The 60,948-nt window shown below is 35.5% G+C and overlaps 2 protein-coding genes and 1 pseudogene across 8 annotated transcripts; 2 read left to right on the forward strand and 1 right to left on the reverse strand.

The window, feature by feature from the left end:
• The first annotated feature begins 1,388 nt into the window (after window positions 1-1,388).
• Window positions 1,389-1,507, forward strand: LOC136838385 (5S ribosomal RNA; annotated as a pseudogene).
• A 1,894-nt stretch (window positions 1,508-3,401) lies between these two features.
• LOC136836176 (N-acetylglucosamine-6-phosphate deacetylase) lies at window positions 3,402-19,849 on the reverse strand. Of its 7 annotated transcripts, none has more exons than XM_067100178.1 (10): window positions 19,535-19,833; window positions 17,386-17,522; window positions 12,795-13,075; window positions 11,050-11,189; window positions 9,933-10,067; window positions 8,222-8,351; window positions 7,547-7,635; window positions 7,162-7,300; window positions 6,642-6,818; window positions 3,402-6,403 (listed from the first exon to the last, which is right to left on the reverse strand). In XM_067100178.1, exons 3-10 carry the CDS (start codon window positions 13,021-13,023, stop codon window positions 6,171-6,173), a joined length of 1,272 nt encoding a protein of 423 aa, XP_066956279.1. In that variant the 5' UTR covers window positions 13,024-13,075; window positions 17,386-17,522; window positions 19,535-19,833; the 3' UTR covers window positions 3,402-6,170. The 7 variants fall into 7 exon arrangements, with proteins under 7 accessions (XP_066956279.1, XP_066956283.1, XP_066956294.1 ...); XM_067100182.1 differs by lacking the exon at window positions 19,535-19,833 and adding an exon at window positions 18,678-18,753; XM_067100193.1 differs by lacking the exon at window positions 17,386-17,522 and having other exon boundaries at window positions 19,788-19,849.
• Window positions 19,850-22,696: 2,847 nt separating this feature from the next.
• Ide (Insulin degrading metalloproteinase) lies at window positions 22,697-60,742 on the forward strand. The gene is made up of 20 exons (XM_067100209.1): window positions 22,697-23,019; window positions 32,068-32,237; window positions 33,473-33,680; window positions 33,839-34,008; window positions 36,265-36,387; window positions 38,225-38,427; window positions 39,163-39,363; window positions 39,919-40,056; window positions 40,412-40,515; window positions 40,786-40,981; window positions 41,747-41,859; window positions 42,410-42,554; window positions 42,791-42,901; window positions 44,434-44,554; window positions 44,827-45,030; window positions 46,118-46,275; window positions 49,266-49,400; window positions 51,594-51,803; window positions 51,951-52,100; window positions 58,335-60,742. Exons 1-20 carry the CDS (start codon window positions 22,823-22,825, stop codon window positions 58,437-58,439), a joined length of 3,162 nt encoding a protein of 1,053 aa, XP_066956310.1. The 5' UTR covers window positions 22,697-22,822; the 3' UTR covers window positions 58,440-60,742.
• Window positions 60,743-60,948: the final 206 nt, after the last annotated feature.

Genomic DNA, 60,948 nt, shown 5'->3' on the forward strand with positions numbered 1-60,948 from the left:
ATTCATGCTGCCATTACTGCTAATGCCAACTGCAATACAGTACCATGGTTTTATGGAAAAGCTTAACGAATGCAGATTGTAGAGGCAGTATGCTATAAAGCTCGAGCAGTCAGTGCATGTTGAAAGTCATTATAGAGTGAGATAGTGATGTCAAGGACTTCCCCACTATTATTGAAGAAGTCCAGAATATTCTGAATATTGAAAGGGAAATTGGTGTGAAGGGCTTCTCTAACAAGATCAACAATGACTTCAAGGCAGACAGACAGACAGACAGACGAGTATAGAGAATTAGCCAATGAGGAATCGAGGGCCTAATGAAGTCCTGGACGGAAGATGATGGCGATCATGATGATGAAGAATATGATAGTCAGGTATGAAAATTAATTGGAACAAAGCCTGAGGAATAACACCTACAATTGTCACAAAATTTGTTAGACAATCTTTGACCTGCAACACTAGAAGATCCTCAAGCCTTAATGTCTAAAACTCTTGACAGTGCCATTATCAAGCTTTCTCCAAAACGACAATGTCTGCTGTCAGATCGTGGTTCTTTTGTTGTAGATGATCTGTCTGATGTTCTTTCAGAAGGCTCATGTTAGACTGTCTCACCGCTTGCCAACAGTGCCCCACATCTCATCACCATAAAGCAATCATCACTGTCATTATCAAACTTCTTGTAATTATCATATAAAAGTTATCCAAGAGAAAAAAACAGGATTTTAGTGAGTGTAACTCTTGAACAAAAAAGTATGTTAAGGTGTTGCTGCTAATGTTTACTATGTATATACAGTAGTCAAGATTATAATGGTTGAGTCATTGCTGAATGTGGGCAGACTGTCTTTGTTGTTAAAGTGTGGCTTAGATAAAAAGTATAAAAGCTATTGTAGTTACATAGCAATGACACAGTTTTATGTATTTTAAATAATCAAGGAAGGATTTGTTATAGGTAAAGTAATCAGGGAAGGATTTATAGCCACTAATGTAGGTAAAGTAATCAAGGAAGGGTTTATAGCCACTAATGTATGGAAGAGGATGTGTATAGGGTATGCATACATTGCAAATACCTTACATGGGTCGGTGTTAAAAGACAGTTGGTCTTGGCACCTCGACATTCCGAAAGATTGTTCGACCTTGGAAGACCCCTGTAGGGGATAGTGTCGTCAATTGTTTCATAGTGCAACTGTGAGGTTTTCCTCCTGTTACACCTTTCAAACCTTTTTACTGTCAATTTCCATTTCAGTGCTGAAGGACCTCATAGGTCCCAGTGCTTGGCCTTTGGCCTAAACTCTATGACAAGACCTTGGAAGACAGCTGAGTTAAACCTTCAGTCTTGACACACCAAAGCTGTCACTGTTCGGGTCTGTCCTTCCAGACCGTGGGCATAAACAGCCAAAAGCCATGCCAAACTGGAAGCACTGCTTCTCGTACGATCAGCGAAGTTAAGCAACATTGGTTCTGGCCAGTACTTGGATGGGTGACCGACTGGGAGCATCAGATGCTGTTGGCGTCTATGAGACGTCTTTCACATCCACGGTATAAGTTTTAAGGCTTATGCCTTTCCGCTGTTCTGTGATCAACAGGGTATGATCATTCCGAGTCTAAGACACTGGAGGCTTCCAAGTGACCACAGGCATTCTGCGTTACCACCTTGACCAAGTCTGAGTGCCAACGACACATTGTTAGTTCTGGCTTGGCCAAGAAGCGGGACCCAAGAGCACCATTTCTTTTGACTTCATGTGATGATCAAATGGGCATACTCCACAGCTGACGTGGTGGACAATAGTATGTTCCAGGCAAGATTTTGCAAGAACGGGCATTGGCCTGCCCCTCGCATTCAGGAAGATCCTGTCGGGCAGTACTATGATGGGAATGTGGTCACGACAGACCACATACACCTCCCTTTTTGCCTTTGGGACGTTGCCCATAGATCCTTGGGGTCTTTTTCCTTGGGTTCTGTTGTGGCTGCTCAGCAGTCATGTAGTTCACTCAGCTCCCCTTGAGGGACAGGTGTCATCTTGCCTAAGGTGTATGGCTGCAAAAGAGAGGGTGTGTGTGGGACTGGCCTCCTACCTTTCTCTTTTATACCCTTCCTCTCTCAGTGGGCAGAGGGACGGTTAGCAAGCTGTCACATGCTGGATGGGCGAGCATGCAGATGTACTAAATGACTGAGTATCCTATCTATAATCTACCTCAATTTGGATTAATAGATTAAGGAGAGAGAGGGACTGACAATGAACAAACCCATTGGTTATTTTCTGCTTTACTGTCTCTGACGATATGGGTTCATCCAAACCTTTCTTTGAATCAGTGACGCTACATTCCATTAATTCGAAATGCCCAGAAGTCTGGCAGTTGAACATCACACATGTTCAACAGATCAGAGACATGGGTCTCCTTCCTTTGCTTTTACATAACCAGGAAGAGAAGCCTCAGGTGAGGCGAACTACCAGTCAGTTCGGAGATTTGCTCAGAATCCTCCCACCAAGAAGTAAAGACCTCAGGTTTGTATACACGTAGGAACAAATGACAGATTTTTAAAGTAATTTGTATTTTTCCTAACAAACAAACCTGAGGTCTTTACATAAATGGCCTACTTCTAGCCACCCCTCATTCTGCTACCTGGGCCAAAAGGTAAAGTGAATGCGTACTGACTGCATGACGGGGTTTTCTCCCCTACCATCAGTAGCCAACTACCAATAACCACCTTGTTTTTAGTTAAATAGCTGGTTCCAGCTTGCGCAGAAAGTAAACCCCATATGTAAAGACCTCAGGTTTGTATGTTAAGAAAAATGACAAATTTTTAAAGTAATTTGTATTTTTCCTAGCATACAAACCCTCAGTCTTTACATATGGGATTTACTGTCAGCACAGCTAAAGCTGGCTGCTTAACTTAAAACAAGGTGGATATTGGTAGTTGGCCACTTTAAAAATGTCATATTTTCCAGGATTATTCAAGGGCCAACTGAACTGATACTATCAATGTCTGAAAATATGTAAATGACAAGTTAAGAAAGAATACAGTTCACACACAAGTACATTAATAAGTAGCTGAGCAGCAAATGACACTTGTGGCAAAGTAAGGACCACTTGGGCAGGATTCTTATGGAAGAGAAAAGTTTGAAGATTTCTTCTGTATGCTGAGTGACTCGCCTCTCTGCCAAAATGCCATTTATCTTTGGGAGGTTGCACATTGAACAGAATATTTATTAGATGTGGGACAAAAGTGGTTATTCATTATTAGAGTATTTACTTCAGACACACAAGAAAACTGTTAAACTGATTACCAAGAGAAACAATAATGCATGTTCATTATGTGACAAAATATTTTACATACTAGAATATTTTACATTATAAATTCATTGTCATTTAACAAAAACATCTGTTAAATAATACTGGCAATATCCTGGTACGTAATCCTTTATTCCTTTAGTAATATTTCAGTCAGTACTTTTTCCAAAAATAACCTGACAAATTAAAAATAATTTTTCAGTACATCACAGTAGTCCTACTACATTCACAACAGCAACCACAACCATGCAAAAAACTCATGTAACAGTGACAGACAAAATGTATTATGGATTTCCTAATCTTGTGTCTACATATCACTAAACTTTGACAAATTAATTAAATGTATAAACCAATAATAATCTTGCCCTTCTTTCAGAGAAGGTTAGAATTCTAATTTGGATGAACACAGCCATTTTGTTGTGGCCATGCAGGCACAGGTTTTATTTCTAGGTTCTTAATCTCAGATATAGTTAATTCTAATGTAATATTAAATTGATTTTCTAAGACTAGTCAGTTTTGCAATATCACAAGTTACATTGTTTTCTCAGAAATGTGGCCCAAAATGTATCCACACGTTTTATAAATGGCAGGTAAAACTTTCTTCCGTAAAGTACTACAGCTACAATGCTAAATTGTGCAAAAAATCACCATTTTTTACAGCCTTAAAGGTTACTGCCTTTCATAGTTAAGAAAATTAACTAAGCAACTTTTTGCTGATTTTCTTTATAAATGCATCATAACTTATACTTCATCACTGATGGTTTTATTATACTGTACAAGTAATGTGATTAACATAGCGACATTGTTAGTTAGGTAAATGAAGATACAAGTTAGCAAAATTACCCTTATTCGTTAACATTAATAGTTGTCCTAACCAGCAAAACTACTTAGTGTTACATCAACAATTGTCAGTTTTTTTTCTATTTCTATATTTCAATTTACCTTTGCTGTTTTAAATAGAAGTTTCTAATGCATACTTTATCACAGCCAATTAAGAAGACACCATAGGTTGTGTATGTAAATAACTTCCTAACAGGACTGACTTTCAAGTACTAAGTACTTTACAACATGCCATGTAACATTAGAACTGTTTATAGTCTATTAACAGAATCTATATAATCTCTTCCACTTCTTTATACAAGCACTAGAAACTTATGCATGTATTTAAGAATGTGTCCCGAGAATTTCTTTAAATGTTCATTGAGAACGTATTACCTAAGAAAAATGAATAACAAAATCCTACCTTTTCAGCTAAAAATTTCATGGACAGAATGAGGTGTATAAAATTTCCTTATAAATTACTATAAAGAAAGATCATTAGTATTCACAAAATATCTATACGGTACCTGTATAAGTTTCTTTGAATATGAAAGTTGCGAGTAGTTGATAATGACAAAAAAACAATGATGGGTATTTCCAGCACTTCAAGATGGCTTCCCGCAGAGGCTAATATGGAGGACCATTTTTGGCATTTGGATGCCTGTTGTTTTAAATTCTAAACTTCATATCAAATTTTTCATTTTCCTCTTTCCTGTTTTCATATATAATGGTAATCATAAAAATCAGTCTTCCTGAAGTTCATCTTCACTGTACCAAACTCGTACATCAAGAAGTTACAATCCCTTTAACTAAGCATCTTTACTCAAGAGAGAAATATCTGCATATACTTACAAGCCATTCATAATAATGCCACAACTTTATCATTTGTTATACGCCAACAAACTTTAAAAATTGCAGAATATAGATCCTTCAGATGAGGTTTCACTATACATGTACCAATGAACCCTACAAAAGTGCTGTATTTGTATACTGCATGCACTAACTTCTGAATTTAAAGATTTTTCTAGAATATTCCCTGTAGACCATACACTACTTTCTGTGCATGCAAAGTTGACCTCTCTACAGGTTCCAAACTATTTCTCCTTTTACAAAGTACAGTGACTAATTAAAAAAAAAATAATAGTGAAAACTGAATTCAATACTACATTGGTATGATATACAATAATGATAAAGAGAATATCAGATGGATAACTACATGCACTGTAATTTTTCCTTTACATTCCATTAAAATTAAGTAAAATGTCAACTGAGTATTGATAACTTTATGTATTTGTGATGAGGCTGCATATTATGCTGTACTTAGCACTATATTTATGAAGAGTAAATTCCTTTTACATGATTGTCTCTAAAAATGCAGATGCAACATCACTGAATATAAGACAAATGTTCCTGCAATAATCCATGCTATAAACAGTAAATGAGTTAACGATTGCTAATATAAGATTACTTCATCTTCATCATCATTTATTGTTAGGAAACCCTCCTGCTGGACCTCATTTAGTCCATCAAATGGCTGAAAAACGCAAGCATCAATGAAGTATGTCTCACTTAAAATAATAAGATTCAAAACCACCTTCCAAACCCTTGACAAAATATCTTTTCACAGCTACCTGATTGTATACACATCTTTATGAAGTGCTACTTTTGTACAAAGCACCAAAATTCCTTATTTACCAAGCATATACAATTTTATTTACTAAAATAAAAATGAGAAGTGCTTTCTACTATGAATTCATTACGCTGAACTTTGAAAAAGTTATTGGTTAATATACTCTCTCTAAAAATAATGGTATATAACATTCTATGCATAAAAAACAGGTGCTGATTAAGTGCTCACTCTAACCTACTTCATTACAGTACGTGCAAATATAACCCACCACAGATCACTGACAGATGAGATCCTTCAATACATTCTCACTCAAAATATGGTTTTACCATATGTACATCACAAATATGTGCCCTTTTAAAGAGCAAACAAAACAATTCAGATATGTAAACTACCTTAAGAACAGAAAAAAAGTATGTACATAAATCTCTTAATATTATGACATCTTAGAAGAATTACGATAAACTGGCTTAAGGGCATGAGTATCGGGTGCAGAAAACACACAGTCCCCAGCAATGAAAGTATGAAGGACTTTCAAAGGTCCTTTGTCACATACAAGTAAAAAGTCAGCATCAGTGTTAAAGTCCAGGGTGCCTTTCAGGTGTTCAATTCCCATGGCCAGTGCTGGATGTAAAGTGGCTGCCTCAATGCCTTCAACTATGCTCACACCTGAAATTAATTTATTCATATAAATCAGACGATACACTGTTTGACAAACTCCAGGAACAGTATGCCATATCAACTGCTGTTGTAAATTTTTATATTTTGATATTAAAAAAAATTTTTATTTGAAGGGCCAAATCAAAGCAAATCCATGTCTACATTTAACAATTCATAATAACAACAAAAGATGATGACTTACAGATGAAAGAAAATATGCAAAAAGAAGCATTAAGCCATGCCATACCTGCATCAAGAATAAAATGACGAACACATTCATCCATTGTCACAATGGAACCAGCTAAGGTTTCAGTACCTTGTAAGAGGGCTCTTTTCCCTCGAACTGTGACTTGAAACTGACCGAGGGTGTGCTCACCTTCACCCAGGCCCATTGCAGCCATTGCATCAGTGACGAGCACTAAACCTGTTTCAACAAAGATGTACACTAGTATCTTTTGCACTCCAGTACTACAGTAAATTTTTTCTGTATACCCGAGCATAAATAATTTTTCTTGAAAACTAGATTGCAGTCTGAAGCATAACAGAAAACCAAAACAAATGACAAAAACACTTCAACCCCTGAGAGTTCATCATTAAATTTCATCTTTGTACTTTTTGTACTTCACAAGGAAAAATTATTTTAGAGTTTAATTTCACCTCTTATTGCTGTACTTCAAAAAAAAAAAGACAAAATATTACCCAATTAATAGTTAACAGCATTAAAAGATTGGTAAAACAATACAAGCCATAGGGGTAAAACATGCTACCTTTCGGATGTGTTCGATGGGCAATTCTGAGGGCAGCAGGGTGGGTGTGCATTCCATCGGCAATAATTCCATAGTGAACAGGACGTTTAATAAGCCGGCTAGTGAGAAGACCAACAAGGCCTGGGTCTCGATGGTGAAACTGAAAAGCATTGAAATAGAGCAAAACTAGGAAATTATCAGGTGTTATGAGATACTTTATAAAAAGTTTCACAGAGAAAAATGTAACATCTTGTCACATAAGCAATGCACACTTGATATGAAAACCAAGCAGACTTAAACTTTATATATGAAACATTACTAAAAACCGATTCTATTAACGATATTTTCAAAGGAGTCTTAAGGCAGTGTCACAGCAAGACCTTAAACTATAGCGATAAAAACTCACTGGTAACATTGCATTGAATAGGTGAGTGATAAAAGAGGCTCCACAGTTCACAGCTGCTTCTCCGGTGTCCAGATTTCCAGTAGAATGACCTGAGGAACAGATATGTTTTATGCTACTGCTGGGATGAGGCCTAAAATGACATGTTAAAGCCAAGAATTGGTTTTGAAGAAGTAATGGGAAGATATGGCACTGGGGAAAGAAATCACAAGCATAATCTCGAAGTAGCCCTAGAGCAAAGATAATGCCCAAAAGCAGAGGTATGACTATATTCTGATGAGAAGAATGAATATAAAAAAAATATTACCATAAAAAAAAATCACACTCATACTAGACATGGCATGTTTAGCACAATATAGGAGGCTATGTGCTGAACTGATGGTGAAGGAAAGAAAATAAATGAGAAAGTAAACAGAATGAAAAGAAAAATCAAAGATGTATTCTGGAGTGACTATAAACAACTGGAAAAATATGGAAAATAAGAAATGTCTAGAGTGACCATAAAAAATTTGTTCCAGCAACCACACTATCATAAAGATGAAGGTGGGCTACCCTAAATCTGTTTTGAGCTATTAAATAAGAGCTAAAAATTATTTTGCATAAAAATTTTTACCAAAACCAAAGTTACTTCCATTTTCTTCTGGGGAAATATAGCATACAAATAAAACAATGACTTACCTACAGATACGACAATGCCTTGACTAACAAGACCCTCAATAACATCGAAGACCCCAGGCAGCTCTGGGGCGATGGTAACCATGGCTACATTATCAAGCCTTCCATAAACCTCCTCAACTGTCTGCATTCCCTGGAAATCATAATTATAAAAGAGTATGTAAGTATTTAAAGTAATACTAATGCTTCAACTGATTAACAGAAAATAATAATTGGGGACTTGCAGGAAATATTAAAGGAAAATTAAAAAAACACTCAAAGGGGTAAATGAAATTCTAAGTCTTCTACTTAATAGAGCAAAATTTCATTGCAAACTAAATGCTAGAATGAATTTATATGGAAATTTCATTATCTAATACTACCACTAATAATAATAAGAATGAATACTGAACACTTTTTACAAGGATAACACAAGAAAGGGCAATCACTGACTGCCAATCTCTGCCATGGCAATTGCCACAGTTAGTCAAATGCTCTGGAACCTCTACATATTCTTTCAAAAATACAAAAACACGATTACCATAGTCAAACCCTGGCTTCATATTTACACTTTCACAAACAGCAGGAAGCTATTATTTTCCCTTAATACATACAAGTGATACCAACAAAAAAGCGGAAGAATCCTAGAACCAGATTAATACTTGCAGATACACCACAACTTTAACAATGGCACCTTGGATAATGTGATTATTGAAAAAAAAATTTACTTCATTAGTTTTCAAACTATCCTATTAACAGACAGACATACAGGCCAACAAACCAAAACAAGAGAATAACCTTTTTGTTGGGGGCAATAAAGCTAGGTCTACACAAGAAACTGGAGAGCTAAAACTGCTTTAAATAAGAAAGGCAGACAGAAGATTAACTTTTCAAACATACCAAAATGCTAAAACATATAAATTTTTTAGTTCACTCAAAAGTTATTCACATTTCAAAATCTTACCAATGAACTTTGGGAAATCTACTGTGCCTTTGTTTATAGATAGAATAGAGAATTTAGGCCAAAGGTCAAGCACTGGGACCTATGAGGTCATTCAGCGCTGAAAAGGAAATTGACTGTAAATTGGTTTGTAACAGGAGGAAAACCTCACAGTTGCACTCTGAATCAACTGTTTGGAGAGGTTGGAAAGTCAGATGGAAGAAAGAGAATATGGACCGAGGTACAGTAAAAGGGATGAAAGGGGTTGCAGCCAGAGGCTGAAGAGACACTGCAAAGAACCTTAAGTAATGGCTACGGTGCACTACATGAGGTGCACTGACAGCACAACCCCTCTATGGCGATGCCTGTTTATGATCACAACTTAAAAAGCATTTTAAGAAAAATTGTGAAATTTACTGAATGAACACTAAAACTGTCAATGGAACATCTGGTTGATTCCACGGACCTTACCATACATATGTCGTTTTCTCAAAGACTCGTTGTCAACAAGAAATAACAATCCAGTATTAATGCTTGTTCTCATCTTGCTTAATTCTGATTGATGAATTCTATTTTATTGCTACAGGAAGCTACAGCATATGATTTAAAGTGCAAAGAAACAATAAAAAAATGAACAGTGAGCTTACTATTGCAAAACGAAGTAAAAAGAAAACATATTTCTCTGATGGCAACAATAACAACGTCTAGGAACCTATATGTAATTGTATGAGAAAAGTGGCTCAGAAATACTCTGAAGCCATAAAATACAAGGGAAATAAATGCAGCAAGACTAACGTTCTCTATTCCCCGTATGAACTGGAGCGGGTGGGCTCCCTTCTTCTCTGGACTAATAAAAGGCCCTTCCAAGTGAAGTCCCAAAATGCCTGCACCTTCATGGCCTCCTGCAGTTCTTTCGATGCGAGGGAGAGTCTGAAATAATAATAATAATAATAATAATAATAATAATAATAATAATAATAATAATAATAATAATAATAATAAAAACTTACGAAAAATTCAAAAATTAACATCCTTTGTCATAAGCGAACATCACCCGCAAATTAAAAACGAACAGACTACATATTATACTATCTTAATTTTCTTTGGAAACTACTAAAAATTGAATAACGGATAAATGGAAATACTACGCTGAAAAACAATGTTCCTTCACACATAAATTAAGAAGACAAAACAATAACAAAGTTCTGCCGCCTTTCAGCAAAGAACTGTACAAAGAAGAAAGAAGCGATAGCGTATCATCAAACATTCCCGGCAGTCGAGGCTTCCCTTTGTCGGCGAGGCTTTTACTCTTAAAACATTATTACTGTTATCTTCCAATTCATAGCAAATAATAGTTCGTACTAGATCATGAAATATCATATAAACTGTCAGCAACAAGCAAGCGTTACGTCGTTCTTTCACACATTTTATCTCGTTATTTATCGGCACAAGAGTTTTGTGTCGTGCTTACGAGTTGGCCCACTTGACGCAAAAAATAAGCAATCACTTGACTAACATTTAAATGACTGACAAACATCAGCCAGTCAGAAAGCGATTCTTACATCACTGCTACTCCTACATGTGAGAGAGAGAGAGAGAGAGAGAGAGAGAGAGAGAGAGAGAGAGAGAGAGAGAGAGAGAGAGAGAGAGAGAGAGAGAGGCAGCTTCAACCATTTCTAGCTGATATAATGCCAATCAAACTGAACTCCCTATATGCCAAAACTAACTAACTGACGGTCAGTATCTAGGCATAACAAAGATTTGGCAGTGGGATATAACACAAACAAATACGTACAGAACAAGAAAAAATATGACAAATTCCTTAAGTACATCAGAAACAATGTAATTACATCACATTCCAACCCCAAACTTAATTCAATTAACGCCTGCTGGCGCTGATTTTCGAACCCACCTGGTGATAGACGGAAGTGGGTGAGGTGACGATAGTTGGACAAAATGAGGTAACCCCAGTCGCAAGGATCCCCTTGGCAACCACCGAAATTGCTTCCTCCAGGTTGTCAGTGTCCGAGGAAAAGTCGTAACCGAAGCCACCTGCGAAGGAAAGGAAAGAAACCAGAGTAAATATGAAAGCAAGCGCATACAAATTCAATCATTCTGCATGCCTCTGACTTCCATTTATCCTGGTGAACACACTACTGCTAACATAGGCCTACTCTTCCAAACACGAATTCACTTAAAAGAAGTCAGCCATTCCCATTTACAATAATGGCATTTTTTCTTATCCGTTTAGACTTCACGTTCAATATTTATATTTACTCTAAATATAAATATTCTAACAGGCTTCATTTCAGTCATAAAAAATTGTCATTTTTTTCTCAACAAAATACCCTCTGCGTCATATATTCTCAACGCCCTTCACATCACCTCTGTATCAGTATAATCCGACTTCTTTAGATCCGTGTATACCAAAGACAGCTTCTACGCATCCCTCCCTAAGCAGCCGTTTCATAAACAAATGAATCACAAACATACGCCCACTCAGTCTAACATATCCAAACCCACACTACAGGCCTGCACCGAGGGGGAGCGGTCGGGGATTGAACGACGCCCGCAAAATTTCTGGAAGTCCATATTTTCTGTGACTATCCTTTTCACTGAACTGTATTTTTAGTAATAAATAACAATCTTTTGTTTTTTGGCAAGAAATCTTTTATAAATTTTGTTATTAAACATTAACCTCATTCTATAATAGTAGGAAATACAAGAGTGATAACAGGAATATGATATAGGCTACCATATTTGTAGATTTTAGTACAGGAACGATCATTTTAATGCTGTGGTACGATAATCTGGTCAGAGAAATTTGACGACACTGCAGCAAGGCTGATGAAACGTGGAATTTTTAAGTATTTCATCTTGTATATACCTATATATGCAATGAAATATATATAAGAAAGGTCCAGTTTTGGGAAAAACGACCCCCACCATAAAAACTTTGGGTACGGGCCTGCACTACTCTCCCATATTAATGTTTCTGTAACGTTTCTTACATTATTCTCAGACTTATTTTCCAAGTGTGCTCGACAACTTCAGTAATGGTATTTTTCTACAATTCTTACACACATCTATCGCCTTTCACTTAAGTAGCTATATATATATATATATATATATATATATATATATATATATATATATATATATATATATATATATATATATATATATTCTCATTTTACTCTGGAATCGTTCCTTGCTTTCTTGTAAGTCATTCAGTCACAATATAACTAGCACAGCTCCTTCTTTTCTATACTTCGACCTGAGAGAGAGAGAGAGAGAGAGAGAGAGAGAGAGAGAGAGAGAGAGAGAGAGAGAGAGAGAGAGAGAGAGAGAGACGGGTTCACATTAAACCGGACTTGTCACAAGAACGGGATCTTTCACAATGGCACCCCATAAGTGATGAAGGGGTGCTGAAATCCGATAGAGGGCTAGTGTAGACCCATGGAATAGGCCCTATTAGAGAGAGAGAGAGAGAGGGGGCCGCTTTACACTAAACCGGACTCCACCAAGCCCATAAGTGATGGTAAGGTACTGAAATGCACAAGAAGCCCAGAGTAGACCTATGGTATCGGTCCAATCAACGATTGAGAGAGAGAGAGAGAGAGAGAGAGAGAGAGAGAAATTAAAAACGGAACTCACCGTTAATCTGGACATCAATGAACCCCGGGCAGATCAAGGCGTCACTGCAGTCGATGACGACATCGGCTCTGATTTTCTCGTCGAAGAAAATGGGCTCTGGATTGATGATCTTCCCATCTCGAACCCAAAGGTCATCCTTGATGATCTTCCCGTCCCTGACAAGTCTGCAGTTGACGAACTGGAAAGTGCTGCCGGGACTATTCTTCCCCGTGGAGTTAATGGACGGCATGTTGAGATTCTACTGAAAGTATTTTCCTGACTTCCTTTTCTGTCTTCGAAATCTGGCATAAGATTTAGACACGTTAGGACTTACAGACACCAAAAGGAAACGCAAAAAAAAAAAAATATCTGCCAAATTCCTATGTAATCATGTGAAAAAATATTTACATAAAAACATATATTCTTCCTAAATCTATGAAAATATACGGCACGTTGCTTAATACTTTACAATCGCACGAGATAGACATATCAATGAGTGTCAATTGTAGAATCAAATGAGAGAAAATGGTTTTGAAGCAACTACTTAATAATGTTACACTGCATCATGTTCAATAGCTCTCGAAAAACGTAACATAAATGTATGTACCCAGAACAATATTCCACAATGGTATGACGGCTAAAGTAATAAAATACCTTTCGATTAATGATACAATATGAATGCGGAATGGTAATAAAAATATATATATATTACGGAATAAATAGTATGTTTGAGGTATACCGGTATCTGCCTTCAATCCTTAGTTATAGCAGACTTAACTTCTGGACTGACAAGTCTCTAATGCCTTTATTACACTAAAGGGAAAATAATTATTATTTAAGACAAACTGTAAGTCAGGGTCAAAATTAAACCCCGTTTTCTCTTAAGTTTATCAAAAACATGAAGATAGGTTTCCAGAACATTTGGATGAATTTAAAAATCGAGAGAAAGAATGAAACTACACTATTCAGTATTTGAAAAGAAAAGTTTACAATAGTGCAAAAAATTAAAACCACTGGCAAGTACATTTTTCATCATCAATATTTTTGGGTTTTCGACAAGTATAGAGAGAGAGAGAGAGAGAGAGAGAGAGAGAGAGAGAGAGAGAGAGAGAGAGAGAGAGAGAGAGAGAGAGAGCCATCGTCAGGTGTCATTTATCCCAGGTCAATATCAAGCATGTGATTAGATACTGCCTCATGATAAAACAAAACTTATCTCTAGCCCTTTCAACAACGCTTTCAAAATCAAGCGACAATGGGGGTTATTCAACCACACTGGGAGAAAGAACTTTTCAATTTGAATAAACCAGTGTGCAGATTACATAAATAAAAGGATGTAAATAATTTCAGTCTTCTGTCCATCCAGATTTAAAATGACTACAAAGAGAAGTATCTTCAGCGTTAGGGAACAAACACTACTTTCAATCATTGCATGCACTAGAGAACGAAGGACATTGATTTTCGCAAATTTTACGACAGGGTGACAAAGCTCCTCGGTTCTTCAAGCAAACAACATAATGATAAAATCCGATGCAATATAAAATGAAGGGTTACCCGAATCCGTATTAAGTACACTGATTTCCTTTAATTAGGTATCCTTCACAATGTACGAGCGTTTAATGCAAATTGAAGTATTGCGCATAATTTTTCTGGTATAAAACTAGGACTGCTACTGTGAGTTGACAGAATAATTTTATAGAACTCTCAATGAGCTGCCAACTTTAAATTGCTGCGACGAAAAGTGATGTACAGCTACAGTTTACTAAGGTCAATGTTGCCACAGGGTGGGACTACAGTAGCATGGCAGCATTCGACTGTCGATCTAAAAATATATTTAAATACATCTCTACGTGTAATTGGCCTAATAAAATTAACCTTTCAAAACTAGAGGCTGCAGCAAGAAGTGTACAGGAACACAGAGAAAATCTGAATCAGTGGGAAAAATTTAGTACAAGCAACCCCCTACAACATTTAACTCTATATATGAACCTCTCCCCTTCCTCCCCCTCGACAAATAAGGGCTTAGATGGGTGTCTGGGTGCGTCGTTTAAATAAAAAAACACATTTTAAGTTAAAATATTATATACCACTAAAGTAATTATACAACCTGAATCATGGAAATATAACCAGAAACTAAGCTACGCCGCTTAAAAGATATATAAATGTACACTTAGAGGGGAATAACAATGATAAAATAAACATAAAGCTGGGGAATAGAGAGGGATTAATAGATGAATAAATCATAACATATTAAACTAACCACTGCTGAAGATGGTAAAACTTTATATTCGTTTCATGAGATTCAATTTTTTCACCAAGACTTGCTAATTTTGCCATAGCTTTGCGGCAAGAAGATATAGTAATGTGTGTCAGAAAGTGGTCTTGCCAAACAAATCTTTTACACGGCGATCTCGAGTGAGAGACAATGAAAGCAATAATTTTAAGGTAAATACCGAACTAGCCAACTTGCGGAATCAAATCACAATCGACTCACAATCCGATCTCTTAGGACCGCCACGGCGCATAGTTTTCAATAAGTGAGCGAAGGGATGCATGATGTAAAACATACACCGGGTTAATATTTTCAGACTACAAAAACGGAAAAAAAATCAAACTGATTTAGACCGGAAACAGGAAAGATCTACGCGTTACGGTACGACTAGAAATGTAAGAAACCATTATTTGTAACCATAGTTCTTTTATTCTATTTTGATATCGATTCTCTCCGTCGGTAAACCCACCACATTCAGTTAAGCGTCAAGCACGAAAAATTCGCGCAATATGCATAAAAGAAAAGTATCCTTTTTATCAAATTGTCAGGTTGAGTGATTTCCGTTCTACTAAGTTTTTTTTATGACTTTTCATTCATCCCTAAGGATGAGTGAAAAAGGATGGCAATTTAGGATATAAGGAGCCTTAGCAACTATGCTTAAGTATTATAACAGATGTGAGTACTGATTTCTTTTCTTTATTGCTGTGGCCAGAATTCAGATTTAAAATACTTCACAGTTTGATCAATACCATTAAGGCATTCTTAGAGAAGGGTACATCCAGCTGTCAGTTGTTTGAAGTGTCAGCAATAAAGTAAATAAAGAAACAGTATTCATATCCATGATTTTTAAGAGCATTACATATGGGCTGCTTTATATATACAATATATATATATATATATATATATATATATATATATATATATATATATATATATATATATATATATATATATATACACACACATATATAGTCGACCACCCCCTATTCACGGGGGATACGTACCACCACCCGCGAATACCTAAAATCTGTGAATACTTGAAACCCCCTCTAAAAATGCTTATAACTGCCTGTCTTGAAATTTCAAATACCAAATGTGTACTTAAAGCATCATCCTACATCAAATATACCTTAAACTATTATCCTAGTACTGTAGCATTAATCTTTGAAATGATAATATTAATATCACTCTGAAGTCATCTTAAACATTTTTACCCTTAAAAATATGGTTACTTCTAACACTTCCAGCCAATAAGAGAGAGAGAGAGAGAGAGAGAGAGAGAGAGAGAGAGAGAGAGAGAGAGAGAGAGAGAGAGAGAGAGAGAGATGAACTGAGTTGCTTACATCAGTTAAACAATTAAAAATGTTAATAATACAATATATATTATGTATATCTTTCTATCAACCACTCTCCCTTTCTATCTATCTGTCTACCACCTTTGGCATGAGAGAGAGACAGAGAGAGAGAGAGAGAGCACTGAGCTTTTGGAAAAGACTGGGAAAAAGATGAGGGAAAATATTTACTGAACTAAAGTCTTGCTAATTAACTATATATTTTCTTTAATGAATTCATATTTTGCTGTGTCTACATTAATATTTATATTTGAAAATTAGTAAATCATTTATTTATCATACAAAACAAATAAACATACCCGTACATACTGCATATGCATAAAAATTCTCTCATCTCAGTAAGAGAGAGAGAGAGAGAGAGAGAGAGAGAGAGAGAGAGAGAGAGAGAGAGAGAGAGAGAGAGAGAGAGAGAGAGAGAGAGAGAGAGAATTATTATTTTTATTATTTAATGTTATTATTTAATCTTATTAAACAATATTAATATTTGAAAATTAGTACTGTAAATCTTTGTTTTATCATAAAATGTATATGTAGGTACAGTGCAGTATTTAGTCACAAAAATAATATGAAAATTATTAGCGTTATAAGTGTTTTTCATTATGCATGTCTTTAATTTAATATCATCCAAATGGAAATGTATGGAAATCTCATGTAAAACCACTGAGCTTCAAGGCATCATATAAAACAATAATATTATAACTCTTTGAGGTTAAAATGCATCTCATAGTAGCTGCATGAACAAACCACTTAAGTTGAGGGGAGGTAGCCTATTGGTAAACCTTACTTCTCCACACCTAAGTAAAACTGCAATGCTCTTTATCAAGGCATGTATGTTTTACATGGGATAACTAAAGGGAGGTCCAACCCCTTCCTAGTCAGGTAGAATGATGCACCTGAGGTTAGGTTAGGTTAGGTTAGGATGTAACCATTCGTTGAGGGCAATCTGACATTTTTTTATGCCATTAAAACTTTCTAATAGATAGGATCTTACCGTAATTCAGCAAAAACACCATAAGTAGTAAGTTTCTAGCTTCAAATTTAGTCAGCTGTACTGTAAATGAGACTTTGTAACTCAATCAACAACTACATCTTATGCAATTTCGTGCTCATTACCATATAACACTCCAGCTGCAAAGCAAAAAACCTTATGAAATGAAAATTAAAACTAAATAAATGGGCTAATCAGAAAATTTCCCTTAGCAATAAAAATTATAACCTTAGTAGAAACACATCATTAAACACTGGTTTAACTAGCTCTGGGGAAAAAATATTACCATTTTGTGTCAATGAGATGAACCTTAGTAAATTATCATCTTTCCAAAAGGTAATGTCGCTAGTTATGATCAGCATCCATATAACAAGAACAGTAATATTAATATAAAATCAACAAGCCTCCTTTCAAGATGTTACAAAACAGTGAAACGTACAGTATATTAAAATTCACAAGTCCACATGTGGACCTCATTATTTACCAACAAAACTGTCTAGAACCAACATGCATAAACTTTATTATAACCTTTGTTACTTTACTAAAAATAATATAAGACAATTATAAGATATTTTTCCAAGAAAGGAAGCTCTTTGTAGAGCAATTATAACATCCAAAATTCCTTCTTTCAAGAGTTAAGGAACTGTCAAGTGCTTTTCCTTTTCAAATAAATATTTAAGCATAAAATTGCCATAAAAGGTTAAAGTTATGGGAAAGTACATTGATTTTATACAATTTAAGCAAATTTTCATGTTAAGAATCCATACAGAAGTAAGTGATTTTGTACAAGCACTCATCTCTTGTCATTATTGTATGCGTACACGAGTGGACTTTATCTGTGCTGTGTGATTATATTTTACAGTAATTAAAACAGATTCTATTCACATGAAATGAAGTTACCAATATTACAAATGGCATTCCTTTAATACTGTATGGGTACTCCTAATGAAGAGTTCTGCATAGAGATATTGTTTATTATTGCAATTTTTTTTCTGAACAATATAAAAAAGGGTGTATATGATGCAATACCGGTGAGATAACCTGAAAAATTTACCGAAATAATGTGCGTAATTTACGGTCCTTTGTTTATGCTTTTATGCAGAAAAGCTCCATGGGATGCCATGTTAGCACCAGCCCCTTGGAGATTAACATAAAAACAATCAAAACACAGTCAATATCTCACATTATTTTGGTAAATTTTTCAAGTCATCTCACCTTTGCTGCATCATATATACTATTTTCTGTATTGCTTAGTAAAAAAATTTCATTCATAAGCATTAAGAATTAAGAATTACCTACAGTATGTACTGAATTTACCCTATTCTAGCGCTGCCAAATGACGGGTTTCTTGTCAGTTCCTTATTTTCATTTCTGGAAGTAATCAAAATACAGACGACTGCATTTAATATTCTGTTCCTATTGGTTCTTGACAATGCTTATCAGTAAGTAGGAGGGCTAACAGTAGCTTCATGGGGTTGAAGACATAAACTAGAGCCAAACATAATACAGTACCCTCAATTATATTTTGTTTCTTGTCAGCCCTACTGTATGCACATTCTCAATTCAGTTACATATACAGTACTATATTTAGTTTTAATGCTGAACACACGGATAGCTGAACACTTGTGACTATTCTAAATACATTGATGCTTGGAAGGCCATTTCCGAACAAATTTGGCTATGCTAACCTTTGTTGGATATTGTAAGAAAATCTGAAAATTGACACCTGCACTAGGCTATAAGATTACCTTTAGAAGCCCTGCACCATATAGTTTTACTATTCTATAACATATATGGAAATCTCTCTAGCGTATCGGCTAAATCATTAAGGTCCAGCCTTGGTAGCTGTCACACTGTCACATCACATACATTATTATAGCCTTTATCAGATATTTGTTTTAAACGTAAGAATACGCCACACGTGACACAACAATCCGAGATCATCTTATTTATCCCACTAAAGTAAATGTATTCTAACGATGTTTTTAGTTAGTGAAGTTTTGTGAATAAACTAGTCTTGGTTGGCTTTCTGTTTTCATTACAAATGTGGCACGTATATCACCCGGTTTGTGATAGGTCCACTCTAAACTATACTAGAACAGTGATAACTAAAACGCTACACAGCAAAACAACCCCGAACCCAGTCACTCACACATCCACTAAGCCACTGGTTCCACCTAAACGTCTGGACGCACTTGACAATGTAAAAGTGGCACAATCGTCCCTATCAATTCCCAACTTATCACGTCGATGGCTACGTTATAATAGAGATAAAGATATCTTCGGTATGAAGGTATAAACACACATTTAATGCACTTAAAAGAATTAAGTGATGTTCAACAATCTAAATTTTTAAAACAGAATCCGATGCATAATATTAAAAAAAAATATGTGTAAAAAAATACAATATTGAATTCTCTTTGCTTATTCGCAAGATACATTCGCCACAACACAGAAAATCTTGTTTACATGCATCAGCTGATGAGCGCATTCGAGTTCTAAGTTTAAAATAAAATTTTAAGTATATAAACATTTCTCTCGAAAAATATCATGTTCAATAAGTGTTACTATTTTTTCTTGGAAATAACTGAAGGATTGCTCATGAATTTATTCAGTAACAAATACAATCGCAACAGAAAACGTAACACAGTAAATTTGGTATAATCTTCGTAAACTAAAGTATAATGGAATTTCCGAAATTTTCTTCTTTTATTCTTGAATGAGGGTTGTATAACTACGAGGTATCTGACCCTACTATGTAGCCAGTCTCTCCCACTAGTACTGCTATTATATTACGGCAGGAATCAGACGCCAAAATCCATAATTTTTCTGTAACTGAGCAAATTCAAACCTCAGAGCATGAAAAGCCAAAACGTTTTAAAGCTCCCTGATTGAAATGTAAACCAACTAATCTGAAAGATAACCCTACAAGAAATGAAAACTGTATACATGATATTAAACTTCCATTGCAGGCATGTAATGCTTTGGGGTAGTGTGTTCTCCCTCCTATTTTGCTAAGGGTAAATAAACGAATCAGGAAAATCTTAGGACTAAAAGTAGTGTAGCTTAACAAATACATTGCAACCTACAGTACACGAAGTAGCTGTAGTGCAAGTTCCGTAAATAAAATTCATCAACGAAATATTATCACTTCACTTTTATTGTGTGAGACAGATATCATATCAGGAGATTACAGAAACTAATTACACAGCTTCTTTTTTTTTCTAGATTATTACACACAAACCATCGTAAAAGTGAAGCTGAAGTGTGGCACAAGCCCTGGATAAATACAAATATAAAATAGAGGAACTCTAAGAGCTGAATTAAAGCAAGCTATGTACATTTTCATAGTGCTGCTGTGCACGAAGCGGAATAATTAATGCTCATCCTGAAGAGTGAAAACTTGCATGTGGTCTTTAATGTCAAGAGAACATCCACAGTGGACTATGCGTATGGTGAGTGTACACAGAAGAATAGGGCTTTGGAAAAGGAAGTTGGAAGATGAAGTGCTGATAAACTTTACTGAAGACGGCCTTTCTTGAGTTAAGATAAACGCTATAAATCTGTATGAAATTAATAATCCGACGCTGTTATACTTGTTACATCTTTTCATCTCCCTATCATTGTCCATTCTTTGCAAATGACCGAGCAGCCTCAGAATACTTGTACACTGATCCATCCTTTTTCCTACACCAAGATTGTTACCACTTCTGCATCTTTACATTCGCATTTATCACGAATAGTTCATCTCAACACATTCAACATGTTTCATTTTATTTCCATTCAACATTAACGCTTCACGTGTACCAAGACTCTCCTCCTCTCTTCCATGCCTTTCTTTCCCAACCTATTCTATGCCTCAACTCCTTTTTCAGTTTGCCATCATTCATAACATTTATCTTTAAACATCTACAAATCAACCGCTTCACTATTAACATTCATTGTTCCTTATTTCTGGTTTCCAATAACTGCTATACTCTGGCGCTCGCCCACATCAACTTTTGACTTTTTCCTCTGACAGGCACTTTCGAGCTCCTTCACCAGTAATTCCGGTTTCTCTTTTGCAATCCCTGTCGATACTGTATCAACTGCCAGCATCAGCCATTCCGCATTCCACACAAAATCCATTTTAGTTCTGACTTCTCGGACTACTCTGTCAATACAGACATTAAATAGTCATGGAGACATAACACACATTCATTTCAACTCACTTTTGCATTAGACCAGACACTTTTACAACTGTGCTTGATAAAAAAACTTAATCGCTTTCCCATCTTCACATGCACTTTACCCGGTGTATGATTTTCTTTTTGTGCCTCTATAATTCTTGCAGTCACTTTTATCTTTACACATAGGCACAGTGATTCCTCTTACCTATTCATTTGCAATCGTTTACCTCTTCCAGACATTGGTTACGTACCCTGGTCAGGGACCCAATCACTTTTACCGCTGCATCTCAGAATTTATGTATAGTTCCATCAGTTCCCCTTGCCTTTCCATTTTGCACCCTCTTAATTACCTTCCAAATGATGTATCCCAATACGATACTTGATTGGAGATTTTGTAAGACAGAATCGTAGTTTTAATGTTTTTACATCTAATAGTTCTGTCAAACCAAATTTCAAAAACACCCAACTGAATTTGATAACTCTTGTGAACTTACTTGACATTCCTGTTCAGTCTTTATGCTCAGCATTTTATAGGTAATATCGTTCGTTAAGAAACTATGAGATATAGCTTGTTTAAGTAATCTTTCTATGAAGTAACTTTAGTGTTTAACTTTATTATAATGCTTACTCTAAACCTGTTAGGTAAGGCATATGGTTATTTAAGAAAGCATTGTAACATATATACACTGTTTTATAAACTCATCATGAATGGCATATAGAGAAAACCCATTCTATCAAATGGAAATGAGGGGTATTATCATTGTTAATTAGACAATGACGAGACATATTGGGCGTCGAAGTTGACCAAATCTGCGTGCAGCGTTATATAACGTTACAATTTATACTGCAGTACTTATTTAAATGACTTGTCGAATCCTTAAACATTATTGAACTGTATTACTAACAACGGTTTCCTTGGAAGTAAAAAAAATTTTTGTGTTAAAATGTAAATAACAGTTGCTAACGATGTATGATAATTTTCATTTTTCGTAAGCACATAGTTCCAGACTTCATACTGAAGTGCTTGATCGCATTATTTGCCACATCCTTAAACAGCATTTTATTGAAGCGCTAACAACGGTTTCCTTGGAGGTGAAAAGTATTTGGATAAAAAAAATGAGTAACAGTTGCTAATGACGTACGATAATTTTCACTCGTCGTAAGAAACATGGTTTCTGACTTGTTATGACGAGGGTCTGATCATCACAACCTCCTCCTGGGTCGTCTGTGACGAAGTCCCTCAGCCCTACAACATAATCTTTGCTTTATAAATGTTCTTTCGGAATACTTTAAGATTTTGTCGGAATGGAAAGATCCTGCAGGGACCAAGAGTAGACGTTAAAGCGCCTCTTAGAAGTTCTGTCTGGTGTCTGTCATCTGTCTTCGTCAGACGAGGCAAACCCTTTGTGAGAAATTACTCGAGGCTTTTTCACTTTACTTCGTCACTCGGCATCTTTACAGCTACTAGGTATGGAAGGTCGTGTTTTCTAAAGCCTTTGCGTGAATTTTATTTGAATGAAGTCGTGTTTTAATTTGCTTTTCTTTGTTCAAGATGTTTGGTTACCGTCTGTACTCTACATTGGGCCAACACCAGCCCATGCCTTGTTTATGTAAAACTCGTTTATATTTATGTTGTTTATTAATTTCTCTCCAAGTATTTTATCATAATGTAATCTTTTATTAGCGTAAATTGCATTTCTTTGTTTAGTATGTTTGGTTACCATCTATAATCTACGATGGGCTGACACCAGCTGATGTCCTGTTTATGTAAAACTCGTGCGTATTTATATTTGTTAATTCCTCCTTAAACAGAAAACTAGTATTTTTCGAACAGTCTGTTTTGTGTTTTGCATTTTTTACCATTATTTTGCTCCCTAATTTTCCCCAACTCCTTATAGGCCTACATTTAAACTATCCTAGGCCTAGACTAATCCTATTAAGTTAGTCCTAAGCCTTTGGGAAAACCCAAAAACGAGTGAATGGTAAAAAATGTAAGACTTGCCAGAGAGGCCCACATAGTTTTGAGAATTGTTATCCATAAACAGTGTATAATCATTATAAATAAACTTCTGGTAGCTTAGTAGGCCTATGAGATTTAGGCCTAAATTCCTTTTGCAATTAACTGTATACTTTCCTGACAGGTTATTGTATTCTGTAGTACAAATATATTTACAATTTTTGGCAGGGCATCTTCCTATGCCCTTTGTTCTCGACGTGAACCCCCATGTTCCTGTGCCCTTTGTCTTCTCGGGGAGACATCAGTCTGCACAATGCGCTTCGGTGAGGCATGAGGAGAAGTCGAAGAGAAAATACCTCCTGTGCTTCAAAATGGAAACAAACTTCCATGTTTCCTTGTTCAGGCTCCCAGGCCTAATCTGTCAAGTATTTAGGATGAGAGTTATACAAGCAATTACTTCGCATCGGTCGATGTTGTTTCTCAAATTTCACCAGTCTAAAGGATGCCCAAGTGAAATTTATAAATTGCTAAGTGGATGTTAGGTCTACATATGGAAAAAGGCTCCTTAGATGCCAATACCAAGGAGTTTGCTTTTGTAATTTAGTCTGATCTTTAGATCTACTTAACACCAAGCTTGTTACACCTACTGGTAAAACTTTACTTTAAGTTGCGCCGCCTGATTTTCTCCAGTCGATGACCAGGACAGGTTCCTCATACATAAATAGACATAACCTTTCATATAAGGCTAGGTCCTGACCTAACCAGATCTTACTTACCTATCTTAACTTAGGGCAACGTTCCGTGACCTGGCCGGGTGGTCTTTGCCCCACCTGGACCCCCCAAAAAGGCTGGAACCTGTCCTGGCGGGAATCAGGCCGTGCAACTGAAGTAAGGTTTTACCCAACTGCTGTTCTATCCATTTTGAAAAAAAGGACCATATTTTTCTCCAGCCTGTGCTATAATGGAAGTCTGAAAGCTTTGTGGCTCCCAGAACTATTTGAAGGTTACAAGAGTGCGCTATAGGCCTAGGAGTCAGGTGGGATATCTTGGTGAGAGCACAATTTAAGGAAAAAATCACGATTCCATATAAAGGATGTCGGTTTATTTATATTGTATGTAAATGGAAAATGTCTATTTACTTTGCTCTGGTAGATCCTTTTAAACTTTTGAGATTGTTTTATTTGGGAGTTTCAAAAAACACACTGTTTTAGCTGATTAGTGTTTACCACAGAGGTAATTTCCTTATATGTTTGCAGTAAAATATTTACTTTTAATACTTCTGTGAATTTGTTTTTCATGTTAGAACATTGATTTTAGTGTCTGTTGAAGTCAATTGTAGTAGATAACTTCAAATTATCTGTTATTGCCTTAATACTAATTTTCACTGTATTAAACAAGAAAAAGCAGCTTGGCAATTACAGCGTAGCCAAGTGATCTATTCCTAACTTCTCGCCTTACAAGAGGCTTACAGGCTCCCAGTTAAATAAATATAAGCTTGCTTGTTAAAATTTTAAGAAACAACTTTTCACTGGGTCTTAAAACTAAATGCAGGCAGTCCCCGGTTATCGGCAGGGGTTCCGTTCCCGACAGCGTGACGATAACCGAAAATTGCCAATAACTGAAAATTGGCGTTAATAGCGACAATAACTGGGGATCGGTGCCTCCAATAAGTGAGGATTGGTGCCACTGATAAGTAGGGATCAGCACCAATAACTGGAGGTCAACACTGATAACTGTGGATTGGCGCCGATAACTGGAGATCGGTTTCGGAAATCCGGTCATCGTTGTCACTAGACAAGCGCTGTAAAACTGGATTGCCGATAACTGAGGCTGCTGATAACCAGGCATTGCCTGTACTTAGCTTGACTCGTGGAAAGTGGGTGAAAAAGTGCGCAGCCGAATGTAATTTCTGGAACACATCCTGGGGGTAGTGAATGCATGGACAGACCAGAATGTAATGATGATGGCGCCGACTTATGCTGTTGTCACATCTGTGCGAGTAAGACGCAGATCCTAGGTAATCATTGTAGGACAGGAGATAGAGCCCTCCTGTCCTGGATCCTTTATATTCTATCAGTGTGCCAACAAGCACTGTTCTGACCGAGACCAATTGTAAGAGAATTCTTTGTAATTGGTTGGTCTGCCTTATGGTCTTATGGAGCCTTGGGGACCATGAAAGTGTAACTCCTCTGAGGACAAACAACACAGTTACGCTATCAAAAATATATATGTATGGTGTACATAGACTATATATATATATATATATATATATATATATATATATATATATATATATATATATATATATATATATATATATATATATATATATATATATATATATATACAGTAGACCTTGACTCCACTAACACAATCCGTTCCTAGACCTTGGTCGTGTTCAAATTGTTCGTGACTGGAGCTAATCTCTCCCATAAGGTTTAATGGGAATAATATTAATTGGTTCTCGACCCCTACGAACCAATATATATTATGTATATTTTGCCTTATTTTACACAGATAATGTAAAAGTCAGTGTAAAAAACCTTAATATATCTAATAATATAATTTAAAATGGTAAACTAACACTATAAAAACGTTTGTAAAGTGAACACTTACTATGACTGGCAAGACTTCTGGCTTGACGGACAAGAGAAGAGGAGGGTGGTGGGTGGGGAGGAGGTTATTGTGTGGAAGGAGACCCTCCCCATCCAGGTCATGGGAGATCTCGTTCCAGAGATTCAACTCTTCTAGGTTTTTGGTGAACTTTTAATCACAAACTTATCCAATGTCTGTTGCCTTTTCCTTCCTTGCATAACTCTTCTGAAATGGCTCATTAAATTTTCATTGAGCATATTCACGATCCTGTTCAGAACAATTTTGTCCGGATGATACAATTCAAAGGAAGCACTGGACATCATTCCACTTTTCCAATGCGGCTTTTATCACATCACTGCTGACATCTGTAACTTCCTCCCCATCCTCCTCTTCGTCAGTTGATTGCTCCGAGCAAGTTGCTCCTGCTGCTCTTTGTGGAGTTGAACAAGTTCGTCCACAGTCAAATCTTCTGAATGTTCAGCGACCAATTCTTCAACATCTTCGCCGTTGACTTGTAGACCCATACTGTTGCCTATGGACACAATTTCTTGCACAATCTCTGCATCGAAGCCCTCAAAGTCACGGACAGTTCGCGACTGGGGCCAAAGTTTCCGCCACATGAATTTAATGTGCGATACGTAACTTCAGTCCATGCGTTATCAATGAGGGTTATGCAGTGAAAAACATTAAAGTGCTTCTTCCAAAATTCTTTTAAGGTTAATTTTGTCTCTTCAGTTACACGGAAGCATCTGGAGAAGAGCGCCATTATATAATTTCTTAAAATTGCTAATGACTTGTTGGTCCATGGGCTGGAGAACAGAGGTCGTGTTGGGTGGAAGGAACTTGAACTGAATGAAGTCATGTTCACTGCAGTCAGCCAAAATGAGAAGGGTGTGCCGGGCATTATCCATGATCAGAAGGCACCGCGAGGGGCAGCTTGTTCTCTGTTAGGTACTGACTCACGGTCGGCGCAAACACTTCATCAATCCACTCCATAAACAAGCTCCGTGTCACCCATGCTTTTGTATTGGCCCTCCACATTACAGGCAGTTTGGCCTTATTTACGTTGTGCTGCTTAAAGGCACGCGGGTTATTTGAATGGTAGACAAGTAGCGGCTTTAGTTTCAAGTCGCCATAACATTGCGTTTGAGCATAACAAAAGCGTAAGCCTGTCCTTCATTGGCTTGTGGCCTGGGAGCGCCTTCTCTTCTTGGGTGATAAATGTCTGTTGGGCATCTTCTTCCAGAAGAGGCCCGTTTCATCACAATTGAAAATCTGTTGAGACGTATCCTTCGGCCTCCCACGAACTCGCAAACTCGGTCACGAATGCCTCAGCAGCAGCCTTGTCTGCGCTTAGCAGCTTCGCCATGCCTAATTACAGAGTGAATGCCAGTTCTCGTCTTGAAGTTATCAAACCACCCTTTACTAGCCTTAAAATCATCTGGCGTGGCACTAGTAGAAGGAGTTTTCTTCAGCAAACTCTGATACACTTGCCGAGTTTTTTCGCAGATGATCGGCTCGTTTACACTATCACCTGCCATCTGTTTCTCATGTACCCACTTCAAAATGATTTTTTCTGTCTCTTCGAGGGTTTGCGATCTCATCTTGGTTAGTACTGTCACTCCCTTCGCAACATTTGCTTCTTTAATGGCATCCTTGTTTTTCAAAATTGTCGAAATTGTCGACTTGGCCATCTTGTACTCACTTGCGATATCGGTCACGCGAACACCACGTTCAAACTTTTCTATAATTTCTTTCTTTATTTCAATGGTTATCTTCCTCTGCACCCTCTTCTCACCATCACTCTTCACTTTCTTACTTTCACCACCACTCTTCACTTTCTTAGGCCCATTATGAAGAAAATCACAAGTTTTAGCGCAAAAAATGCTAAGCTTAATTGATGAACGTCTTGTACACAATGAGATGAGACAAAAGAGTGATGCGTGGGTGACGCCGTCGTGGGAGGCTGGAAGATGGCTGGTCCCATGGCAACTCAAACGCTCTCACGTGTGCTGAGCGATTTCGCGCATTTTTCAAATGTTTGTGTCTAAAAAATTAGTTTGTGAAACAAAGTGAATTGTTATTTTCCAGAAATTTCCAGCATTTTTCAAATGTTCATGTCTCAAAATTAGTTCATGACCCAAACAGAATTTTTATTTTCCGCATTTTTTTTTGTTCGTATTTCAAAAGTTAGTTGTAAGTCAGGGTGAAATTTTACCTATAATTTTGGTCGGGGATCGAAGTTGTACATTGGGTCAATGCGTATTCAGTGAGTCTGGTCTACTGTATATATATATATATATATATATATATATATATATATATATATATATATATATATATATATATATATATATATATATATATATATATATAAAATATATATATATATATATATATATATATATATATATATATATATATATATATATATATATATATATATATATATATATATATATATATATATATATATATATATATATATATACTGTATACAGTACAGGTAGCCTGGTTATCGGCAATCCGGTTTTTGCACTTGTTTAGCGGCGAAATCGGTGTTGATTTTCATAGCGCCGATATGTGCCAGTTTCGAAACCTTATCTGCACTGATAATTGGGTATTACGCTGATACCTACTAACAGAGGCGCCTATATTTGGTTATTGGTGCCAATAAGCACCAGCGATTTTCGGTTATCGGCGATTTTTGCTTATTGTCACGCTGTCGGAACGGAACCCCCACCGATAACCAGGGACTGCCTGTATACATATATTATATATGTATGTATATATGTATACATACTTACTCTGAGGGATGAAAAGGCCAGTTTTAGAAAGGGGCAGGCTTGCGCAGTTAGGCATTTAATGCTGCAAGCTAATGAATTGAAAACTGTTAAGTCTTTGTTTTTTTGATTTTGAAAAGGCCTTTGATAGTGATAGTATTTCAAGACGGGCTGTGGGAAAAATCATGAGGCATTATGGGACACTGGAAAAGTTCTTAAGGGTTCTTATGAATATGCATGAGGGCACATCTTGTAAAGTGATGGGTGATGGTTGTTTGAGTGGTTCGTTTAAAGTTAAGTCTGGTATGATTCAGGGTGGCATTCTGTCTCTTCTGTTTTTTGTGTTGGTCATGGATTATGTTATGAGAAGGGTTAAAAGAGAAACGGATGCAAGTATACTCTGGGAAGAAAATGGGAAACTTTTTTACTTAGATTATGCTGATGATATAGTTTTGATTTGCAAGGGACCAGAAAAGATGCAGAGAGTGTTATTGTCTAGTGAGTGAAGGTTGAAAGGTTGGTTTGGTTATAAATAGTGGAAAAATGAAATCATGAATATGAATATTGAAAATGCTCAGATTATCTAATTGAAGGAATGGTTTCAAAGCAAGTGGATGAATTTACATATTTAGGTACTTATTTAGATAAGGATGGCTCTCTGAGCACAGAATTTTTGGAAAGATTAAAAAAGGCTCATCAGGCAATGGGAGTGCTTAAAAATATTTTGAGTATAACAGCGATTTTTCTGTGTATAAAAAAATCAAAATTTATAAGGTAATGGTTAGGAGTGTTTCGATTTATGGGCATGAGTCATGGTACAGTACAGTGACTTCTGATAAATAATTTTTAGCATTTGAAAATAAGGTTCTCACAAGAATATTAGGAAATATTGGAGGGATAGGATATCAAATAGCAGAATTTGAGAAGTAACAGGGTGCAGCCGGTCGATAAGTCTTAGGTTCTTACGCTGGAAGTGGCTAGGCCATGTGTATAGAAGACAGGGAATAGTATGAGGTACAAAAGGGTGGGTTACCCTTGGTGGAAGAGGTAGAGGTAGGCCAAAGGAGACGTCGGTAAGGACAACGAGGCAGGAAGCAGGGTAAGAGTGTTGGGGAGATCTTGAGGCCCTAGCCCAGGACAGAATGTGGTGGCGTGGCTTCATTGAGGCGCTATGCATCCTCTCGGGTGCCACAGGAAATGAGTGATTGATATTTATATATATATATATATATATATATATATATATATATATATATATATATATATATATATATATATATATATATATATATATATATATATATATATATATATATATATATATATATATATATATATATATATATATATATATATATATATATATATATATATATATATATATATATATATATATATATATTATAAAGGACCTCACTAAAAAGGACCTCATTCAAACTGGATGGTATCTAACAGAGTTTTTATTCAGAAAAGTTACAAGCTTTCTTGGACAAACAGTCCACATTATCAAGTATCCGTACAATGAGCAGACGCATAGTCCGGCTGTATTTATATCTGTGTGCTGGGTACTTTTAATCCTATAATCGTCTAGCTCCTGTGTGACCCCCACCCCCTTGTGACCTTGGTCTTTCTCTGATCCCTCCTCCCAGGTGTCCGTTTTCCGTGCGTTCTCTTGCTTTTTTTCTTTGTTTCCTTGCTACTGTGGAGTATACGATTTTTCTAGATATGCTGTCTTCAAAGCCGTTTCCGGTGTTCCTTGCCATCGTGTTGTTGGCGCAAGTTATGAAGGCGTTCTCTACAACCAGTCTAGATGTTTTGTTGGTGTTCCTGTACAGAAAACTCATATTTTCCCAGTCTATTCTGTGATCATTTTCCCAACAGTGTTTGGCAACTGCCGACGTCTGATTATAATGCCTTATGTTCTGCAGATGTTGTTTGTTTCGCTCTTTACATGATTTGCCAGTTTCACCATAGTACCCTTCTTCACAGTCAAGACACGCTGCCATATATACCCCCTCTAATCTCTTCCCCCTCTACCGAGTTTTTGTTTCTAACTATTTTATTCCTAATGGTGTTTTTGTAGCTGCCTATCAATTTGAAATTATTTAGCTTTCTGTTGATGGGTGTAATAGAGTTGTTGTCCGGGACTGTAATTATTTTCTTTCCTACCAAATGTTCCTTTATTACTACAACTGTATTTTTTTTTTATTGTCATTGTCATGAGGTAATTCAATATAATACTGAGTTAAAAGTTCTTAACTCTCATGGGGCTGGACTATTAAGTGTCACAGGAAGGGAAAGTAACAGACTTTACATACAGGTACAGGAAATAATCAAGTACAGTAGACCCCTGCCCACCCGCCTATTCGGGGTTCCAGATTTGCGGCTTCACCTATTTGCGGGTTCTTCTGTGGAACGTACATACACATTATTTGTGGGAAATTCGCCTATTCACGGTATTTTTCATAGAGAAATACTGTATTCACAAATTACTGTATTTTCTTGTTTTTGTGACTAAATGCATTTTCTGTGATAAAACTATTAAAATACTCAGGTACAAGCATTTTTTAGAAGGGTTTTTGGTGTTTGAACTATCGAAATAGGCAGTTATAAGCATTTTTACAGGGGTGTCACAAATTCACAGATTTTAGCTATTCATGGGGGGTTGTGGTACACATTCCCCGCAAGTTCCTGGCATCGACTGTACTGTACTCTATCTTTCATGATGAGACAATTGGAATTAGGATGTGTGATTTCTGAAGATTCTGCTCCTGACCCTGATGACATTCCATATACAGTGATGAGATATACTCCAAGAAAATACAAAATGTTTCATATTAGGTATCTTTAACCAACTTTTAAATAGCACATCTTTCAGTACATCTAAACATTTCTTAGGATGTGACCCCTTTCTGAGCCCAGAAAAATACAGCTTGTCAGAGTCCAGCTACCAGTCCACTAGTCTTTGGTACCCCATTTTTTTTTTTAAGTTTTCAAATACTGTATCCTAATGAATACCACTGCTGTTTAGGAGTGATGTGATTACATTTTTTATTTATTGTTTTTTATTTTTTCTTTTCATTTTGAGTAATTTATTAAATGTACATATATCTTACCAAAGAATCCTGTTGTCTTTTTTGAGGTAAATTTTTTATATTCATCAAAATTTATTTTTCAACAGAGGTTTGAGCTTGTCCAGCATGGGGGTTAAGGATTATGCAGATGACGTCATTAAGTCCGATGAGGACCAGCGACAGTATCGTGCTCTCATCCTTGATAATAATTTGAAGGTTCTTTTGATATCAGACTCAACAACTGACAAATCTGCAGCTGCTATTGATGTTCATATTGGTAAGCTGGTACCTTTTTTGTTCACTGTAGTAGGTTGTAATGTTCAGAATGCAGTTTTCTTCATACAATAGATGTTCATGAAGGATAATTTTCAAACCTCACTATTAATTATTAGTTAAAATAATTAATTAAATTCAGTGGCTTAAGTATTTTTGCTGTCATCTGTTTAAATTATTTTTTGGTTTGGGGTTGATTACATTTGCAGTTTTGTATCCTATTAAACACAGACTTATCAAGCAAATTGAAGGTTGCTCACTTATTAAAACTTGCAGTCTGATGTGACAGTACGTAATGTGTGTGCTAGTGAAAGAAGTAGGCCTTAATAGTTTTATTCAGATATAGATGTGAAAGGATAGAATAGCTAAAAACATCCTCAGCAAACTCCTATTCCAGAGGTAGCTTTTACATACGTACAAAGATTTAGTCTGCTATTTTAGTCTTAATAAATTATTTGTGTTGGAAGATTATCCTTTGTTAGTTTACATTTGTTGAGTGAAATTGGCCGTAAGTTATGGACTTTGTATGTCTTGTATTTTAAGTTTCACAAATTTTTTTCTTAATTGGCTGGTATTGTAACTCATTTGACAGATGTAGAATGTATGTCTTGTAATATCATGCATATTTTTTATTCTACCTTTTCCTTTAAGGTAAGGATAAGCTTTATAGTTCGAAATTTTTGAAGTCAGAGGAAATGAATTATAGATGCTCGCGTAACTGCACAGTTAGAGACATTACAGAATTAGCTTCATAGTGCCTATTTGCCAGTTTAGGAATGGGCATTCATTCATCTACTTTTCAGATTCGTGTTCCTTGATACAAGAATGTATCCCAGAGTGAGGAAAGCCAGAGGTCAAGAGTTTTGTTGTAGGAGCTTTTTAAGAATTGTTTAAAGCATTTATGTTTGTGTTGATTAGGTATCAGTTAATGTTGACATTTACTCAGCATATCATTTGAATAAGGTATATGATCAGGCAAAGAAGGCAAAGGTAGTTATCGAATTTTGAATTACATGAATATTTCTTTCCTGAGGTGTTGAAATTCATGTGTAAACTTATACTCAAAGAAAGGATACTCAGTTTCTTGTGAAAGTTTTTGCTTGTAAAAAGAAGAGTAAAATTACAGTATTGAGAGACATTAGTTTGTTCACCAATACAACGACTTTGTTTAATAGCTGTTTCAGTCTCTTTGTGCAGTATTAATATGCACTTATCATCCTCCTGCTATCTTCTCAACAGGCAGTATGTCAGATCCCCGTGAGCTTCCAGGGTTGGCTCATTTTTGTGAACACATGCTCTTCATGGGAACAGAGAAGTACCCTTGTGAAAATGAATATAACAAGTATTTAAATGAGCATGGTGGCTCCAGTAATGCCTACACTGCAGCTGATCACACCAATTACTACTTTGATGTGGCTCCAGATGCCTTTCCAGGAGCTTTAGACAGGTGTGTAACATTTTGAAGAGTTTAGTTATTGGTTAGCAGTGGAATATCATAGCAGCTTTTAGATAAGTATCTGAATGTAGTATGATAATAGTTGCTGTAATGTGCTGTTTGAAATTTAATGCAAATTTTTGGAGGTTACCAAGGATTCGTTTTTACAGATTTGCACAATTTTATGTATCCCCATTGTTTACGGAGAGTGGAGTTGATCGAGAGGTCAATGCTGTCAACTCTGAGCATGAAAAGAATGTCCAGAATGATTACTGGCGGCTTGCTCAACTTGAAAAGTCAACAGCAGATCCTTCACATGACTTCAGTAAATTTGGGACAGGTATGTATGTGACAGTAGTTGTTATTGTATTGTAATGAATGATGACATTATTTTCATGGACAATTTTGGTTTTATGACTTAGATCAGTGTGGTTAGAAATATATTGATGTCCTTCCTTTGTAACCTAGGCAAATATGGTTAAAAATATATTTTGTTTTTACCAAAGGAAAGGTAAAAGAGTTATTGACATGGTTCAAATAAGTTAAGCAGGTTTTTATTTCCCTTTTGGAACTGATACAGTATTCCCATTATGTAACGAGATTAGTAATTATCAGTTATATGACCCTGCTTACCACAGGAATCTTGTCAAGTTCAAAAACAGAATTTACCATAAGTGTTATTCCATGAAAACCATGAATAGGTATATGTTTTGGGCCACTCTCAAAACATTAAGTAAGTTGTAAGTTGACACTTTTTGCTTTGATTTTTACATCTATGATAGCAGTAAAGTTACAGAACTTTGGAAAAAATTATTATATGCCTTGTGCAACTGGGCCCCTTTTTGGGCATAACAGTTTCCTGGTGTAGTACATGATTAGTGTTTCTTGAACCTGTAACTTACTGAGACTCAGCTTGCAGTTACCATTACTGTCTGGTTTTTCTACAGCTGTTCCCTGATGCATGTGACTTCCATTGTGTTTGAAGCATGTGCCTGTGCAATGCTTTGGCTAGTGTGCTACCTGATCTGCGCATATACTGCACAATATTTGTAACCAGTCTAGGTCATCTAGCATGTTATGATGCATTACCAGTTCCATTATTGGAATGAGGGTACTCATTTACAGGATCTCTTAGTTCCTCATTGGACGAGTCAGTAGAGTTCTCGTCTAGCACTTTGCTAGGCCCAAATTCGAGTCTCCAGCCGGCCAGTGAAGAATTAGAGGAATTTATTTCTGGTGATAAAAGTTCATTTCTCTGTATAATGTGGTTCGGATTCCACAATAACCTGTAGGTCCCGTTGCTAGGTAACCAATTGATTCTTAGCCACGTAAAAGAAGTCTAATCCTTTGGGCCAGCCCTAGGAGAGCTGTTAATCAGCTCGATGGTCTAGTTAAACTAAGGTATACTTAACTTACAGGATCTCTTTCCACTTTGTAGCTATTCATTGGCTGGTCAGTGAGCGTCGTGGTGGTTCATGCTCTGTTACTGACAGGCACTAGGTAATTTTTAGATTCTTAGTTCTTTCCCACTTTTCTTTATGGCCGGTTATCATTCTGACTTCCGAACAGATACTAACCATACTTGGACCTAATATCTGTGCAATGTTTCTTTGACTTAAGTAAGTAAGTATAGCAAATGATGACTGTTCACAACTTGTGAGGAAATTAATTGTTCTCATTGCAATTTGTACTAAGACTCCCCAAGGGCTGTTCTCTATTTCTTGCATTTCTCCAGGAATTGTGTACCAATGATCCCTTCCATAGGAGGGGATTTAAGTGTCAGTATGTGAGTTTTCCATTTTTTCCTCCATATACTGCTCTTCTTGTATAAGAGCCTTCTGATTGTGTTGTTGGTTCCTGGAGGGTCATAGTGATTCCTGATGTACGCACGTGAGACTTCTGTGTACATCACTTTAAACCTTTTGGCATACTTCATCTCCAGCCTTTTGGTGAGGAGAATTTAAATTTCAACTCAGTGCTCATGTGTTGGGGAGGATAAAATCATGGACATGGTTTCAGGGGTCTGGTATAATAACAAGTCTGTGCATCATCATATCTGGTGAATTTGTGGTTTGGCCAAACCAATTATTAATAATATTTTTTTAGTGGCATTGTGATTGAGTATCTAGTGCTTCACTAATTTCAGCAGGAAATTCTTTCATGGCTGCCGTATGTGTGCATGTCACTTAACGAGAATGAAATATAAAAGTAGCTTAAAGGCAAGATTTCTGGTGATGAAATTTTTAATTTTGAAAGTTTATTTACAATCAAGTGATATTATTTAAAGTAGTTTATTACAGTAATAGCTTTCTCTGGAAATAGAACAAAGTAATTCTCTAAATAAGAGTTATGTGAAGGGCTGGGATTGAAGATGACACTTTCTCCTATTAGCTGGTTCAAGACCACCCCATATGGGTGATATCATATCCAATACATAATGGTTTTGCTTAGCAACTGATGTGGCCCATGCATGCTGCTTGCCTGAGGAAGGGTTAATAATGTACTACATAGTGATGTTATACCAAATTTACTAATAATCCACTGTATATTGATGTTATGAGAATACAATTTTGTAAGTAATTTATTTCTTTTTCAGGCAATAAAGAAACTTTGGATTCACTCCCAAAGGAGAAAGGAATAAATGTTCGTGATCATCTCTTGGAGTTTCACAACAAGTGGTACTCCTCCAATATCATGTCTTTAGTCGTCCTAGGAAAAGGTTAGTATTATTTTTTCCTTTTAATATAATGTTAAACAGCGAGTGGATCTGGTTACATTTTTTGTCAGTGATCCCTAAAATTATGGTATTTTTCTTGAAAAAAATGATAGTCTTGGATCATCTTCAAATTCGTCTTATTCATTTGACCCATGATACTTGTTATAAACATTGTCATGAATGTGCTGGATGTGGTGGAAAATTGCTGTGTTTTTAAATACTTGAATGAAATTTGTGTTTATTAACTATTTTATTCATCATATTCAACACAGTTTTAATTTATTATCGAATACAGTAAATCAGTGTTAAGAAATAAGTTTATAACAAATTCCATTGATTCTGAAATGTAAGAAGTGCCAAAATACTGTATGCAAAGACCTAAGGCCTTAATAATTTTTCATCTTTTAATCTGTATTTCTGCCTAGTTTGCATGATTTTGGATGGTCTGATGGCTTTTTTTTATGGATAATTTTGGAAAATAAGACTGTTGTGAATGATTTTCAATAAATTATTCCTTAATTGAAAACATTTTAAACATTAAAATGCTCTTAATTACAGTACAATAACTTACAATTGAAAATTTAACCTGATCCTGGGTCAGTTTTTGCAACCAAGCATTTTATTTTTTGGGCGTTTTTGTATACTTGATAAACGAATGTATGAATCATGAAAATTGTGCAGTTTTGAGGTTTACTCACTTCTGGATTAAAACAAGTTAACTGCGATACTATTCCATGATAAAAGGAAGTGTTCAGTGAAAGGCAAAGAATTTATTATTCACCCTGTTTAATGAGAAAAAGTGCAGTAGTATTCTGGTTGCTATTGTTGTCAAACAGTCAAGCGTCGCAGAAACTTCAAAAGCTGCAGGCTACAGCTCTAAAGCTAGTTAGACTTTATCCAAAAAGAGGGAGTGAGTTTGCACATACATTATAATTGCATTTAGCCCACAAACTGCAGATAAGCCAGGTTACATCCATAAAGTAAGACCACAGCAGCATATAATGCAAATATTTAGTACTGTATATACATCCATGTGGCCTGGGTAACAATGGCTCTTCATTTAGCTTGAAAATTGTGAAAAATTGGAGACTGTTAATGCTGCAAGCATGAGGATAACCCTGACTCTAGATTGAAACAGGGTGTCCATAGTCTCATTTCAGCCTGTAGGCAGACAAAGACCGCTTCAAATCGCCTCTTGCTTGGACTTGATGGAAATGCACTTGACAGGTGAAGTTAGGTAAGACCTTGGAGGCATGGTAGATGTCCTCTGCTGTCTTGGGGTCTGTGATTATGCCATGGAATAATAGGGCCATCTACCTGGTGTTAATTTCTGTATAGAAGAGTTTGAAGTGTCCTAGTTCAGCATCTCTGCTTTGGTTCCCATCAATATCAGCTTCTCTGAAAGTTCCTTCACAGAATTCATTCTAAGAAAATAAGTGGGGAGATTCTGGCAGAGTTTTGTTAACAGCACTATTGTTGCACAAACTCTGAAAAGGATCATTTTTTAATGTCAGTGGATCAATAGGGAGCATTTGTGAGCAATTGCTCTTCTGTCTGGAAGAATAAAGGCAGTGTATTTATGTGGACATTTGAGACTGTACATATTGGCACAATATGATTGGTTGGCATTGTGATCATATTAATTTTTAAATGTTTGGTCAAGCTTTGATGATTGGCTGTAGATATGCTGTACCCAATACTTGTTGATTGATTGTTAAGAACTCTATTTCATAACAAGCTCAAGTTATGCTTTTAAGACTTGTTTTCAGTTATGTCATGGTGTTTTGCCTTACCTAAACCTTATATTGTTTTAAATGCTTAAGGTATTTTTTTTTCACAGAAAGTTTAGATGAACTGCAAGGCATGGTGATCGATCTTTTCTCTGGGGTTGTAAATAAGAATGTCACAGTACCAGAATGGACAACACATCCTTTTGGCCCAGATCAATGCCGGAAGTTAGGGCATGTTGTGCCTGTTAAAGACATCAGAAATCTGTACATCACATTCCCTATACCAGACCTTCATCCTCATTACAAAACTGCAGTAAGTTGTTATCTGATAATGATGATAATATTCCAGGAAGTGAAGATTTTACAAGATGTTTGGGCTGTCTATTTGAATTGTATGCAGACCTTATTGATTCACACACTTACTGATGTTTTACTGATCATGTTAACATTGATAATAATAATCTTCAATAAACTGGCTACCAGGTACAGCCTTGAATTTTTTTAAGTTAAATGTCCTCTTCCTTGTTGAAGTTAGACGTTCATAAAGAATTCTTGAACAAGTGATGATGTAACATGATGAAATCATAGCTATCATCTTTGTCAAATTTAAGTTACGGCCTAGTTATTATATTCCTTGTTTGAAATTCAAATAAGAGTCTGAAATCCTTTATCAGGTTTGCAAAGCATTGTTGTGAATCGGTAACATTTTCTTAAGTCTCTTATACCCCACAGTAAAAAAATGTGCTCAAATGATAAGTTGTTCTCTTAGAAAAAAAGGATTTAGATGGGTTTGCCAAAGTCTTTCATTTCTTTGCCATTTTGACACTGAAATGTCTTTGTGATGATATTAACTTTCTTAGAAGGCTCTGTCAATCTTATCGTATAGATAGGGGCAATGATTATTTCCAGCATCATTATTTGGTGGCCATCATCTCAGAGTTTTTATGTTTAATTCATTGTAGGATTAGAATTATGGGGGGTTTTCTTTACTTTTATCTTATGCATTTCCTGTCTGAATTTAATGATGTTCTTTATATTTTTTTTTCAGCCAGGTCATTATCTGGGCCACCTGATTGGTCACGAAGGTCCTGGTTCATTACTTTCTTACCTGAAGGGCCGTGGTTGGGTCAATTCTCTAGTTGGTGGACAGAAGTCAGGAGCAAAGGGTTTTGCATTCTTTGTAGTGAATGTGGACTTAACAGAGGAAGGCATTGAGCATGTAGAGGACATTGTCACAGCTGTGTTTCAAGTAAAGTATTATTGTGTTTTTTGAAATTTATTGGTTTTGTTATACTTGTGCTGAAATTGGAAGTTTTCAGAGAATCCAGTATATATATTGGATTGATAATTAGGAATAAATCGGAGGGAATGGATGAAAGATGAAGGACTGAAACCAGTGCTGTTAGAAACTTGCTGCAAAGAAAAATTATTACTGCCTTTGTTTCTTGTTCACTTGAGACTGGTTATTTAAGGCTTCTTTGCTTGTGTAGAAAATTATTACTTCTTCAAACAGTATCCTTGAACTGAATTCAGTGTCTGAATTTTTAACAGAAATTCCAGGATACTAAAACTGTGTTTGACTTGGGGAAAGTTTTGTTTTGTCCTTTTTTCCTGAAACATTTTTCATTTCCTGTCATTTACTTCTCATATTCCACTTGTTCCCTTTCTTGTTTCACATACCTTTATAGACAGTTGAACCACTTCATAAAAGTAGTAGGTAGATACTTGTAGATAAAAGAGGCAGTACTGTACTTAGGATTTAAGATACACGCTTGATGTATAAATGTTTCTTTTCTATTTACAGTATTTGAATTTACTGAAGAATCAAGGACCTCAAGAATGGGTTTTTAATGAATGCAGAGACTTGAGTGCAATGAATTTCCGATTCAAAGATAAAGAACGTCCTCAGTCCTATGTTTGCGGGTTGGCAGAGCAGCTCCATGTATGTGGTAAAAAATGATAAGAGGTTTTAATGACCTAAATCTTTTTGTACTTGTAATATCATACTTAGCTTCGTTCACTCTGATGTACATTGACAAAACTATTATATTTGAAAATATGGAAACAGGTAGATATGTCATCAGAAATAGTAGCAGTGAAGCCTTTGAATATAAAGCTTTAAATCAATGTAGACAAAGGAAAGCCATTAACAAGAAGCTCAGGTAATTGAGCCTTATGTTAGACTGTCAAATTCATTCCAAATAATGATAAGGTAATACTGTACTAATAATGTTAAATATTAAACTGATGATGGTGATGATTATCTGTTTAGTGATATATATTTTCACCTTCTGCAGTACTATCCCTTGAAAGAGGTGTTGTGTGGTGGCTATCTTCTGTCTGAGTATAAACCAGAATTGATTGAAAAAGTTCTAGATTGCCTCACTCCTAGTAACATTAGGTAAGTCTCTCTCTCTCTCTCTCTCTCTCTCTCTCTCTCTCTCTCTCTCTCTCTCTCTCTCTCTCTCTCTCTCTCTCTCTCTCTCTCTCTCATGTACATTTTAGTTTACCTCAGTGAGACATATTTTTCCTTGATGTTTCAATATTTTTGTTACTTGTCCATTCTGCCAGGTAATTACTACCACAATAGTATTTTAAATAATTAGGTGGATAAAATTGTCCATTTTCTTTGTGAATCTATTTTTTTTTGGCATAACATCTGTGTTGACAGGATTGCTGTGGTTGGTAAGGTGTTGGCAGATAAAGTGACGGAAAAGGAGAAATGGTATGGAACTGAGTACAAGATGGATAGTCTTTGTAAAGAGCAGTTGGATCTCTGGGAATCTGCTGGCTCAAATGATCTTCTTCACCTTCCTAACAAGAATGAGTTTGTTCCATCATCATTTGATTTGCTGAAGGAAGATAAGGTATGACCAAATTATTTTCAATAAAGTTTTATGGTTGTGCAGTATTTTTAGAGAAGTTTTTATTTGCATTATGCACCATAAGTTCATATTTTGACCATTTTTAATCCATCATTTTCAGTGTTTTGTTTTGTCTTTTCCATTAGTGTTTGGTACAAGTTTATTACATTATTAAATGTGTTGTTTACAGGTCTGTTTGCCATTTAATTGGTACTTTGTTCAGAAAATTTGTTCAAGGTAACATGTAATATATGAATCACATATGCTTGAAAAGAAAAAAGAATTTAGACAGCATACTTCAGGTGCTTCACCCTAGATAAATTAAATTGAAATAGTTGATAGAACATTAAGTCTTTCATTAATAATTTAGGATCCATCTGGAAAGATGAATTTCTTGGTGATAATCAGTTTAAGATACTGTTGAGATTTTTTATTCATATTTTTGTTATGTGCTATAGCAGTAGACGATATTTTATGTGATACCTAAATTATTATGGACAGCAAATGACAAGTATTGTGCTCAGATCTCTCTCAAAATTTTTTGGTTGAATCTCCATTTTCTGTTAAATCCAGTCATGAAGATTTTATGAAGTAGTTTATTAAATGAAATTCAATTTTTTTTCTATTTTTATAAGAACAAACTCTTTGGACCTCTCCCGTGATGTTTAAAAATTTCAAGTCAGTTTGGGTAAACTATCTTCTATAATTAAGTTACTATTGCAATATGTTTAGTTTCAATTGTGTCTTACGCATTTTTCTATTGTACAGGGAGTTAGCAGTTTACCAGAAATGGTTATGGAATGTCCTTTAGCAAGGGTATGGTACAAGCAAGATGATGAATTCAAATTGCCAAAAGCTGTAGTATATATGGAACTTTTTAGGTAACTCAGTTTGTTTCATTACATTCCCCTTTTGAAATATGCCCATGTTTAGTTTTGAATGTCTTTAGAACACCATTTTTTTTTTTTTTTTTATCTACCAGACAAAAGAGCAGGCATTCTTGTATGTGCCACCTAGACCTATCACCCCTCATTTTTGTTTATAGTACTGAACAAATGTCAGTTCTATCAGAAATCCCAGCTTTTTTGTAGTTGTCTTTGCAACTTTTCAGTCTTTATCCATTTTTATTCCTTTTTCATTTTGTTTTTGCATTGCTCTCTTTATTACAAAAACTTCCACTGTCTTTCAGTGAAATACTCATGAGTGTGTGTGTAATCTTTGCCTGGTTTTTTTGGCACCATTTTTACGTGTAACACTTGATATGATTTTCTTGATTTTTTCTCCTAATTATAAAAACTTTCTGCATGTGGGAAGAAACTGTGTCATACAAGCTTGAAAGTATGGTATTTATACAACTTGTAACTGTGACATATTTCACTTTTGTCTTCATTCTATTTGGTACAGTTTGGTATTTTTTATCATGTTTTACAGTCCTTTGGCTTACTTTGATCCACACCACACAAACCTGTTGCACATGTTTGCGCAGTTATTCCGGGATGCCCTAACAGAGTACACCTATGCAGCAGAACTAGCAGGACTCACTTACTCCCTTTGCAACACAAAGAGTGGTTTAACGGTAAGTGATTGAGAATTATGTTGTTTTGTTAGAAGTAAAAATATTTGTGTTGTAATGAGAATAATTATGTTTTTTTATACTGTCTTGATAGTGTTTAATCCTATGAGGAAAAATATCTTAAATCTTTATAGATAATTAGAATTATTTTTATGTGATATAAGTTATTCATAAAAAAATTGAATCTTACTGGCATTAGAATTTACCTTGGAATAATAATATTGGTTTTCATTTTTCAGCTTTCAGTTAAAGGCTACAATGATAAGTTACATGTCTTGCTGGAAAAGATACTAGAGCGCATGACTTCTTTTGAAGTGGACCCAAAACGCTTTGAAATTCTTAAGGATGCTGTAAGTATATACCTTTGCAAAATAAGGCAGTGAAGACAGTTGCTGTGTGTATGGTTTTTCTTTTAAAACATGTAGTATATTTTAGATTTCGTCCATTTTAGTGTTTTTGGTATTGTATACCTATTGTGGATTTTCAGTCCTGCAGAAAGTAGTATCTTATCTAATACATGTTTTATAATCTGCTGATCAACCTTTGCTTGATTAAATTTTTTCTTAAATGGACATAGTAGATTGATTTGGTGCCTCTCCTCCACCTTCCAATCTACTTTCCATGTATATTGTTGTATTTCCACTCAAAGATTTCCACTGTGAAAGTGTCTATTTTTGGATTATGTTCCCCAGGGCAATTGCAGTTAAACTGTCTATTATTTTGTTCACTTTTATTTCTTCTCCTTCAGCAAGTAAGTGTTTAGATACCTAGCATTGCTGCTTTCAGGTTTAGGAAATGGATGTGCAAGTCTCCTACTTTGTTTGAGTTCCAGTGTCCTGAATGTATTTTTGATGGATTCTTTAACTTTGGAGAATTCTATTGTAGCATAAATATTAAGTATCTGATTAGGGTCTGTTACATCTTGGCAGGAGGATTCAGGCTGCTCTAGAACTTTGGAATTCAGTGGGTTTACTTCTTCAACCTTTCTTAAGTTGAATGAAAAAGCTTCTGTTGCATTCATCTCTGTGCCAGGGTGAGCTGCAACTGTTGAAAACGTTATTTCCAATTCTTTCCTGATGGTGTGGTGGCCCAACTGATGACACAGTTAAATGAAAACTTAAAGATGGAGTTGTGTTGCTGTAGAAACCCACACAATTGGAGCTTTGTCACTGAAGAAACCTATACCAGTCAGTTATCCAGGTAACTTCTCAACTTGATGCCTATCCTGGGAGCTTAAGCTGCTACTGGTGCAAGTTTCCTGGTATTTAATATACATTTAATGTATCAAGATGTGGAAATAGGTGTCCTTCAGGTACAGAGACTCCAGAAAACACCCTCTCCATATGGAGTAATGCATCAAAGCTATGGTTTCCATCTGGAAAGGAGTTTGCTACACAAACTAGTTCACTGGATTCAAGTTAATGATGGTCACCATCCCTTTGTCCCCTTGGGCACAGTATACAGATGGCTTTAAAAACCAGGTAAAACATCCATTACTTCCTCTGTCATCTTTTTCTCTTTTTTACTTTACATCAGCATCCAGTAGTGCCTTTAGTCTTCTGGAGTTCCTAATGTAAATCTCAAAAGATTCAGGATAGGACAAAAGAAAGTCTTGCCTGTAGAAAAGGCAGATGGTCACTACAAGCTCCACTGGAGGGAGAGATGTCCTTTTTCCTTTATTTCATACCTCATATATTAGAGGACTTTGCTGTAGCTTGCCCCCTCTCCTGGGCCAGCAAGGTGACTCAAAATTTACTGTAGATAAGTTTATGATAGTATATTTAAAGCTACTTTTTGGAAAATTTGCCATGATACTTTTTTAGATTTAAGAGGTTGCATCTTGTATTAAGGTAACAGTAACATTGTATATTTATTTTTACAGTATGTACGATCACTACGGAACTTTGATGCTGACCAGCCTCACATGCATTTAGTGTACTACACATCTCTCCTTTTAGGAGAACATGGTTGGACCAAGCAAGAGTTGTTACAAGCTACAGAGGGTAAATGGAGTGTTTTTTCAATAATTTAGAAAATTAGCTTAAACGTGATGAGTAATTTTTGGGTAATTTTTAAGAATAATGGGTGATTTTTAAAGTGAACCTTAGTTCATAGTCTTTTTCATGCGTCAAGAAAGTCATTTCTTTGTATAGTTTTTTTGCTTGATTTACTTGTGAGATAATTAATAACTAAGAGATGGAGAGTACAGCTAAAGTTGTTATCTTTGGAAATTTTTATCTGATGATAAATCACTTTTTATTTTTATGGTTTGCAGAACTAACTGTACCAAGCTTGGAATCTTTTATCCATCGATTCCTCTCTGGCCTTCACCTTGAAATGCTTATTCATGGAAACATGTCCAAGGAAGCTGCTTGTAATCTTGCTGCTGCTGTTCAAGATAATTTAACAAAGAGATCCCATACCCGATCACTGCTCCCATCTCAGCTTATAAGACAACGAGAATATCAGCTTACGGATGGCAAGTATGCATGTTGTTATAGGTTTTTAGATTTAAGTCATAGAATATGTGTAATTACTTTTTATTTTTTTAACAAGTTTTGAAGGGCAAATAGCTCTCTTTTTTCTTTTCATATAAACACATGGTTTTTCTTTGAGGCAAGAAATTTTTTGTGGAACAGTTTGTGTATTTTTATCAGAGTCCCAGATTGCACAGAGTTATATTATATGAAGTATTGCATACATGTAAATTAATTTTCCAGAGTAGAATGAAATCTACTCACAGAATTTCATGCATTTTATACTTTTGGTAATAAGATAGTTGTGAATTGCTTTCATTGGAAAAAGGAATAATAAGCAGTATCCAGTAACTGTACTGTTGGGTGATCCAGAGATAGTGCCAATGGCCTTTCACAGCTACAGTTTCTAGCAGTGTCTTTAGGCAGTTGGTCCACCCTTTCTTTTTTCAGTGCCAATCTTTGTTATTAATATAGTTCTTATTCCTGGTCTTCCCTTACTTTTTTTCAAGCCAGTCAAGCACAGCATCTCATGGTTTTTGTTTCTCAGGCCAGTCTAGCACAATGTCATGCTTACAGTTTTATACAAAGTTAACATTTCTTATATCCCAATAGCCAATAATAACTGATGATAAATTGACTTGCTACTGTGTTTTATGTACTTATGTGGCTTGTGCCTAACCATACACATGACTAGAACTAGTACTGCATAAATTAAAGAATAATAACATAAAAGCTTAAGCTATGGTAAGGCTTAATTTAAAGCTAAGATAACACTAAAAATATACTGAACCAATTCAGTATTGTTGGTAAAACCTAACATTGATAAAGTCAGTACACTTGCTGTAGGTAATAATACAAAGTATCTAAACATACAGTTAACTATAACACTTTTTTATAAACATACAATTAACTATAACACTTTTTTATATTTTCATGTTTATTTCTTTTGTGAAGACTATATTGCTTATATTTATTTTGCAGGTTTTACAATTTTACCAGGTTTTATGATCATGAGGCTTCTAAATATATTTTTAATGTAGTTTACCAATTTTGTTGTGGGACTATGAATAACAAGAATTGTATTTGCAGAGTCCAGTTATGTGTACAAAGCTGAAAATCGCATTCATCGGAGCTCTGCTGTGGAGACTTACTTTCAGTGTGGTGTTCAGGGAACCCATCAGAATATGCTGCTAGAGCTTTTGTGCCAAATCATTTTCGAGCCTGCCTTTGATGAATTGAGAACGAAGGTAATGTTTATCTCTTTCAAGTCGGATGTATGATGTATGTGAGAGAAGTAAATGTATTTTATGATTAGTATACTGTTTATGCTCACTGATTATTACAGTATTGGAATGCACATGTCAATAATTTTTTGTTTAGAATATGATAACTTGGTGCTGTTGGTGCTGCAGTATGTTGAGTGATGATTATGGAAATGTGATGATTATCTTATTTTCTGTAATCTTTACAGTATATACTAAAAGATTGAATGGTACTGTATTAGTAAAGTAGTGTAGAACCAGAGACAAAAAATGGCATAGCAAGTTATTAAATTTACTACTGTATTTAAAAAGGAAAATGATTTTATGGCAACAAAAACTTTACCTGTGAATCAAAGGACATTGGTATTTTGCAGTAGAAAGAATGGTTATTGTATGGTGATCATACAAAAGTATTTAAAACTTTTGAAAGATAATTTTGGGATGAATATTGTATCCTGTAAGAAAATGAATAGGAAAGAGTTGATGTTAGCTGTATGAAATACTTCTTGAGAAGTTTTAAGGTAAGGTTGTATTCTTTTCTCTCCTGTATTGTAGAGGAATTATTATAATTGGTAGTTGGAAGATGAATTCAATACATGAAGGAAATTTGGTTTTTGCCCAATACTGTATACAGTATATATGAATATTGTAAATACTGGACTTTCTACAGTAGTCTAATTCTCACACATGTAAGAAACACTTGTATTTATAAGCCAGGTCTTGATGTGTACAGATATATACCCAAAGTCTGTAGAAAGTTTGACAACCATCTAAGGGACTTTGTCCTGTTGTGAGAAATAAAGTAAGGGAGACTTGCAGTGGAATTAGAATTGGCAATGCATAGTTTCTATTGATTTGTAGTGGCTGAGTATCCAGATGTTTTATAGTGATTGCTTGGTATACGTAAGTGTGATTTCACTTGCAGGTACTGGGATGAAATATTTATTCTTCATCTAGGATACTTGGAGAGGAAATAGTTTTTAAATACAGTTGTTTATTTAAGTTTATAGAGAAAACATTATTAGTGTTAGAGTATATCAGTTTCCTAAGATGCCTGAAAATTTCGGATTTTTATAACTAGAAGTATTTAAAAGTATTTATGCATCGTTGAAATATGATATTGTAGGGGCTTTTTTATTTGACACAATTGGTACAGGATGTTGGGAACAGATCTGAAGGTTACTAAATAAAACTCTGACTTTTCATAACCTAATTTATTACCTCAATATATATTACAGTAGCCTGAAGACCTTCAAACAGAACCTTATCCTAATCTTATTTACATTTGCCACAGTTTAGCAATTACCATCTTATCATACTTAACCTAACTTATTTCCTACTTACCACTAAAGTTTACCAAAACAATCTTCCTATACCTAACTTAGCCTAACTTAATACTACCATGACCCCCAAAAGAACCTTTTAAGCCTTACTGACAATGAATCAGGAAATACAATGTTATATTTTTACTTCCATAGTTTTTCACTGTCAACATCAACTTCTTCAGTAACCTTTTCACTTTCTTCATTCACCTCAACTTCTCAGTCTTACTCTGTTCGACTCTCTTTCTGTCTCCCTCTCTGAGGTGATTTCTTCTTTTTCTTTATAAACTATACTTTACTAAAGGCTTCCAATGGAGGCAAAAGCCAACCAACTTTTTATAAACAACTGAACAACATCTCAAACACGTGACCCTGTCTCTGCAATCTGGCACAGTTTTCTGTTTCTTCTGTCCAAATACTACACTTCCTTGTAGAACTAAATTCGAGTACAAAACGCTGAATGAACCACAAATGCGCCTTCAGAAATTTACTCCTAACTTTCCTCCACTAGTGTCACATTACGACCACCCATGTCCCATCTGCCTTTTATCTCTTGTCCTCCCACTCCATCAGTGCTTTCCAATTCCAATGGTCAAGGCAGTGATTCTTCTTGGATGCAGTCAGCTTGTTTCATCCTCTCCAGCTCTTAGCCTGATCTGGCAATTGCCAGTGCAAAATCCTATTATATCTGTAGGCTCCAATGGTTCAGGTGAAGGGGAGCTCATCCTATTTTCAACACACTCGCTCAAGCAAACTGCAAGTAAAAAAGTAAAAACAACGATTAATTAAACAATCATACACCAACAACACGTTCATAAACAACATATACACACACAATAAACTTAATAGGAAAATAAAAAAATTCAAACAAACAAACTAAAAAACACACCCCAACAACAAAAACGGAACAATCAATCCACACAAACGTCTTTCATCATACAAACCCAAACTTAGCCTACCACAAAATGATGCCAGTTAATAATAATAATAATAATAATAATAATAATAATAATAATAATAATAATAATAATAATAATAATAATAATAATAATAAAGCCAACCGAGAACCAGTTCAGAGTCTTTCCTACTATTTGTCTTTGAAATAACTTTGTATTTAGTATTTGCTTCTCTCAGCCATACTGTTGAACGTTCTTCAGAAAGTGGAAATAAATGTATCATGCTCTGGCAAAGAGTATTTATTATACTAATTAAAGTATGCAAGTCCCACTGCTTGTTCCTTCTTATTTATGAGTATTTTGTTACTGCTTCAGATGCTCCTTACCCAGCCTCAATATAATGGTATTCTAGCAGAAAAAAACTGATTAGAAGGTCCCATACCTCCCAACAGACAGATCTCTCTCTCAGTTAAGAGTGCTGGTTTCCTTTTGAGATACCAACAGCTTGATTCAAGGGCAGCTTGTTTGATGATCAAATGAAGTGCATTGCGTGTAAGAGATGCCTTTATGCCTTTTTTAATTAAATTTTGTACCAATAGTTTTGGAAGAGTGAGCGAGTTGTTTATAACATTTTTGGAAATTTGGCAGTTATGAATATTCTGAGAGAATGAGTCAACATTTGGACACTGGTGTATGTAGTAGAGGGATTAGCCAGTACAACTTTAACTAAAATTAAAAGGTTATTCTTGATTTACAGGAACAGCTAGGGTACATTGTGTGGTCTGGAGTTCGTAGAGCAAATGGAACTCAAGGTCTGCGTGTTATTGTTCAAGGCGATCGTCACCCTCAGTATCTAGATTCTAGAATAGAAGCCTTTCTTCATAAAATTGGGGTAAGTTTCTCATCCATTCATGTACTTTCTTTTTTTTCCGAGAGATGGCCAGTGATGGGTAAACTGCTTCCCTTATCTAGCTCAGACTTGTGGTCATAAGACGATACCCTGATTTTGTAAAAGAAATGTTGAAAACCTTTACAAAAAAAATGGGAGATCAGATTTTTCTTGTAGTGAAGATGAAAAGGATCAGGAGGGCATCTTCTTTTATCCAATAAATTGACTCCGATTCAATTTTGTACAAGAAATGTAGTAAATACATTGGGATTGAAATATAGACAAGATGCCTACTGCCACTTTTAAAGTCATATTATTCAGAACTTCAGAACTGAACCTATTCTGAAAAACCAGGAAATTCTGAATGACTAAATTGCCTCACCTTCAGTGCCCCCGTAGGGGGGTAGTGCCGTCAGTGCACCTCATGCGGTGCAATGTAGGCATTACTTCAGGGTCTTTAAAGCGTCCCTTCGGCCCCTAGCTGCAACCCCTTTCATTCCTTTTACTGTACCTCTGTTCATATCCTCTTTCTTCCAGCTTACTGTCCACCCTCTCCTAACAATTGATTCATGGTGCAACTGCTAGGGATTTCCTCCTGCCCAGGGCTTGGCATGTATGCCTAAAATCTATATAAATCGATCAAATCACCTTCAGTGCTTAACAGATTTTGATGGTCAACCATGATCATTCAATATCATTAAACATCAGTGCCTTCACCATTCATTTTGTTATCTGAGTGCATTCTTAGTAAGATACAATAGCTAATTATTCACTCCTACAACTGAAGTATCCTAACAATATTACTCTAATACTAAAGCTACTACAGCACTGGGGGAAGTTTGGAGTAGTAAAGAGCCATGCAAGGAGTAGTAAAGAGCCATGCAAGTTTTGCATGGTATTTTTATCATTAACCTCTAAGGGCTTTTGTTCATCTACTAGTTCCTCCTTGGTATCATCAGCTCTCAGATGAGGGTCGTTAAGCTCTTAAGTCTCAGCCACTCTTATGGACTCGTTTAATTGTAGCTATGGTTGCAGAGGTTCCAGGGTTTTGACTAAGTAGGTGGCAGCTTTTAGCAGCCTTCTTACACAATCCTTGTGTGGATGTTTGGATAACTTAAATTGTTCTCTTTTTGTAAGACCATGTACATCACATAGCAGTATGTATCTGTTACTATTTCAGTGAGGAAAGCCTTATAATTATCTGAAAAACTGTCTTCCATTAACTCTCTGTTGATCTCCCTCTTCTGCATCTGCATCACTTTGTTGTATATAGTGCCTCTTGGGTATTTTTAAAAAAAATGTATCCTTAGTTTAGTTTTTTATTTAGGTTATTCTTCCCAGTATTCCAGGATTAGAAGGGGATCATAAAGTTTAATTATTTAATTATAATTAGTATGCATTTACAATGTACAAATGCATAAGGTGCATAACAATCACTAGTAATGCAGAAATCTGTTTGAGTTTTTCTTATGCATAATTCTTATATACTTTAATAATTTACAACCCATATAAAAAATAACACAAAAGTGTAACATTATGCTGTAAAAGTCCTTTGTGTTTCATGTTAAGAGATAACAGGTAAAGGGAATTATATGATGCCTTTCCATGCCTGCTGCTTCATTTACCAACTTAAAAATGGTCCATCATCATATTTTGTTTTATTAGGGTTATCATAAATGAAATCTACTATATTGGTGTCTGACTGATTTAATGTCAAACCATATATAGTAAACCCCTCGTATTCGCAGGCGATGCGTACCGCATCCCCCCAAATAGCTAAAATCTGTGAATACTTAAAACCCTTCTGAAAACACTTAGATTTGGCTATTTTATAGTTTAAAAAAAAAAAAAAAAAAACTAAAAATGCTTTTACTTGACTATTTTAATGGTTTTTTCACAAAAATGCATTTAGCCATGAAAATATGAAAATACAGTAATTAGTGAATATTTCTCAGTGAAAAATACCGCAAATGGGCGAATTTTCCGCGAATAATGGGTAGATACGTTCCACAGAGAAATCCGCGAATATGTGAGTCCACGAATAGTGAGACTGCGAATACGGGGGGTTTACTGTAGTGGATATCATTTTTAGTGAGATTCATCCATCTTAATATATATTGTGACTATTTAGTACCTCTGCCACCATAGTAGTTGATTCAGCAAGTATTCAAGTTTCATTATATTTTGATTTTAAAGGAGCGTTTAGAGAGCATGAGTGAAGAGGATTTCATTCGCCACCGAGAAGCTCTAGCTAGCCGGCGTCTAGAGCGGCCCAAGAAGTTGTCACACCTCACAGCCACATGGTGGGCGGAAATTATAAATAACCAGTACAATTTTGACAGAGATGTGGTTGAAGTTGGGCATTTGAAAACCTTAAAGAAACAGGATGTTATTGATTTTTACAAGGTTAGTTTCAAAAAAATTTTTAGTAGCAAGATTGGAAAATTAGATAACTAATGTAGCCTATAATTATGAAGTAATTATAATGAGTTTATTATAAGTTGCAGAAGGGAGTACCATGTAGCAGAATCAAAAGACAAGTTTGTGTTTCAGTTATGGATTGCAAGTATTGCACCTCAGCGCAGAAAGCTAGCCGTCCACGTCCTATCTGTTGCAGCTGGCGGAGCAGGAGATCCTGAAGCACCTAGTTCAGAAACCACACAGCCTGATGATGGTCTGTCCCTTCCACCACCACTTAAGGAGGTATGGTGTAATCTGAGCAATACTTAGAGCTTTTATTTTAATTATCTTCTTTCAATGGTTGATAAATCTTATTAAAAAATTCATGATTTTAATCTTGTATGTTGAATACAGTATATTGTATTTGCTTACAAAACTATTTTCATGAAAATATGCAGTCATTGGAAAATTATAAAATTTTCAAATATTCAAGAAGTGTCGGATGAATTAATTGCCAGTTATGAAATTGATTTAATAAATTCATACAAGATTGTTTAAGAGTGCATAATATTTAGAGTATTAACTTTAGTATGTGAAAATGTCACTTATAAGAATTAAAATTTATTTAACATAGCTGTATCAGCATTTGAAAGGACTGAACAACAAAGTATTAATAAGCACAGCTCTCAAGAATATAAAGAAAACCCATGAGACTGCCTTCAGTTGAATCTGTCCATACAATTTAAGATTGTTCATAGTTGGGTCAGAAATATTATGCTACTGTAGGTTGATCCCCACAATTGCACTCTAAAAATGTAGTTTCTAGGCGTTAGAGGCAGTGGTTTTTTTAATTTGGCGAGGAGACGCCTGGATTGTTGCACACAACTGCATTTAGTCTATGTGACTTGTGTGCAGGCACCATATGTGCAACCTGACTGGTTGCACATATGGTCTGTACTCCAATCTTGTATAGTACTGTACTGTGTTGAGCAATTTCTTATTACCTTTTGATGCTTAAATGTGTTGCAAAATAAGTTAGCCTTTTCAGACATGAGGCTTTTCCAAGTTCTGTATATGCCAGAGCCATAGTTGTGATAAGCAATATTTTATTTCGTACACTGCACAGTTGCTATTTATGCTATGATACTTTATCAGGTGTCAGTTTGAGGTTGAATAGTTTTACTTTGTAATGCAGTGTTTTTTTCTGAAAAGAAAAACTGCTATACTGTAATCACAAAGTCAAAATAACTAGTTAAAAATTGTAGGAAAGCATTATCAAGGACCAGGGCCCTGTAGGAGGGTAGGGCCATCAGTGCACCTAATGTGGTGTACTGTAGGCATTACTAAAGGTTTATTGCAGCGTCCCTTCGGCCCCTAGCTGCAACCTCTTTTATTTCTTTTACTGTACCTCCATTCATATCTTTCTTCCATCTCGCTATCCACCCTCTCTTAACAAATATTTCATAGTGCAGCTGCGAGGTTTTCCCCCTGTTAACACCTTTCAGACCTGGCTACTCTTAATTTCCTTTCCAGGACAGAACGACCTCATAGATCCCAGTGCTTGGCCTTTGGCCTAAATTCTGTATATTCAGTTAGGGAGTAGGATTATTATTATTATTATTATTATTATTATTATTATTATTATTATTATTATTATGTTCTAAAGGTAGTATCCTGAACAGTTTAGTAGGGTCATGTGAAGTGAGTTAATGTACTGTACTGCTTAATTGTAATCAGGATAATGCAGGCATGTGGTGAGTCTTCCAGGCCTAAGAAGGTACATAATTACTTTGCTCATGAAGCAAAGCTGGACTTTTTGTGGCATTGGAACAAAGAACAAGCTATGAAGCAAAGCTGGACTTTTTGTGGCATAGGAGCAAAGAACAAGCTATGAATAGCATTACCTAAGCATTCTGGCTTATCCAGCACATGATGCCAGTTGTATGTCAGAAGGAGGATGCCGAGGATAAAATAAGGCCCATTTCTTGAACTTAATTCACAATGGATTGCCAAAGATACTCTGAAAATCCTTTAGCTTTATGAGGGCTACTGTCCTTGTCGTCAGAGGGCATGTAATTGTTATTGCAGGGGGTAAGAATATATCTTCCTTTACTGTCAAGAGGATAATCAGGAGATGTAACAGGCATGCAAGAGATTGAGAGGCTTTCATTCTTCTGGGTGGAGGATATGAGCCAAAGTTAGTCCATCTTATCTACCTAGGTGATAATTACAAAAGCCTTATCTTTGCCTGTCCCTGGAATCAAGTTGGAGAACCAGATTACAAGCTGACATTTACTGTAAGACACAAGCTGGTGTGAGGGCTTTTGGAACTTGAAGTTGTGATGTTTACATCCTAACAACACTGAGAAGCCTTGAGTGCCAGTAATGAGATAGCTAAGGTCTTGAAAGTCCTAAAATGAAAAATGTGGTATGGTTGGTAAAGTGCCCAGTAAGGCTTGAATATATACTGTATTAGACAGGCTTCTTCTGGAAGATACTTAATAAGACTTTTACCACCTGTCAAGGGAAGACTACACCATGGTTCAAGGTTGCCAAATGGTGTATCACACTAGTACTGCTGTCCAATGCTAAAGGAGATCTGAAGGTGATGCCCTTGTCGATTGACCATTCAGAGAATAAAGAGGCACTGAAGAAATTCACCAAAAAGGAGGTTGAGTGATCTGAAATTTTAACTCAGAGGAATGGATGAAGACAGCCAACTATCATAGCAACATGTTTAGCTCATGAGCTGGTTTGGATGAAGGAATAATATTCCTAACTAGCTCCTTATTGTTAATATTTTGAGTCATCCCAAGGCAATGAATGACTGTTAGAACAATAGGCCATTCTTGTGTAACACACAGACACCTAACAAATAATCTGCATAACCCTGCTCCTGAATGCTCTGAGTTTAAGGTACTGTAATGGTAACAATAAAGCATTTGCTGCGTGAATGTCCAAAGTATAATCAGCAATGGCTATCAAGCTTTGGAAATAATTGATCAGTGAAATTTTGTCAAACTTCGACATTTGCAATTACTCCAGTCATAAACTTTTTTAAAATTGTGATGTGATTGACAAAATATATATATAAAAAAATTATATAAGGAAAAAGAAGTCCTTTGGGCCATCCCTGTGAGAGCTGATAATCAGCTCAGTGATCTGGCAAAACTAATTTCATCATCATCATCATCATCAAACTGTTTATGATGAAGAACTTAGTCCAGTTTCTTCTCACTACCCTTCATTAGAGCTGAAAGAACAGGTAGAATTTATAATTCACAAATTATTTGAAGCCAGTATAAATGTTGAAATATGTTGGCTCCCTGCACATGTAGTCATTAAAATAAATTTAGATCCTATTAGACTACAGCTTGTCTCTTAGTGCTCATATAAAAAAATGAAAATGTTGTTTGGGTTACTGTCAGTCATCTTTCAAATAATTTGGGTGTCCAAAATATTTGAGACTTGCTGTGTATTGTATAACCAATGGATGGAGTCAACACAACAATAGTTACAAATAGTCTCAAGTCATTCAAGCCAAGACACAATTTGAATCTGTTTTAGGGACTTTAAATTTCCCTCTCCAAGACTGTACAATGAGCTCCCACTCGATATTGGGAGGACTGAAAATATCAAGACTTTAAGAAAAAATTAAGGATTTTTCTATTCTCTGAGTGTCATGACAGTGTGGATTTGACAGTCAACCCTTAAATGCCTACTGGACGTATCATACGTCGACTAAAATTGTCTGTTGGGTGCCAAGTGGACATACCGTACGTCGACTAAAAAAAATTTCAACCTTCGGTCAACTTTGACTCAACTGAAATGGTTGAAAAACGCAATTGTAAGCTAAAACTCTTACATTCTAGTAATATTCAATCATTTACCTTCATTTTGCAACAAATTGGAAGTCTCTAGCACAATATTTCGATTTATGGTGAATTTTTGGAAAAAAAAATTTTCCTTACGTCCGCGCGGTAACTCGGCCGAAAATTTAAGAAATTCTTACGTCATTTTGTCGTAATTTTTGCACTGTTTTATATTAGCGTTACGTAAGTTTTATATATGAAAATGTGCGCAATTTCATGTAAAATACAACAAAATACAACCCATGGTTGTAGCTTTTATCAGTTTGGAAATATTTTCATATAAATCTCGATAACTGCCAAAATTTCAACCTTCAGTCAACTTTGACTCAACCGAAATGGTTAAAAAACGCAATTGTAAGCTAAAACTCTTACATTCTAGTAATATTCAATCATTTACCTTCATTTTGCAACAAATTGGAAAGTCTCTAGCACAATATTTCGATTTATGATGAATTTTTGAAAAAAAACGTTTTCCTTACGTCCAGGCGCCAGAAATTCTTTAAATCACGTTGTCGTAATGTTTGCACCGTTTTATATTAGTCGTTACATAAAGTTTTATATATGGAAATGTGCGCAATTTCATGTAGAATACAACAGAAAATAACTCATGGTTGTAGCTTTTATCAGTTTTGAAATATTTTCATATAAATCACGATAACTGCCAAAATTTCAACCTTTGGTCAACTTTAACTCGACCAAAATGGTAAAAAAACGCAATTATAAGCTAAAACTTTTACATTCTAGTAATATTCAATCATGTACATTCATTTGCAACAAACTGGAAGTCTCTAGCACAATATTTCGATTTATGGTGAATTTCTGAAAAAAAAAAAAACTTTCCTTACGTCTGCGCGCGGTAACTCGGCCAAACATCTCAGAAATTCTTTCGTCACGTTGTCGTAATGTTTGCATAGTTTTGCATTAGTCGTTACATAAACTTTTATATATGAAAATGTGCACAATTTCATGTAGAATACAACAGAAAATAATTCATGGTTGTAGCTTTTATCACTTTTGAAATATTTTCACATAAATCACGATAACTGCCAAAATTTCAACCTTCGGTCAACTTTAACTCGACCGAAATGGTCGAAAAAACGCAATTGTAAGCTAAAACTCTTACATTCTAGTAATATTCAATCATTTACCTTTATTTTGCAATAAATTGGAAATCTCTAGCACAATATTTCGATTTATGGTGAATTTTTAAAAAAACATTTTCCTTACGTCCGCGCGGTAACTCGGCCGAACATCTCAGAAATTCTTTAAATCACGTTGTCGTAATGGTTGCACCGTTTTATATTAGTCGTTACATAAACTTTTATATATGAAAATGTGCGCAATTTCATGTAGAATACAACAGAATATAACTCATGGTTGTAGCTTTTATCAGTTTTGAAATATTTTCATAAATTACGATAAATAGAAAAAATTCGACCTTCGGTCAACTTTAACTTGACCGAGATGGTCGAAAACTGCAATTGTAAGCTAATATTCAATCAATTAGCTTCATTTTTCAACAAACGGGAAGTCTCTAGCACAATATTTCGATTTATGGTGAATTTTTGAAGAAAACATTTTTTTACGTCCGCGCGTTACGGATTCATGCATCATATCATGATAATATTTTCTCTGTGTTGCTTTGATCGTTTTACAATTTGTTATATACCAAAATCATCACAATTTAGTGTACAATACAAAGAAAAAAAAAATAATCCGTTAGCTTTAACCGTTTTGCTCACAGCACGATTTGTATAAAATTATATATGAAAAATTTTTTTTGCGCTGTCATATATTTCAATATTTATATATGATAATGATGTTTTTTTTCATTTCTGATGGTTGCATACTAAACTTCAGGCAATGACAAAAAAAGAAGCCAAAAATGAACTCTTAATCTTAAAAACTAAGCGTGCTGTGATTTTTTAAAAAAAACTTTTTCTGCTTCTGCGCTAACTCCCGAACGCCGGCGGCATACGGGAGACGTTTTTGTAAATAGAGGCTCGGCGTTTAAGGGTTAATATGGGGTATGCCATATGAATTTCAGAATGTGTCTGCATTATTATTGTATATATGATGAATAGTCTGTGGGTCTCACAGAGCACCTTTTGACAGAGTGGGACCTTTGAAAACTAAGGAGGAAACACAAAACAGTAGACACTTAAAATAACAAGATCAATATGCTGGTTTTCGTGATTTATTATCTTTAAAACCCATCATCTTCAGCCTGTAGCAGGTACTGTGTATGAACTGACAACAAAAAGTGAAAAAACAGCTTAAACCTGCTGTTGGATTCTGGTGTTCCTCATTCCAAAAAGAGCATCACATTGAAATTATATCTTGTCTTTGAATTAGTCACATTTGTCTGACTCGAGGATATTAGATGGATAACCCACTTGAACTAGTCCCAGAATGCAGAGAATACAGGGCAATGCTTATATTTAACATGTTTTTTTATGTTATTTTCTAGTGTACAACAAATAATTGTCAAATATTGTAAACAAACCCTAGAAGGAAATTTAGCCCATCCTTTAACATTTTTAATTTATTTGGTTAAAAGTTGTATTAACGCAGTGGCCTGCTTAAATTGTTTACAAGTAAGAACAATTTTGAATGATGTAATAATGTAGTAGTTTACTTAAATTCCTTTCTTTTTACTTTTCAGTGTGAAACCATTGCAGACATTCCAGCCTTCAAGCAAAGTCTGGCTCTCTATCCTCTCATGCAGCCATACATCACTATCTCCAAGACTTCTAAATCGAAATTGTAACATTTTCTGCAAAAGATTGTGAACTTTGATGTAAGTAATTGTAGGAATTGTGTATTTACATATAAAAGTAGGTTATGTGTTTCATAAGGAGTTCCTGTAGCTGGGCTTTTGCAGATATGTACATTGCATATCAAAGGAAAAAGGAAAGTGAAATGAAGACTTTTTATATGTTAATTTTTACACTTGTTGTTTCTTTCCTTTGAGGGGATAAAGTTTGGAGTGAAGATACAATTACAGCACTGTGATCACATAGATTTATATGAAAAATATATGTATAGTTTGATACTATTAGGTTATTAATGTAAACATTATTTGCGATCATAGTGAGGTATAAGGAAATTTAGTTAAGTAATTGTATATCTGTGAGTTTGTAAATCCTTACCATACTAAAGCACACAACTTACTTATGTAAGACTTGTTTGAAGAGAGGTTATCCATGTTATCTTTTGCAAGCAAGTCTCAACAAAGAGCTGGGTTTGGCTTTCTTTGAAGCAATTCCAAAAGAAGAAAAGCCATCAAGTGGTTGAAGGTATTTTTCTTCATACAATGAACTACAGGGTAATGGTGAATTGTGAAGGGTTTCTTGATTTTATGAATGGTAGGAAGATTGTGTCTGTGACAGTGACCTTTGTTGAGATTTATAGATAAGTTACAATCAAGGCAACATTGAATATTGGAGCATTGTTTAAATCTCAAGTCAAGTGAAATTTTTTTAGTTAATGCTTGCTTGTGTAATGTTTCTGGACTTGTAATAATTTTGGCACTGAATGGCCTCCATGGCCCTAGGATTGGGACATATTGCCCAAATTTCTTAACTTGTATTAGTTCATAAATTCATTCATGACATGGGTGGTGGAAGTAAGAAAGGCATGCAGTTTTCCTTATTTCAGATACAGGTATCCTGTCAAGGTTGCCAGAATGAAAGGGCAGAAAGTACAGTATCCCAACCTAGCCTTGTCTCAGTGACTGATTTATATATTAGTCTTGCAAGTCAGGATTTGCATTATTTTGAAATATCTAGAGAAGAGCACCCTGCTGAAAAATTGACAGCATTAATGACTTTATCCTTAAGTGCTTCACTTAAATGGTGCAGAAGTATTATATTGTATCTGTTGCTCCTAAATGAATTAGGTTTTGGATCTGAGTTTATCAGAGTTGTTCAGCTAATAGTGTTCCATTAAAGCTGTGGTATCTAACCTTTCTTAACTTGTTATATTTTACAAAGTTTTTAAGTATAGAACATGGCAATAACACAAAAATTTATCAATATTTTTACCATATTTTAAGTGGCATACATTCATGTAGTATATATGCATATTTGTGAAATAAATCTCAAAAATGACATGAATTTATATTCATCATTGCCAGCAAACCATTAAATGGTTTTTTGTACTTTTGAATATCCTTTTTCTATTTATGGTCCTTTTTGCTTGTTAGTTTCAGAGACTCCAAAACAGTATTATGAATATGCCAATAGGGAATCCTGGAAATAATAAAAGTTTTGCAGCTGTGTAGCAAAAAATAACAGTCGTCAGTGTCATAATACTGTAATTTTCTGTGTGAGAATTATTTTTAATAGTTTTTTATTGAACCATAATGTTAGAAACTTTAGTATGGGAGTAATGGTATTGACTGGGGACTGGACCACTAAAATGTCCTACCAGAAAGTGACCTTCAAACAGTATTCCACCATTATAATATTTAGGATGTTCAGATCTCAGGATAACATTCAAATTAGCATAATATGATATATCAACTTGTTTAATTCATTATTTAAAAAACATTGGTACATTATATTGCATGAATGCAAAAAATTTTTCAACCTAGTTTGCATGAGGCTGCCATCTGCAGTGTCACCTTCAGTTTTGCTGACACAATTTTCTTTCTGGCAGATTATGATACTAGAATTTTCAGCATTTTGTCAAAAAATCAAACTAGCAGTTACATGCAATATTTATATTGCATTTGCTCATTAATAAGCTTAGGGCATTGAGTATCAAATCACACATGGTCTAATCTAAAAGCAGTTATATGTGTGGCTCAGACATTGTGAACAAACCAACTGCATTAGAGAGAGAGAGAGAGAGAGAGAGAGATACCATTGATAGGCCACACATGCAGAGAAGATGAAAGCTAAATCCACAGTCCACTCAGCTATAGATTAGTCAAGCCTACTTGTATCAGTACTCTCTCTTACTGGATATACCTGTACATACAGTAATGGATTTTAAACAAGTAAAAAATGACCCAAAGTTTCTTCGCCTCAGTCAAGTTTTCTGTACAGTGTATAATGCTGTATGAAACTCTCAGCCGCAGCCCATGAAACTTTCAACCATGGCCTGGTGGTGGCCTGTGTTGTTGACACCTATAGCGGTGCCAGATGTACGATCATGGCCAACTTTAACCATAAATAAAATTAAAACTACTGAGGCTACAGGGCTGCAATTTGGTATGTTTTGGTGATTGGAGGGTGGATGACCAACATACTAATTTGCAGCCCTCTAGCCTC

This window comes from Macrobrachium rosenbergii, chromosome 4 (assembly GCF_040412425.1).
Source record: "Macrobrachium rosenbergii isolate ZJJX-2024 chromosome 4, ASM4041242v1, whole genome shotgun sequence".
In the NCBI taxonomy this organism is placed as follows: domain Eukaryota; kingdom Metazoa; phylum Arthropoda; class Malacostraca; order Decapoda; family Palaemonidae; genus Macrobrachium; species Macrobrachium rosenbergii.

Bases quoted from the DNA above. Each gene is read 5' to 3' on its own strand.
- LOC136836176 (XM_067100193.1), bottom strand. From the start codon at position 13,023: ATGCCGTCCATTAACTCCACGGGGAAGAATAGTCCCGGCAGCACTTTC. The intron at 8,352-9,932 runs GTTAGTCTTGCT...TATGATTTCCAG, and splicing joins TCATACGGGGAATAGAGAAC to GGAATGCAGACAGTTGAGGA. The intron at 6,404-6,641 runs GTATGGCATGGC...AATTAATTTCAG, and splicing joins TCATTTTATTCTTGATGCAG to GTGTGAGCATAGTTGAAGGC.
- Ide (XM_067100209.1), top strand. From the start codon at position 22,823: ATGTTCTTTCGGAATACTTTAAGATTTTGTCGGAATGGAAAGATCCTG. The intron at 38,428-39,162 runs GTAAGTTGTTAT...TTTTTTTTTCAG, and splicing joins ATCCTCATTACAAAACTGCA to CCAGGTCATTATCTGGGCCA. The intron at 42,555-42,790 runs GTAAGTGATTGA...TTCATTTTTCAG, and splicing joins ACACAAAGAGTGGTTTAACG to CTTTCAGTTAAAGGCTACAA.